The sequence below is a fragment of the Glycine soja genome, chromosome 13 (genome assembly GCF_004193775.1).
Source record: "Glycine soja cultivar W05 chromosome 13, ASM419377v2, whole genome shotgun sequence".
Classification (NCBI taxonomy): domain Eukaryota; kingdom Viridiplantae; phylum Streptophyta; class Magnoliopsida; order Fabales; family Fabaceae; genus Glycine; species Glycine soja.
The window spans coordinates 18,338,347-18,410,435 of record NC_041014.1 but is presented as its reverse complement, the minus strand read 5'-3'; the positions used below and the strand labels follow the sequence as shown (position 1 = coordinate 18,410,435).

At 34.2% G+C, this 72,089-nt stretch overlaps 3 protein-coding genes, 1 long non-coding RNA gene, 1 other non-coding gene and 1 pseudogene across 8 annotated transcripts; 3 read left to right on the top strand and 3 right to left on the bottom strand.

The window, feature by feature from the left end:
- Positions 1-18,980: 18,980 nt before the first annotated feature.
- On the bottom strand, positions 18,981-19,538 carry LOC114381331. Its single transcript, XR_003660009.1, has 3 exons — positions 19,463-19,538; positions 19,256-19,344; positions 18,981-19,132 (listed from the first exon to the last, which is right to left on the bottom strand). It is a non-coding gene; the product is annotated as an uncharacterized LOC114381331 (long non-coding RNA).
- A 9,996-nt stretch (positions 19,539-29,534) lies between these two features.
- LOC114382562 (filament-like plant protein) lies at positions 29,535-35,229 on the top strand. Of its 4 annotated transcripts, none has more exons than XM_028342070.1 (5): positions 29,535-29,812; positions 30,486-30,622; positions 31,562-31,901; positions 32,315-34,518; positions 34,650-35,229. In XM_028342070.1, the coding sequence occupies exons 2-5, from the start codon at positions 30,509-30,511 to the stop codon at positions 35,043-35,045; spliced, it is 3,054 nt and encodes a 1,017-aa protein (XP_028197871.1). In that variant the 5' UTR covers positions 29,535-29,812; positions 30,486-30,508; the 3' UTR covers positions 35,046-35,229. The 4 variants fall into 4 exon arrangements, with proteins under 4 accessions (XP_028197871.1, XP_028197868.1, XP_028197870.1 ...); XM_028342067.1 differs by having other exon boundaries at positions 30,463-30,622; XM_028342069.1 differs by lacking the exon at positions 29,535-29,812 and adding an exon at positions 29,893-30,119 and having other exon boundaries at positions 30,463-30,622.
- Positions 35,230-36,711: 1,482 nt separating this feature from the next.
- TRNAQ-UUG lies at positions 36,712-36,783 on the top strand. The gene has a single exon. It is a non-coding gene; the product is annotated as a tRNA-Gln (tRNA).
- A 16,051-nt stretch (positions 36,784-52,834) lies between these two features.
- On the bottom strand, positions 52,835-53,786 carry LOC114381658. Its single transcript, XM_028340900.1, has 2 exons — positions 53,484-53,786; positions 52,835-53,113 (listed from the first exon to the last, which is right to left on the bottom strand). The coding sequence occupies exons 1-2, from the start codon at positions 53,784-53,786 to the stop codon at positions 52,835-52,837; spliced, it is 582 nt and encodes a 193-aa protein (XP_028196701.1).
- Positions 53,787-55,897: 2,111 nt separating this feature from the next.
- On the top strand, positions 55,898-61,908 carry LOC114382495 (chlorophyllide a oxygenase, chloroplastic-like). The gene is made up of 9 exons (XM_028341963.1): positions 55,898-56,041; positions 56,907-57,131; positions 57,376-57,480; positions 57,618-57,893; positions 58,954-59,101; positions 59,254-59,438; positions 59,569-59,681; positions 60,190-60,484; positions 61,307-61,908. Exons 1-9 carry the CDS (start codon positions 55,967-55,969, stop codon positions 61,481-61,483), a joined length of 1,599 nt encoding a protein of 532 aa, XP_028197764.1. The 5' UTR covers positions 55,898-55,966; the 3' UTR covers positions 61,484-61,908.
- Positions 61,909-62,608: 700 nt separating this feature from the next.
- LOC114382040 lies at positions 62,609-63,433 on the bottom strand (annotated as a pseudogene).
- Between the last annotated feature and the right edge of the window lie 8,656 nt (positions 63,434-72,089).

Here is a 72,089-nt window from a genome sequence, read left to right as displayed (position 1 = left end):
AAAATTTTTAGTCTAACAGCTAATTCCAGGATCGTTATGCCAATTTGAGATGAACCTTACTTGAATCCATATGATTCAACCATAACAATCTTGACCAAGATGAGACTATCGGCAGTGCGTCATGGTTACCTAATTTTAAGATTGTTAGATTTGGATCCTATGGATTCAAGTAAGGTTCTTCTCAAATTGGTCTAATGATCCTAGATCAGCCACTACCATAATTTGACTAGAAGTGAAATTTCTGCAATTTTAAGTTCCTTGATTCATTATGAGCAAGAACAAACACCTGTAATAGCAATTTTTCTAGAAAACCAACTATTTATTAATGTTGTTTCACAAAAGGAGTATATGAACTAAGAAACATTGATGCAACAATTGGAAATATAACTCAATAGATTGCATACAATAGAGTGTAGTCAATGAGTAGAAAGCTCTATTAGTTGCACATCTAAGATAGTATCTTCTTTTGGGTTATTGCATGTGTGGTCAAGTGGAAGTGCATAGTATATGTGTGAAGTAGAATAAATAAATACTCTATTGTTTTTTCTCTATTTTTTTAAGAAAAAAACTGCTATAACATAGGACTATTATTGGATCCACATGATCTAACACTAACAATCTTGACCAAGATGAGACCATCAGTGGCACATCATGGTTATCCAACTTTACAAGTGTACTCCAACCCATGGGATCAATGTTAGCTAAACGAGATCTACACCAGATAACTACCCCAAGGCCAAAGCTCCACATGAACTCATTCATGGCCTACCTGATTTAGCTCAACAACGACTTTCAAAACTTATATGTGTTAATTATGCATGGGCAATACAAGTGAACATGGTTTTACATAATTATTATTCAAGTCATTACACATGTACCATAATGTCACACTATTCCCAAAACATATAGCCATTGTGTATCAAAACAATGTCACACTTTCAACACAAATATACAAGTTAACAATCATAGCATTTCTTGGGTTTTAGAATGCACACACACACACAAACACTTTGTCCTCAACCTTTCACTTATGCAAGGTATATTCGCTTAAGCGCTTTATTAGAATCAAAGACATGGAAGATGTTTAGCTCCTACAAACTCTCATAGTTTTGATGATAACAAAGATATTAAAGTTTGAATGAGATATGGGGGGAAAACATGCCTTGAATACTTGTGTAGTTATAATCTTTGCAACCTTAGATGCTAAAATGTTTTCAATGAAACTATGTCCAAAGCACTAAAATAGACTTCGTGCAATTGTTTTTATAAAAATGCATAGTGTCTAACACGCTAGCAAAATAATTGTATCTAGTGCTTTATAGAAAATCATGTGTCTAATGCACCTCCTTAGTCCAATGCCTAACAGAAACTTGAACATTGGTCTATGTATTTGTTTAAGTTTTTCATTCAAAGAAAAATCACGTGATGAACTTTTTGTTTTCGGATGCTAAGGTTTCTCTCCTCTTACATTCCTTTGTCCATATGATATTCCCTCTATTTTTTGCATTTTCTCTTATGTTTGAATATCAAGCCTTTAATACAAGTAGAAAGTTTGAGTATAAGTACTACTCTTGATCATCTTGATCAAAGACAAGAGTAGTGGAGGCAAGAATTTGCAAAAAAGAATGATTAGAAAAAGATAATTTTTTTAGAAAAAAAAGGACAATACCTTTCAAGCAATAATTTTCTTTCTCTTTTGCATAAATATAGACACGTTAAAAGTAAGAACTTGTCATGCTCTCCTTGTATTCAATGAAGATTGATAACAAGAAAATTTCAAGGGCTCAGATTTTACAACAAAAATATTTCTTTCAATCTCTATATGAAGACCAAAAGAAAAGAAAGAGAACAACTTTTCTCTAACAAAAATATCAAGCATCTTTGGACAAAACATTCTCTAATACTATAATTGCTCTAAGAGTTCGTATTTGCATTGCAAGGTTTTGTAATTGCTTGTTAAATTTATATATCTTCACTTTGTGAGTAGATTCAGTGTAATCTTCAAACACTTAGTTGTTTGTGATAGCTAGGATGGATTAGTGTGAAAGAATACTCGAGTTTTCAATTTTAAAGGGAGATTATTGTTGTAAATCCATGAGTGACTTAGAGAATACTTGTTTGTAACTTTGATTTGGTTAGAAGAACCCTTTTAAGGTTAAAAGAGAACTGAATATAACTCAGATTGAGTAAACCAATATAAAACTTGTGTTCTATGTTTAACACTTGTATTTTTTCCTCACATTTTTAGTGGACATAATCTGTTTATGAACTTTGTTTATAAAATTATGCATTGTGATTAGTTTATGGAAAAGTTTTCAAAGTTCATACAGACACTATTCAATCCTCTTTTTAGTATGTTTCTTTTATTTCACTTTCTTCCCTTGCTCAAGCAAATACCATTTCTTGCTCGAACGAATCTCTAGAGAGACTTGCTTAGTCTTTGTTATACCAGCTTGCTTAAGCGAGTACTTCTAGAGGTAATACTTAGCCTCTATTAACTCATTTGTTTAAGCGAGATTCCCCACTCACTGAATTGATAGGGGATGAACAGGGGCATCACAATTCTGGATTCTAGTATACAAAAGTTTCCCAAATCTTTCAAAGTCACCAAAGCCCCAATGATCTAAGTTCATTTCTACAACAAAAGAAGATCCCCCAACGTAGAACAACAACCTAATTACAATCAATCGTGGACAAATCATAGATTTCCTAATTCAAGTGGCACAAAAGGAGTAAGAACCCTTACTCAACCAAACACCAAATTCATTGGTTCAAACAAAAATTAAGAGTGCTTCGAGGTGTTCATAACCATCCAAGATCAAAGGTAGGTAAACAATGTGATTAATTGGAATTTAATAGCAATTATATTCCTCTCTTAAAAAAATAGCAATTATATTCCTATACCTATGTTGAACAAAAAATGCAGAAATTATATATGCCTTTTTCTGAACAAACCAAAAAGCTTATAATATTTTTTTCGCAAGCTTTTGCTTGACTATCAAAATTATCTTAGGAGCAAGAAAACTCTCTTCTCAAACTTGGGAATATTTAAAATAATAATGAGCACAAGAGGTTTACTATGAGAAGCTGCTTCTCAAAAGTAGTTTGTAAATACACAGGTTCTGATGTACTACAAAAATTGCTACTATTCAAGCCCATATGAAACTCAAAAATAGACCAAATTGAATAGATAAAAATCCAAAGAGCATAGAACGAAGCATGGTCAATTGGTCATGACTCATCATGACTATGTGATAGTTTATGAATCCATTCTGTTGAGTAATGTAATGACCCCTCCAATATCTTGGTCAACATATACAGAACTTTTGAATTATTTGAGCAGGTGTCCGAGTCATTATGAATCTCTCGATAACTGTCTTTTGATGTCTATATACCAAAAAAATATATATAGAACTTTTGAGGAGAAAAATAAGATGTTTCGGTTATCTTTTTAATTGCTTTGATGGCAATTATATTCTATCTACGCGATTTTAATTACATTCAATTTCCTGGACATCCAAAGTCATGAATTAAAATGTACCTCCCACATATGCGTTACCTTCACGCCAAATAATAGACCATAGAAACACGTTAGGAATATATAAATGTAGAAGCAGTTGCTTAAAGTAGAAGATCGTGCCTAAAGATACTAGCATGTGACCAACTGAAAGCAAGCTGAAATGAAAAAGAATATTGGCATCAAAATTTCATATAGGGCACATAAGGGAGGATATAGAAGAGTGTAAAAGCATGGATGACACTGCTAAAGGAAGGCACCATGAAAGATCCTAACTCAAAAGAAACAAAAATAAAACAGCTGCAGATGGAGATATATATTAATGACAAATATATACATCACTTTTTCTAATTCACCCTATTAATTAAAAAGTAACACTCTTGATTTTTTTTTTTTACTGTCAATTTTTAATTTATAGGATAAGGAAGTGTATAGGAAATAAAAACAGGTAATCAATTAATTAGTTTGATTTATTATTACTTTTAGTCGGTGGAATTTTTCAATAGGTTACCGTAACATTTGGTACTGATCGATATCCTCAACCGACAGTCTTAGTAAGAATTGCTACAAATATTTTCTGTTAATTTGTAAGATAAAAGAGAGAAATTGTGCTGGACTGACCTAACAGCCCAATCTGCATGGCAGCCAGGTTACTCAGCTCAAAGTAATGTTCTTGTTGCTACATTCACTGGCAGGATCCTGAATCAGTGGGGCAATTTATTTAAAAAATGAAACTTTTTATCATCATAAATATGAAAATAAAAACATAAATATTAAAATCAAGTATAATAAGCAGTAAAAAGAATGAAATGACCAGTTTAATAAAGTGTAATACTTAGTGAACTGAAAGAAGAACAAAACTTGAGAAAAAATCTAAGCAACAAAACATAAAATTTGATAACGGTTGACAAATTAGGAGGATGCAAAAAATAATAATAGTAGATATATATTTATATATTTCCAAAAGTCAGGAGGTGCATCACCTTTCATGGGTCTGTCCCAGCCTAAATTAAAAGAAGATAACATTACTCTGGAAATTTAATTCATCCCATACTCCTACAAATACAACTAATTACTTAATTATATTAGGTTTGTGAAATTAACCATTACTTATTTGAGTATAAAATGTCTTTTACAAGTACTTCAGTTGTACAATGCCTCCTTTTATACACTTTATACACTTCAGACCTTGGTCAACAAAACACACTCTTTAATCCAAATACTTCAAAGTTCAATCCATTCATAGAAGACCATGTTATATATTAATTTGATGTAAATATCTCAAACAATAGTTTTGTATATGTGCCATAGATAGTTTCCATGAATAATAGAAGGTTGATTCCCTTATCCCACACAGTGGGGTCACACACGGCATTTGATTTGTTAGTCTTTTCAGTGTACAACCAACAAAGCCATCTTTCGCTGTTTCTATTTGATACAACAACGCTGCAGAATGACATCATTAGAGCAAAAAAGGGGTATGCGAACTATTCTTGTTGAATATTGAACACTAAGCACATACGTCTAATTTCCCAATCCTGGGAAATATTTTATGATCAATTTTTGAATCAACCCCTATGGGATATTCGGTAGTCGAGAATTTTTTAATTTCTTGAAAATGTTAGATTGAGAATCTTCAATTTCTCATATGTTTGGTATTAATTTTAAAATATAACATTTACAGGAAAGAAAGTAACTTTTGAAAATATTTTTTGACTAGTTTTTCAGGAAAAAAAATTAAAAACAAATTTACTTTTTGGGATTAAAATTTTATTTTATTAAAATAAAAATATTATATTACTCTTGTTAGATTAATTATTATCATAGTTGTCAGAATCAGATTGGACCGACCGATTTAATCGGATTGGTGATAAGTTCAGATACCTTTAAAAATCTGATGAGTTTATAATCGGACAAGAACCTGTATTAAAAACCGGTTTAAACGGGTACCCTTAAAAAAATCAAATTGAATGTAAAATATTTTTAAAATATATAAAAACACATATTTAATAAATATTTTAAATGGATATAAAGAATTTCATCTAATATTATTAACTTTTTTCTTATAAAACATATAATTTACTCATTTATATTAATTTATATTTTTTATATCTTGATATTTCTAATTTTGTATTGTATTAATTTGTTTTTTTATTCTAAACATAAACATTTATTGTTGATGGATATTATTGTATTTGATTAAAGTTTAAACTTAAGTATTATATTATGATATATTTGATTATACTTTTATGTATATTAACTTTGTAAAATTATGTTTTATTTTAGTTTTTAATGTTACAAAATTATGTGATATTATGTTTATTTAGAATTATATTAAAAATCATTTAATTTATTATTATTTTATTAATACTAGTTGAAAATCACAGTTCAACCATTGAACGGTTGAACTTTGAATTGCTGTCTTGATCGGTTCAACCAGTTCAATGATCGATCCAATTTTAAAAATATTGGTTATTATGATAAATAATTTAAGTAACATATAAAAATATCACGTAATTCCTTAATTATTAAGAAAATTTTCTAAATATTACCAAAAATATTTATAATTAACCAACAAAAGGTTTTATTCATGATTTTTAGACAAAAATTTATTTCTACTAAATGCACCTTGTGTTACGTATATAAAATATAATATGTATCATTAAACTGTTGTAATTTTAATGTTTATTTCAAAAGAATTTTTTAAAGATTTAATTAAATGGAAATCATAAGACAGACAAGGAAAGTTATGACATTTATTTTCAAGTATTTGAAATTCCAATCTCCTACAACTAAGCAATCAGTTACACCTCCTATTAATGCCAATAAAAGTGGAATCAAGAGCGAGACAATGGCAATTATAGGCTCATAATTGATGGTAAAAAAGAAGGTTGGCAAAAACTGATGAAATGAACAAGTATTTGAACATGAATTCAAAAGTCATTGTTGTGCCAATTGTTTTGTCCCTCCTCTTTGCTTCTATTAATCTCTCTCCCTCTTTATTCTTGGGTTGTTTTATCTTTGTGAGTTATGTAACTTTAACTCCACTAAGACGTTCATGTTGTATCCTGGGAGGTTTGCGTGGGATACCATGGATAAACCTTTTAGGTCAATGACTGTCACATCTTAAGAAGTTGAATTGCATTTGTGATTTTCTACTTCAGCAACAACAATCTAAAAGGTTTATATCATGGCTGAATTCGCAAAACCTGTCAACAATGTCGACGCTTCCAACCTCGTGCCACCGACTGCAACCTTTGCCAAGCTGCTGTCTGACGTCTCAAAAATTGAGGTCTTCATTGGCCAAAACTTCCGTCGCTAGCAAGAACGCATTCATACCTTGTTGGACATGCATGGAGTTGTCTTCGCTCTTTCTGCTCCCAAACCTGATGCACTGCCAATGCCGGTCAACTTCAACAATGGCCTCAAGCCAATAAGGTATGTTGTCACACTTTATTGAGTGTCTTGTCTAATGATCTTTTAGATGTCTACTGCTCCTACAAGGAATCAAAAGAGATATAGGACTTTCTCATACTCAAATAAACTGTCGAGGACGTGGTTAAATAGAGATTCATCATCACTAACTACTACCACTGGATCATGAACGAAGAAAAAGACATCAAGGTACAAATCAAAGAATACCCTAAGCTGTTGGAAGACCTAAAAACTGAAAACATATCTCTGCCTGACGAGTTCATTTCTGATCTCCTGATTGAGAAGTTGCTAGAGTATGGATAAACTACAAACAATAGTTAAAGCACTGGCACAAACAGACGTCACTGCCAAATCTTATCACCCACATTATCATTGAAGATACAAATAGGAAAAAATGATGCAGCAAGGACCAAAGCAATGTCTGTAAAGGCAAACACAGTACAAGACAAAACGTTTCATAAGAGGTATGTCAACAAAAATTATCACAATAACAAGAAAAAGTACAAACATAATAACCCACGTGTTGCTCCTTCTAATCCCATCCCACGTGCTACTACTTCTAATCCTTCTTTCAAGAAAAAGGGAACACGTTTTGTTTGTGGGAAGCCATGACATTTTGCTCCTTGCAAGTACAAATTTGTGAGAAATGACAATCCTCTTAAGCCTAGGACTAACCTGGTTGAAGGAGATGACATTGTTGTTGTGGTCATTTCTCAAGTGAATGTTGTCACCAATGTGAACAGATGGGTGGTAGACTTTGGGGCTACTAGGCACGTCTATGCTAATAAGATTATGTTTATCTCCTACACTATTGTGGGGGATGGAGAAGAACAAGTTTATCTTGAAAATTCAAGAACTACTTCGGTTTAAGGAAAAGGAAAAGTTCTTCTCAAGCTCACATCTAGGAAAACACTAGATTTGAATGATGTGCTACATGTTCCCTCTATCAGAGTTAACCTTGTTTTTTATAGCATTGTTGGGAATGGTTGGGGTAAAGATATCTTTTAAGTATGAGAAGATAGTTAATGTATTTGTGGGGAAAGGTTATTGTGATCAAGGTCTCTTTGTACTCAATGTTTCTAAAGTGATTAATGTTGCTTACTTGATTGATTCTTATGATATGGCATGCTAGATTAGGACTTGTTAATCCAATGTATGTTATGAAATTGCAACGACTAGGTTTAATTAATATGCATGATAAACAAATTAAGAAATGTGAAATATGTGTTGAATCAAAATTAACTAAGAAATCAAGTCCTTCTATACAACGTGAAACTAAACTGTTAGGCTTCATTCATTCCGATCTTGTTGATTTAAAACAAACTATGACAAGAGGAGGTAAAAGTTATTTTGTAACCTTTATAGATTATTACTCTAGATATACTAAAGTTTACCTAATTAGACACAAAGATGAAGCATTTGATATGTTCTTATCTTATAAAGTTGAACTTGAAAATCAATTGAATAGAAAAATCAAGAGACTAAGATTCGATAAGGGTGGTGAGTACACTTTGTTTAATGACTTTTGTGAAAAGGAAGGTATAATTCATGAAGTAACCCCACCATACCCAAGTCAAAGGGAGTAGCTGAAAGGAAAAAATAAAACCCTTAAGGAAACGATGAATGCTTTACATGTTAGTTTCTCTGCTCTTAACAACCTTTGGGGTGAAGCCTTTTTGACTGCTTGTTTTTTACAAAATAGAATTCCATATAAGAAAACAGGTTTAAGCCTTTATGAGTTATGGAAAGAATATAAACTAAACCTGAAAATATATGAGAGTGTGGGGGTGCCTAGCCAAAGTGATGTTACCCGATTCAAAGAAAAGGAAAATAGGATCTAAGACTTCTAATTGCTTGTTTATTGGTTATGTTGAACATAGTGTTACCTATAGGTTTCTAGTTCTTCAGAGTGATATGATTGAGTGTGACACCATCATGGAGACTAAGAATGTTGAATTCTTTGAGGACATTTGATGTGATCCTTATTACGAGTGGATCGCTTGGTATAGGTCACAAAATTTGGATGACGCCACTTCCAGAGATGGAAGATAAGTCAAGATAGACATCACAAGGGTTTAACCTTGATAAGTCTGAGATTAGTTCAACAAGGAACCCAGAGAGAAGCTCTCACAAAATACACACGTATTTTCTTAAAAATGCCAAAAGTCCCTTTTCTTGAAAATGAGTTGAATACATATAGTGTAGCTGAGGTGCAACTGAAAAGGTACCAATTTATTTAATTAAAATTATAAAAAATAGAAAAATATTTGACATGGGCCTTCAAATTAGTTTGGGCCTTCAGCAATCAAGATTCTTGGGAGTGTCTTTGGCCCTTCATCCTTCTCCACTTGGGCCTTGTCAAGTATGGTTGATACCATTTGTTGGAGGATATCATCTGACTGTTTGGTCCTACTCCTAGTCATAGGTCCTTGTATTTAGGCAGTTTTGAGATTCTCATCATTCCCTCCTTCTTGGAAAGCATTTGCCCTAAAATCTTCAGAATCACCACCTGCAACAAATGGAGTCAAGTCAGCAACATTAAAAGAGGAACTTACTTCATACTCACCTGGAATATCTATCTTGTAAGCATTATCACTGATCCTCTCTAGTACTTGGAAAGGTCTGTCTCCTCTAGGTTAAAGTTTGGACCTCCTTTGTTCAGGGAACCTCTCCTTCTTCATGTGTACCCAAACCCAATCACCTAGTTCAAGTACCACTTTCTTCCTGTTCTTATTGGCTTGCTTGGCATAGCTTTCATTCTTCTTTGAAATTTGACCCTTCACTTGCTCATGCAATCTTTTCACATATTCAACTTTAGCTTGTGCATCCTTATGCTTAAAATCAGAAATGCCAGGCAATGGTAACAAATCAAGCGGAGTCAAGGGATTAAAACCATACACTACTTCAAATGGAGAGTGTTGTGTAGTGCTATGTACAACCCTATTGTATGCAAACTCAACATGAGGCAGACATTCTCCCCAACTCTTTATAGTCTTTTTAATCACAGCTCTAAGAAGAGAAGACAAAGTTTTGATTACTACCTCAGTTTGGCCATCAGTTTGAGGATGGCATATGGTGGAAAAGAGAAGCTTTGTTCTAGCCTTACCCCATAATGTTCTCCAAAAGTGACTGAGGAACTTGGTGTCTTGATTTGAAATGATGCTTCTTGGTAGTCCGCGAAGACGCACCACTTCCTTGAAAAATAATTCAACAACATGGCATGCATCATCATTTTTCTTACATGGTATGAAATGTGCCATTTTTGAGAACTTGTCAACCACAAAAAAAATAGAGTCCTTTCCATTTCTCGTACATGGAACACCTAAAACAAAATCCATAGATAAATCAGTCCAAGGATATTCAGGAACATGCAAAGGAGAATAAAGACCATGAGGCATGACTCTAGACTTTGACTGCTAACAAACAATGCATTGTTCACAAAACTTATGCACATCATGTTTCATATGTGGCCAATAGAAATGCTCTTGTAATATGTCTAAAGTCTTTTGAACCCCAAAAGGCCCCATTAATCCCCCCTCCCCCGGTGGGCTTCTTTCACAAGCAATCTTCTTATAGATCCTTTAGGCACGCACAATCTTTTTTCTTTGAACAAATAGTCATTATGCCGAAAGAAACCATTTTGAGCAGTATGTACACATGCGGAATATTTAGAAGCAAAATCTAGATCATGCTCATACAATTGGTTAATGTGCTCAAACCCAATGAATTTAGCTTCAAGAGTAGAGAATAAAGCATACCTTCTTGAAAATGCATCAACAACTACATTGGACTTACCTTTCTTGTGCTTGATCACATATTGAAATTGTTCAAGAAACTCCACCCACTTGGCATGTCTCTTGCTCAATTTTCTTTGTCCCTTGAGATGCTTCAAGGATTCATGATCACTATGTATGACAAATTGTTTGGGTAGAAGTTAATGCTGCCAAGTTCGTAATGCCTTTACCAACGCATACAACTCCTTGTCATATGTGGAATAATTGAGGACTGACCCATTCAGTTTTTCACTAAAGTAGGCAATGGGATGTCCCTCTTGCATTAAAACAACCTATATTCCAACCCCAAACGCATCACACTCAATTTCAAAGGATTTGCCAAAGTTAGGTAACGCAAGAATTGGTGCATGCATCAATTTTTCTTTGAGTGCAGCGAATGCATGTTCTTGTTTTTTCCCACATTTAAATCCTACATTTTTCTTGGAAATCTCAGTAAGAGGTGCTGCCACAATACTAAAATCCCTAACAAATCTCCTGAAGAAACTTGTCAAACCATGAAAGCTTCTTACCTCACCAACAATTTTGGGGGTTGGTCATTCTTGAATGGCTTTCACCTTTGCTTGATCAACCTGTACTACCTGTGAGCTAACAACCAAACCAAGGAAAACTACATGGTTCAAACAGAACACACATTTATCCATGTTAGTATACAAGCTTTCACGCCTAAGGGCCTCTAAAACTCTTCTCAAATGCACAAGATGTTCATCATGGAATTTGCTGTAAATCAAGATATCATCAAAATAAACCACAACAAATTTTCCTAGAAATTCCCTTAACACATGGTTCATTAATCTCATGAAAGTGCTAGGAGCATTGGTCAGCCCAAAGGGCATAACCAACCATTCATACAACCCATATTTAGTTTTGAAAGTTGTTTTCCATTCATCCCCCTTCTAATCCTAATTTGATTGTACCCACTTTTCAAATCAATTTTAGTGAAAACACAAGTTCCATGCAATTCATCCAGCATATCATCTAGCCTAGGAATGAGATGTCTATACTTTATCGTGATGTTGTTGATGGCTCTGCAGTCTGCGCATATCCTCCAAGTTTCATCTTTCTTTGGCACTAGAATAACTGGAACGACACACGGACTCAAGCTTTCTTGAACCCACCTGTTTTGCATGAGGTCTTGCACTTGCTTCTGAATCTCCTCAGTCTCTTGTGGATTGCTCCTATAAGCTGGCCTATTAGCCAATAAAGCCCCTGGAAGGAGGTCAATTTGATGTTCTATGCCTCTTGAAGGTGGCAATTCATGAGAAATCTCCTTTGGAAAGACATCTTTAAATTCCTGCAATAGGAGCTCAACACTAGGAGAAACAGAAATAGTTAACTCATTAGAATTATCAGCATAAATTTTATTGTCTTTGTAGTACAGTAGATAGAATGGCTCACGAGCAAGTAGTACTTTTCTCACTTCACTCGCCTTTGCTAAACAATTAAATTTTCTCTCATGTGTATCACTCTTCTTTTTCCTATTCCTCTTTGGTGCTTCACTCTTCTCTTTCTCTTTTCACTCATTCTGATTTGTTCATCACACACTTCTCTAGGGGATAGAGGTTTAAGAATAATTTTCTAGTCATGGTGCTAGAAAGAAATCTTGTTGGTAAAGCCATCATGTACTGCTTTGGTCTCATACTATCATGGTCTTCCTAACAGTATATGAGTTGCCTCCATTGGAACCACATCACACAACACCCTATCATTGTATCTTCCAATGGTGAGACACACCTCAACCTGCTGAGTCACTTTTACGTCTTCATCTTCACTTTTAGACCGTTTAGAAAATGAGCCATTGTGTCCTCAGTTTCCTCTTCAATTCACTAGTGTCATCTCCATCTCTTTGTAGCATTCCTCCACAGTCAAACTTCCCTGGGATAGCCTCTGGAGTTTCTGATGCATGGTTCTACTGTAACTAGTTGGCACATATCTCTTTCGCATAACCTTTTTCATCTCAGTCCATGTATCTATCTCTCGCCCTTTCTCTCTCATAATCTCTCTCTGATATTTATTCCACCAAACAAGGGTATAGTCTGAGAATTCAGTGGCTGCTAACTTCACTTTCTGCTCTTCAGTATAATCATTGCAAGAGAATACATGCTCAATTTTCATTTTCCAGTCAAGGTAGGCGTCTAGGTCACTCCTGCCTTTGAAGGGAAGTACATTGAGTTTTACTCTCTTAATTTTGTTCTGCCCCTCCATTCTGTTTTGTCTCGGTCCATCATTGTCTTTGTTCCCACCATAAGGTCTTCTAGTATTCTGATTCAGTTGGTTCTTCAGTCCTTCTATTCGTCCATAGAGTTTACAATAATTTATGTATCTTACTCAATCAAGTGAGTAAACTCTCTTGACTCTAAATCTAAAAATAATATTTATATAAAAAAGAATTTAATATTCATGAGGGGTTTGTATTCTCACATAGATACGATTAATTAAACAATATCTAACGAACAACATTTCTCCTTTATAAGTCAAGAAAAATGCAATACTAGATTTTAAACGAGTTTATTTATATATATTTTTAATATTCGTATGTGTTTTAAAATTGTGAACGTAAATAAAATTATTTTAAAATATTTATTAATATTTAAAAAAAATTAAGCTGTTTTTTCCTAGCAATAATAGTTATGCAATATTTGTATGCAATTTATAAATAAAATGTAAATATAATATCATATTAGCATGTATTTTTATGTTTTTATAATTCATAATTTTTAACTATATTTATGGTAAAAATTAAAGATAACATGAAAAAGATAAAGTGAAAAAGCTAAAAATATCTAATTAAAAAATTGAAAAACTAAAAGTGAAAAAAAAATAAACATAAAAAAATGTAGTGATAATGAATAGTTATCCTAGAAAACAACTTTTATTCCTATAAGATACTCACCCCTCTTCATGGATAGAAACCGGTTAAAACGTGAGAATGTAATTTTTTTGAAATAAAACATAGAGTATAGTTCCATAATCTTCTAATATACATAAAAGTTTAAAAGTTAAAAGTTTTTTTAAGCAAAAAGCAAGGAAGGTGGAAGCAAGCTATTGAGGAAATTTCAATTAGGTTGGCACCTCAACAATCACATGCCTTAAAGGAATCCTAAAATATTAAAGAAAAGAGAAAGGGTCACAAGATGGACATGGGGGACATAGACCAAACCCCATAAAGAAAAACAAGGAAGCTCTGTCAGATTTAAAACATGGAAGAACTTGTTTATCCTTTACAAAAGAACGATGAATCAAACTAGGGCAAGTATCCCAAAACAAAAGCCGCTACTTGAGCTACTATAAGAGGCTAAGTTGTCCGCACAAGTGTTTCTCCCACAGTAGATGCAGCCAATAAAATAAGACAGATTTAGAAAGAAGCAGACAATTTTTCCATCTATTTCTTATAGACCAAGGCACCATATTAGCATTTTTGTAGGCCTCTACAACTAGTTTTGAGTCACATTCAATCCACAACTTTGTCCATCCCTTTGGTGAGCGATTTCAATTGCTGTTTTTAACCATTATCTCAACATAAAAAAGTTGGCAGACAATTAAGACATATAAGCCACCCACAAAATTAGCTTCATGGCTTCGAAATATCCCACCGCAACCAGCTCTTCCAGGGCAACCCTTAGCAGACTCATCAATGTTGCATTTAACCCAACCTTGCAAGGGAGGGTACCAGTTAACTTGCCAGATCACTAGAGCCTTGGGGGGTGACAAGCAACATCAAAAGATTTTATGAGAAGTAATTTGTTCACTGAAGAAAACATGGTACCTGAAGAATCATCTCCTGTTTACTTTACATTCGTTGCTATAGATGCACAAGCTAAGCTCAAATCAATGAAATGATTATGAAAAAACCTTCTGTTTCTGGCACTCCAAATCTTCCATATAACATGAGTTACTGCAACAACCTGAATATCCATTAATTGAGAAGATCCTGGCTTAAGCGATAAAAGCACTAAGTAATATCGATAAAAGTAAATTTAATGTAATTAACTTGATTTATGTTTGAAGTTTTTTACATTTTATAACAAAAGCAAGAGATGAATGACTTTGGAGTAAACTTCAATTTGCATGAAAATCACATTCAACTCAACTGAAAAAATGATTTGTCAAATAAGTTGGTAGAACTTTCCATGAAAGATAAACCTCACTTTAAGTACCCGAACACCAAATCAAACACACCATTAATCATTATCATGTTGAGCTTGTGAATGAAGAACCAAAATATTCAAAATATAAAAACTTAATTTCGCAGCTAATTTCTCAGTTAGAGAATTTCTTTTAAAAAAACTGTTAGTGAATTTCTTAGTTACCCACCGTGCATTATTTGTGAACACACACTATTATTTGACATGTATAAAACTAGTTTAAAGATAAGTGTGATTCAATAGCAACTCTTACAATATTACACATGTGGAATAAAAAAAATTAAATACATATGGTAGATCGCGGCTAACTAAGAATTATAATTAGTTATTGATATTTTTTTATAAAATCTCATAAAATCTTATAATTATCATCATTATTAATAAATTATGTATTTTTTTTAAAGAAGAATGTCTTCTTTATTTGAATTTTGAACTATTTAATAATATCAAATAAAGAAAACTTATATCGTGACATAATAACATCATATTTTTTTTGACTGAATAACATCATTTTGTTTTGCATAAAACAATATAATATTTAAACTATTATTATCAAAGGCATTGAATATGAGATTCTATAAATTTCAAATAATATGAAATTTCTTTTTTGTCCGTTCATCAATACAGAAGATTAAGACTATTTCTTTTTTGTAAGTTCTTAGATTTAAACTATTTCTTTTTCGTAAATGATATATTGAAGACGTGACAGATTTTTTTTATAGTGAAGTGAAGAGAGCTCATAACAGGTCATTGGTTAGTTATGTCTCAATTTCTCAAAGAAAATGACGTGAAAGCAATGCCGATCGACCCTACAGTTTCTTTCGGCAAATTTACAGAAATGGGATATTTTTTTAAAAAAATTACAGGAATGATAGATTTTCAAAATATTACATGAAATAGTTAACTCGTTTTAAAACACAACTTGTTTTAAAACAAAACTTTAAAACGTCATAATTTTTTTAAAAAAAATGCTAAAATTATGTTTTGCATCACATCGTCAACCCTTTATATATATATATATATATATATATATATATATATATATATATATATATATATAATATTTGAGGTCATGTTTTTGAATCACGACCTCAATATTTGAAAAAAAAATATAATTCTAAAGTCATGTTTTAAAATATATTTTTTTTATATAAAGTTTTATTTTAAAACACGACTAATCCATACCTTATAATATTTTAAAAATCTATCAATTTGTGTAGTTTTTATATAAAATTACTCTATTTTTGTAAATTTTTCATTTCTTTTAAAGCCTCACTGCTATTTTATATATATATATATATATATATATATATATATATATATATATATATATATATATATATATATATACACTACTAGAAAAAATGTATTTTAAGTCGGTTGTAGAGAGCATTTTAAGACAGTTTTGAACCGTCGTAGATGCCAATGTTGTAAAAGATAAAATAGATTTTACGACGATTTTTGTAACCGTCTTTATAAGTGAAGCATTTTACAACGGTTCCCAAAATTGTCTCTATATATGCATGCTATCCTGTTTACTACGACGGTTTTTTCGAAATAACCGTCTTAGCATGTCCTGTATATCTATGACGGTTATTGCAATAACCAACTTAGAAAGAGATTATTTTCTATGAGATACTAAGACGGTCATCCATAACCGTCTTAGTATGTGCTGGATTTTTACGACGGTTTATTAGATAACCGTCTTAGACCATGCTCGAAGATTACATACAAAGACAGTTTTCAAGGACCGTCTTAGTATGTATTGTCATTTTACGACGGTTCCCGAAACCGTCTTAGTATGTTCTTTTTTTTTTCTTTTGGTTTTTTTTTGGCGTTTTTTATTGTATTTTTTTTGTGTTGCTCTTCGGTTGCATTTTTTTTAGTGTTGTTCTCCAGAAGAAATACTAATGTTTACAATTATAATGACATAACAAAGATCCACAAGAAACAGACCCAAAGCTGGGAAGAAAACATACAAAGGAAACTTTGATTCGTTGAATCATAGTAGTCAATGTAGCCTACTCAAATTGGACATACAATATATTCATTGAATGCAAACAAAGCAAACTTCAAAGTATGTTCTAAATTAACACGAGAGTCAACAGTTAACTATATTTACCACAAAGTATAAACACAGGTTGTCAAGATCCATATAAGGAATAATGTTGCAAAAAAAAAAAGAGATCAGATTTAACACGGTGTGTATGTTGGCCTCTGTCAAGGTGCTACAACTTAATCTTGATTACTTAAGAAAATTACTATATGTTTTTTTTTACATGATTACTTAAGAAAATTACTATATGTTTTTTTTATAAAAAAAATCATATAAGTTATATGTTTTAATCTTAATTTTCATAATAAAATTTAATATCAATATTTTTTCCGCAATCACATTAATAAAATTAAATATCAAATAAAAGAAGTGGTGCAAACACGATTTTGAAATGAAAAAAAAATCATATATAGACAATAGCAGAATGAGATTACAACCCAAGCCGTCTTAGACCACTAGGATGAGGTAAAAATCAGATAAAACGACATAATAATACCTGGAAGTAAGCCCTTTCTTGTTATCAGGGTATATTACATAATATTGATCCATTATAATAGAATCATAGAATATGGATACCTGCAATGGTTCTAGTTTTTCCAAAAAAAAAAAGGAAACAAATCAGAATTCATTTATTAAATTTAGTGACCTAGGTATAGTCATAAAAAGAAACTCACAAACTTTAACGGGCTTTACGGTTTACTACACAGCTCATATAACAAATCTCTTTCAGATGATTTCAATTAATTTACAGGAATAATAATTAATTTAGTCAACTAAATTAAATATGCTAATTATTTATATTATTATTTTAAAATTATCTTATACATATTTTAAAATTATTTATCCAATTAATTTACAGGAGTGAGGGATTACATACCAAGGATATAAAAACTTTCCCAATGTTTCCATAGAAGTTCACCCAGGAACCTAGATTTAGATAATTAAGTTGAAATTCATCATTAAAGTTGAAATCAAGGATAAAATCTGATGACAGATTCTAACTCATAATTACTTCACAAACCTTGATATTTGGACTGCACAGGCATTTGTGAATAATTAAAGACCCCTCCAGAAAAATCAAGGAGAACAGAGGCAAAAAGTGAAGGGGTTTCCTCCCCTTATTTATATGAGTTAAGCCATCTATTACTTATGAAGCAAAAGTATGAAATTGTGAAATAAGAAAATACAACTAAAATTGTGTGGAAAGTCATTGCAAAACCAGAAATCACGTCAATTATGCTACAAAATCTGTAAGCTATAACTGTTTGCTTACAAGTAAACGTGAAAAACCATGTCTAGGACACAATACCAAACATGCTACATGTAGAACATAATATGGAGGGGGGTAAAGCATTCTGACCTGCGGAAAATATTTGATGAGGATCATAACTGGTTGAATTGTGTTGCAGTATAATTGTTTACCACACATTATTAGATGGAAATTAAATCATAGAACAACAAAAAAGAACTCTAATATTAAGTGATATTATAGTGATCAAGGTTTGTGATATTAAGTGATTGTGTTGCAGTATTAAGTGATATTATAGTGATCAAAGAACTCTATAATTATTAGCTGAACCAAGACATTAAAATGTATATTTTCAAAGATTTAAGTGATATCACTGTGTTAAAAATATCAAATGACAAATATTAGTGTTCAGAGAAATATTATTTTATTAAGAATTAGCTTTATAAATATAGCACTTAGGTACTGTCATCGCATCTTTTATATCACGGAAGTGTTCACCCACAGTAAGCCCAGTAAGACCAACACGGGCATGAGCACCAGGGGGCTCATTCATTTGACCATACACAAGAGCACACTTGCTTTCAGTCTAATACCATGAAAAAACCATTTTAGACAAAATTAATAAAATACCCAAATGAAAGTATTATGAAGAATACTAAAAATGCCATGAAATGCATTCAATGACACCTGCATCAAGCTTAATGACACCACTCTCCAACACCAGCAAACACAGAGAAACCACAATGGAAACAGACAGCATCATACAACATGGAAAGGTAAAAGAACATTTTACCAAGAATAAACTAAGTGTACATACATACCATGAGCTTTTGCAACATTGTTAATAAGTTCCATAATAAGCACAATTTTTCCTACACCAGCACCACCAAACAACCCAATCTTTCCTCCTCTTTGATATGGTGCAAGCAGGTCAACAACCTGTTCACAAAAAATTCATGCAAAAATCAGTAACCAGTCATAAGACACACTTGCACAAGTAACTTAATGAAGGAGACTAGATAAAATGCATTTACAAAAGAAAAACATAAAAAGGAAAAATACCTTGATTCCAATAACAAGAATCTGTTGTGCAGTTTCTTGCTCAACAAAAGCAGGAGCTTCTCTATGAATGGGCAAATAATGCTCAGTATCTAAGGCAATTCAAAATGATTACCATCAGTTTCATGAGAATGACAAAAAAGACTCTTACAATATCTACAAATCATATATCAGATCTTATATATATAAAAGGTTTTATGCGTTTCTTACTAATTTCTCCCTAGGCATCAATAGGCTCTCCAATGGCATTTATGATACGGCCAAGGGTACCCCTACCAACTAGAACCTGAATAGAATGCAAACACTATATTAGAAAATAGAAAATAAATGCAAGTAACAAAAAGAAAGAAGCTAAATTAGTGTAGGCAAAAATGTAAGTACGCTACGAGGAGATTCGACCAGTTGATCAAGATCAAAAAGAACAAAATATAATAACTATAGACTATTTGAAACTAACAAAAAACAATGACAGTTTGTTTTTAAACAATATGAGCATAAAGTGACACTAACTGAAATTGAGCAAGCTAAAAGAAATATCATGAAATTGAAATCCACCCAAATCAAACAATAAACAAATCATAAGTTAGCAAAAAGTATAAATTACATAACAGTAAAATCGATTAAAAGGCCACCAATTTCAGCATACCAATTAAATTAAATGTCGAAAATGCAGTAGGATACAAACTATCAATCAATCAATCAAAAGATAAGATGGGATTCTTTCAACAATGAAACAACAACTCGGATACGAAAATCAAATCAAATCCAAACACAATAGCAAAGTAGAATTCACCAAATGCAAGGTTGAACTAATAATAAATAACAAGTTATTAGGTATTTACAGTAATAGGGGAGCCAGTGTTGAGAACGCGCTAGCCTCTAACAACACCTTTAGTGGCATCCATAGCAATGGTTCAGACAACGCCTTCACCCAAATGTTGCGCCACCTCCAACACAAGCCTCAACGAGTGATCCAGAACCTCCAGCGCGGTCATGATCGGAGGCAAACCCTCGTCGAATTTGACATCGACGACGACACCAATGACCTGGCAGACCTGCCCTATCGCACCCTTCCCGATGAATTCATCGGTCCAAACCGAGCGAAGCGGTGAAAGGCATGACCATGGAAGCTGCGGCCACCGGCGAACCGGAAAGATCGTGAACCATCCTTTGCGATCCTTCCTCGGCCTCTCGTGCTTGCTCCCGAATGAACTCAACCAGCTTCTACAACCTCTTGGTTCCGATTGTAACGATCTGAGCGAATGAGTATGAGAGCGTGAGACTGAGAGGGTTAGTTGAGAAAGTTCAAGAGACGTCGAGAGTGGAGGCCAGCAGGGAGGAAGGTTCAAGAAGTAGGGTTTATTCGAAAATGAGAAGGTGGGAGGACGCTACTGCACGTTTTGTTTTGTTTTTTTTTCCTAAATTACGACGGGTTTTAGTAAAACCCGGCGTAAACATTAATTACATATAACATTCTAAGGCGGTTTTCAATAACTGTCTTAGAATGTGTGTCTTAAAATACTCTGATTCTTAAAATAATTACAAGAATGCCACCGTACCACTTTTTAAGCCGGTCCCCTTACAACCGTCGTAGATTGCGCGTCGTAAAATGAATGTTTTGTAGTATTGATATATATAATTTTGGGTTGAAATACTGAAATTGATACATTTTCTTTTGTGTTTTGAAAGACAACAAGCTTTCCCTACTCGGGCCATGCATCATTAGCTAGCAAACAAGGACAGAAAAATAACAACAATGTACTTATTTGATTCCTCATAAAGTTACAATACTGTTATTTGCAACAGCCAAAAATGACCCGAGACATTTACCGAAGGAAATTCATAAAAAAAAAAAATCAAAACGCGTACCTGGCACTAGAATTTTCCAGACTAATAAGAAAGAAAAATAGAGGGTTTGTTTATTTTAGAGTTAAATAAACAACTTTGTTGTGTCATCTCTACATACATGAATTGTATGTTTTTAATCACAAAATTTTGTGTTATGTGTATGTGTGTGTAATTGATTTAGTAAAGCTTGATAGAGAAAGAAATTGATTGAGCTAGATCTTCATTTGTGTAAAAATTGCATTGTGTATTGAGTAGACTATGTGGAAGGTTCACTCTAAGTACAAATATCTCAAGGAAAGTTATCACACTAGTCTAGAAGATTAGGATAAGATTTATCATAGCAAAAGCAATTTTATCATTTTTGTCTATACCTACTTTATCCATTTCTAGCTAAACATTCAAAAGCAAAACTACCTACATATGGCCATAAAATGGTCATTCAAGCTTGTCAAGTGAGCTTATCAATAGCATTAGGCATAGCTTTTGCATAACTTTTCATCATTTCTCACCATTTCCTCTCCAAAAACCAAAACTTCAGCCTTCATTTTCTTCTTCTTGCATGAGACCTTCAAGGAGGAAGAGACCACCATTTTCATCTTCTTCCAAGCTTCATAGTAGTGTCATGAGACTCCTTTTCTCAAAGCTTTGGTAAAGAAGCTCTTAAATCTCTTATTTTCTTCATCATTTTCATGCAAAGCCCTTATGTTTGGTTTCAATTTTTTTTTCATCCTTTGAAGCTTGAGACTTCAAGATCTGAACCTTTGTTCCTTGACCATTTCGTGGAAGCTTCATTTAAGGCAAGGGGAGTCATTTTCACTTCTTAAACCCTAGCATTGTTGTCTTTGGAAACTAGGCTTCATTACATGTTGTTGTGATGTTTAAAATTTTGTATCTGCTGCCATGACTAGAACTGGATCATATGTTGCTTTTCTAGAAGTTTGAATGTTAAAAATGAGTTCTTTAAATGTTAAAGCATAGGGTTACCCTTAAATTTCACTTAAATCAAAGTTTTATAGCAAAATTTATGAATAAAACAAGTTTTAGAACATTTTGTCGGACAAAATCTATCACGGAAATAATCTGGCGGTGAGAGTTGCATGGACTAGTTTTATTAAAGTTTTGACCTTAAAAATGAGTTTATTAGGTGTTAAAATGTAAGGTAACATATAAGATTTATGAATAACCGATTTCCGGAACACTTAGAAATTTGAAGACAAGTTTAAGAGTGAAACTTTGTGAAATAGGACAGTAGCTTGATACCGGACATTACATTACTTAAATTGGTAATTCTAAGACTAAAATTGGATTTAGAATGAAGAAAATCCTAGGGAAGGTGTTAGGGAGCCATGAGAACCGCTCTAGGATCCATTGTGAACTTGTAAGTTAAGACAAACAAAATTACTAAACCCATGAGGACCAACTTGTATTAATTCTCCAATTTGTAATTTGATGTTGTATGTAATTTTTGTGGATTGTAAGATCAATGCTTAAATTAATTGCAATTGTTCTCTGATGGTTATTGTTATACCTCAAAATGTTATGGATACTGTTAATGTAATTGTTGAGATATAAGGTGAATGTCATGTTCAATGTTGAGATTGATTGTATGCATGTCGATGACTATTGTTATGCTTTGAGTGAATATATTGTCTGCTAGTCTAACTGTTAAGATATGAATGAACGATGAAATTTTATTATTGCTTATGAATGCCTAAAACCAAGAGAATGTGAACTCTAGCACTTGTATTTGTAGTTGTGATTTATATTTCTACAATATATTGATATTCACCTTACGCACTTTGGTCTGAGCCCGAGGGTGTCCAACCCTTGACAAATTTCTTGTTATAAATATAGTTGTTATGCTGTCAAATTTTTGGTAGATTTGTGTGAAAAGTGATTTATATCACTTGAGGGGCCTAAAATGGTTTCCTGAGAGTAATTTGTATCTCTATGTGTGTGTATGAATGTTTGTTTTGTGTGATGTGCGCAACATGAGGGCTATGTCCCATTAGTTATGTCCCATCTGTGACATGACGTGTTTTGTTATTAGGTTTCATCTGTGAGATGGGTGGTTATGGTTAGATTTTGTCTATGAGATGATGAGGTATATGATTATGGTCCATTTGTGAGATGTTAAGGCATGTGGTTATGTTACATCTATGAGATGGTAAGGTATATGATTATGGTCCATCTGTGATGGTGAGGTATGAGTTGAGAAATGGATGATTTATAGGGTACACTAGGGTATAGTGGGCGGAGAGGTTTGAAAAACCTGAGGAAATTAGCAAGTGGTGACTACCCAACATTTAATACACTTATTTGGTGCGAAGAACTCACAGGCCTCACTTTGCTACTCCTGACGAACTCCGAGACTATACTTTTTGGAGTTGGAAGCTTAGGGATCAATATACATTGTACTCGTATGTGGCGATCACTCCCAACTGTCATCTATGTCGGTGTGTAAGACCACCAATACCTAGGAGGCTTGGAGGCATTGTTGGGTACTATTATGTGTCTAGTGTGATAGTCAGTGGTGTCTAGTGTGATTATCAATGATGTCAAGTGTAGTATTTGACTGTGTCAAGGGAGATAGTCAATGGCATTAAGAATTATAGTCATTTATGTCAAGTGTAATAGTTATGCGCTCTAGGGCATTGAGAGTGTTGTTTACCTATAAAAACCATATGCCATGGTTATATAAGTTGTATGTTTTGTGTGTTGTTTGTAGCGTTTGAGGAGTAAAGGATTAACCCCTACAATCAATAACTGTCAGGTATCAACGTCAAAGGAGACCATGATGATCTCATGCCTACAAAGATAAAGGAGTACAAATAGTTGTTGTGACAATTAAATCCTCCATCTAAGGAGGATAAGGATGATCCTTTTGAGGATCTGTCTTAGATACAATTTGGTCCCTTAGGTCAGGTAGATATCTGCTTTGAGACCTAGGATTTCTTTTTTATGTATCCATTTTAGAGTTGGGTACACCTAGGTTTAGATAGTCATATTTATTACAGATTTACATGTTACACTTATTTTCATACATTTATGGGTTGTAATTGCATTTTATTTTACTGTGACACAATACTATGATACTTTTTATTATTATGTATGAAGATTGCCATTTCACCCTTGTATTTAATTATTCTGTTGCAAGCTTCATATCTTTTCGAAAATAGTGATTATTGTAAACATGTTATGAAGTTTTTTTTATTGTATCGACTTTCAAGAAATGATGTTAATGTTCTTTTGTATGTTTTTAATGGGATTTATTTATATGAGTTTTACAATGAAGTTTATCTGCATATGTTTTAAAAAAAGTATACCACTCAAATTTTGAAGAAGATATTAATTTATTGATACACATTTCAAGAATAAAAAGAATTAACGAGAGTTTTTCAAACAATGTTTTGAACTAGAATATGAGGTGTTACAATATTCCACACACACACACACACAAATTTCTTGTTTTACATCAGTTGTCAATACAACCGATGTAAAAATGTATACTTTTGTCGATCAAACTAACGAAATTGAGGGAAAGGGTACGATTGTAGTATTTTTAATAATTATAGGATCTAATGAAACTTTTTAATAATTGTGATATTCAATTGAACTTTTAATCATTATTAAGAGATAATTGTGTAATTAAGCCTTATAATTAATAAATAATATTAAGTTCTCTTTCTTTTTTTCTTACTTATCAAACTACTATTCAAATATTTCATTTTTATGCTCTTTTTCACTTCAACTAAACTACTTTTACCAACAACAGATGACATAAGTGGTAGCAGCGACTTATGTCTCTTAACCAAGTTGTTTAGGATTTGAATCTTGGCCTTAAGTATGGAATAGACTATGTTAGGAGGAAAATGCTTAACTTGTGCATGCTCAAGATCTTCAACAGAGATTAATCACCACTTTTTATATAAAGAGATATCAATAATGAGTACATGTCTAAGAATGGTCTATAGGCATTTGAAGTGTACCAAAACACACCATTTTTAAACAATCAAAATACATAACAACAAATATAGTATCAAGAATATCCAAATTACAATCAAAAAATATTCTCAAAATAGACCACAAAACATTCATAGGAACTACAAAGTTCACTCCACATCCAAGCAAATTCTTTTCATTGGAGACTGGTGCATAGTCTGTGGTGCAAATTCAACTACATTGTGATTGGTTGATCTACCAAATGAAGTTTGGCTGATTGGTGGTGCAGGAGATGATGCTTGGCTACCAAGTGGTGCAGGAGATGACACATATGAAGCTTGACGTGCAGAAGAAGCTCGACTCACATGAGGTGCAATAGAACTAATTTGAACCATTGGGGGTGCAGTAGAACTAACTTGAATCATTGGAGGTGCACTAGAATTACCCTAACTCTATGGGGGTGCAATAGATGCATGTGTGGTTGACCTTGTAGTTCTCAAATTAACACATGCAATTGAATTAGTAGTAGATGCTGATTATGTTGAACCATTTGGAGCTGGTACAAGTGTAGTTGATTAAGCAATATGTGCTTGTTGTGCTGATGCATATGTTTCACCAAGTCTAGACTTAAAGATTGGCTCCATCCTTGATTTCTACAAACATCAACAAACAAACAAATAGTTAAATGAAGTAAACATAAATGAAGAAATGTAGTTTTTTTTAAAAAAAAAATTAATTTGTAAACCTTATTTGGAACATATCAGTGTGAAGCTCTTTTCCTTTTCAAATTCTACAACATTGACCACAATGTTAGTTGGCCATTACAAATGTGTAACTATTTCAAACAATGTACCTATAACAAGCAGCCACATAGGCCTCATGATTATAATTGTTGTGCCATAAGCAAGCTACCCCATGACAGCAAGAGATGCTAGTCAGATCCCACTTTTTGCAGCTACAAGTTCTTTTGTTTATATTGACCACAAACTTCTTAAAGTTCTTAGACACCTCAAATAGTGAGTATTGATCATCACCACACCATTCGGGAGTCCAACCCTCAGCCTTTCTCTTTCTCTTCTCATAAATCTCTTGAATTTTAGGACAAACTGGAGCATTACACCTTAGTACCTTTTCCCTATGACTTACAATTCTTTTCATTAAATATACCTTAATACCCTCCATCAAAATGATAATTGGCTTGTCCCTTAGTTCTAGAGTACATTTTTTAAATGCCTCACACATATTATTAACTTGCAAGTCACATCAACAACTTACATCATATGATAACTTGATCCAACAAGATGCATCTAGGTCATTTAATTCTTTTTAAGAACCTTCATCACCCTCTTTTATCTTCTACATAATTCTCTTCCATTCCTGCATAGTGGTGGCTTTTGCGACTTGCCACATTAGTTCATTCAAATGAGCATGTGTATGCCTTTTTCTGAAGTTACTATACAAATGTCTTACACATAGACGATGCTAAACATTTGAACCAACATCCTTTATCATAGTAACCAAGCCCGGAGATTTAGAAATACAAATAAAATTAATAACCATTGAAATGTACATTAATAACAAATCAAAATTAATAAAAAAATACATTTTGTTGATCAAATATAAAGACCCAATTTTTCTCTTGACTATTGTTCAAGTCATGTAATAAAATCCCAACAAACCATGACTATGACTTTATAGTTTCAGCTTCAACAACTGCATAGGCAATAGGTAACATTTGGTTGTTGCCATCTTTGCCTATAGCGGTCAAAAGTTGTCCCCTATATTCACCTTTTAAAAAGCAGCCATCTAGTCCAATCAGTGGTCTACATGTAATCATGAATGCAACCTTGCATGCCTCAAGACAAATATAGAATCTCTAAAAAATTGGCCCTCTGCTACTCATGTTACTCTGTACAATGGTTGTATTATTGTTGTTACTCCTCATAATCTCCAGAGCATAATCCCTTATATGAAAGTATTGCTTCCTTGTTGCACTCTGTATTTTCTCAAGTGCCTTATTTTTAGCTTTGTGAGCCTAATAACGAGACAATTTGCAACCCCATTTCTCACGTGCCACAACAATTAACCCTCTTATCTTCATGTTTGGTGCATGCCTTAATAAAGAGATGAATTTCATTCTTAACTACTCAGTAGTAGCTTGCCTGTTTCTAGTTGTTCTAAAGCATGCATAAATTTTTTTGAAGGTCACCACCTGCCAATGAGTTTTCTAATTTGACTTACTAAACCGTAAATGGAATGGACAACCATGTATACACTTCACAACAACCCTCTTCAAATCATTTTGCTGAATGATCAGATTCTTCTTGTTCACCATTGCAAGTGTTTTAATAACCACCTTTATATCAATTTTGGAGTTCAAAATCATCCCCTTTTCAATGCGAATTTCAACATCATCCTCAGGCATTCTAAACCTTGGAAACTTTTGGGTCTTTCTCCCTTCATCTCCATTGCTTGGTGGTGTGTCCAAAACATCACTATCCCCATAATCACTATTTTCCATAAATGTGTACTCATTGTCAGAATTATCTTTAGCAACATAATTTTCATCTTCAGAAGAATTAGCATCACCCTTTCCCTGTACATCACACTCACATTGTACATCACCTTCACCTTGTACATGAACACCATCTACATCACCCTCACACTCTACATCAGTAGCATCAACATGATCACCTTCACCCTGTACATGAACAACAACTACATCACCCTCACCCTCTATATCAGCAGTAGCAACATGATCACCTTTACCCTGTGCATTAGTATCAAAAACATCACCCTCACCCTTCCTTTGTACATCACCCTCCTTTCCATTGTAATTGTCATTAATTACAACAAAATCACTTCCTCCTTCATTGGCAAAGCACTACAGTGTTGTGATTTATGATAACAACAACCACAAAATGACAAACAAACTTTCAACAAATTAAGTTTCCCCCCAAAATAGTAACAATTAGGGACTTGCCTTTGCAAATAATTAAAATTTCAACACCCAGCAACATAAATATGACAGATACCAGTTAGGAACCCCAAAAATAACTCCACACGCCCATGTTTTTCCCTATTAAAAAACCCACACTGTGGACCACATTCAATTAAACAAACCCAAACAAATGCAATAAACAAAGAAAAGCATAAACAACCGAGACATTTCTATCACAATATCATAAATCTGACCTTAAAAAGTATGTTGTCTTGTGTTTCTTTCTACTTGTGTACCATGCGTTTGTTTCACGCCCACGATAACCACCATCACCAACCGTTGATCTTCCTTTAGACAACGATGACAAAGTCTCACCCCTCACCAGTCCCAGAAATGACTGTAGCCTCACCCCCACCACCATTTACGAAAGCCAAAACGATGAATAAAGCCTCACACTGACCAGTTTGTTCGAACATAGGAACATGAAGATGACTATTCAATTAAAAAATTCCTAATTAAATGTGTTTAGTCATTTACTAGGAACTTAGCAACTAAGCTATAACATTAACAAAAGTAAACAATAATCAACGTTAGTATATTAACGGTCAATGGGGTCAGATGTTAGAAATTAGGCAAGTGCATCAAAATTGCACAAATTTAAAACTTAAGGGATCAAATCCGATCATTTTAAACTTCATAGATCAAAATCACATAAATATCAAATCAAGGAGACTAAAGTTGCAATTTAACCAAAAAAAAATCCTTACTTTTTACTTTATTTCACTTTTTTATTCATTTTCTTTCCTCACAACCAAACATAAAGCAAGTTTGAAATTTATTATTATTAATAATTTAAATATTTTTTAATTATATTTTAATTTAAAATATTTAACTTAAAAATAAACAAATCCTCTATTTTCTTTCTTATTAGTCTTGAAAATTCTAGTGCCAGCTACACGTTTTTTTTTAATGAAATTCTTTCGGTAGACGTCTGTTCTTGGCTAGATGATAATCAAATTTGTGAAATAACAATAGACAATAGTTGTAAGAATTTGCCAAAAAACAATAATAGGAAAAACCACTGTACACCTAAGCCCAAAATTTTATACTCCCTTCATTTCAAATTCATTGATGTTTTATTATATGAAAGAAAGAAAAAACCTTAATCAACAATAAATTTAAAATAGAGATAATATTAAAGTATGTATTAGAATCAAATAAGTTAATTGTGAACATGAAACAACCAAACCCGAAATGGACAAGGTAACATTTTTTGTCCTGAGCATAGGCGGGAACAAGAGCAGCTCAAATTCATTCAAATTAGTACATTAAAAATCAAACAAAAAACCTTTTCAATAAAAAGCTGAAAAAGTTGTTTGTGGTCTCACACACTGTCACACACCCCCACTCACACTGGTACACACACCCACCTCTTGAATTTCACAACTCTGACGCATTTACAATCACGTGGCCCTCTAATTTTTTAATATTCCAAAATAATAATAAACGTAAAAGGTAAGTAATAATAAAACAAGAAAAAGAAAATAGAAGCCCCCTCCATTCATTATCTGTTACCACTTCTTAGTTCTTACACACAGACGTTGCTATGTGAAACGCTCACTGCTACTGACATTCTACAGAGTTTTTGCCTACCCCCTTTTTTTTATTATTGTTGTTGTTTTTAAACTTTTTTATTGGTGTCATTTAATACCTTTGTTCTTTTGCTTCTACACTCTTTAATCTCCATTCTGTACTCTCAGCCATTCTTTTGCCTCCATTTATTGTTTGCTTCCTCCAGCTAGTTCTGCAGTTGGCCTTTTTGGTCAAAGGTATTTGATCTTTTTTTTTTCTTAATTGAAGACTATTTTTTTATTAATTGTTTTTTTGGTTTTCAGTGATTTTTTGGAATGTTTGAGGCATTTTTAGCTCAATGGCTGAAATGGGTAGCTCATGTTTTGGGATTTTTTATTTTATTTTTCATTTGGGGAATTGGGTAACATGAATGAGTAAGCTTTTTTGTTTTCTTTTGCCAGCTACTGTTTTATTATCATGGGTCAGTAAATGTGCTGCAGAATGTTGTGTAGTTGTTGGGTTTTAAATTTCAATAGTGTGGAGGAAGAAAAGGGTCTTAATGAGGTACAAAGAATTGTGTAGGATTTAGCCCTTGATGATGGAGCTGAAAGATCAAAGATTTCTTCTTTTAATTTTATGAGCTTTGGGTTTATGAGCAAAGCTGGAGGAGAATGTTAAGCAAAGTTTCTCTTTTTTTTTTCCCCACTTTTTTATTTTGATTTTTATTTTTGAATCAGTGAGGTTGTTAAAGGGGAAGTGTGTTTTCTGGGTTTGTGCTGTCTGAATGGGCAAGTAGGTTGGAGCATCTTGGTTCATGCTTTTCTTCATCGTAATGTTGATATTTTGAACTGGATTTTAGGGTGGGTTTTGAATCAGGTTCTGAACATTTTGGGTACTTTGTCTGCAGATGAATGCCCTTCAGTTTTGAAGCTAATGTTAGATTGTTAGACCCAATGATGGATAAGACGAGATGGCTATGGAAGAGGAAGTCTTCTGATAAGAGCTCTGGTGAAACTGAAAGTTCAGGATCTGTTTCTTCTCATTCTGAGAGGTACTCAGATGAACAGGTATGATAAACAATCTTGAATAGTAGCAAAATGGGATACCTAATCTATGACTTTTTTAGCATTTGGTTTCATCTTAAAATATTTGGATTCATTTTAGTATCTCACAAGTGAGAAGATTTGAATTATAATTTGACTCCTTTTTTGTGTGGTGAAAACATAAGATTCCTTACTTGTTAGTGGATAAAGTTAATTGATCACTTACTGGCAAGCTAAGATTGTTTTCACTGGTTGTGCTTTTCCTTCTCTTCTGATTTCTGTGCTCCGGTGTCATAGTGTGAGATGAATATACATATAAGAATTGTGCTTATAATCACAAAATACGAACATTTGCTACATATGCTTGGTTTTGAATCTTGTGTCATCGGTATAACTTTTTGAAATTCAGTGACTGAAAAGACTGAAAAAGTCGTGTAGAATTGACAGGTTTTTTGAATAAAACCAGGTTCCTCAACTAAATTATTCATCCTAGGGCCTAGCCCTAGACTCTTTAAGGCTCGAGCTACTTGTCCCTCCTTTTGGTCTGTTCCCCATGTGAAAAAAATAGTTAGATTTCTGTTTCTGTTTAGGCATAAATTATTTGAATAAACGACTAGTAGACATAGCTCATTTTTATATAGGCATGCATACATAATTGAAATTAAGTTCACATTTTTTACAGCCCGTATTTATTAGCAGTTCTGAAAATGAATCCATTAAGGTCAATGTTGAGTGTATCCAGGATTGTAATTTAACAACTTCTCTGCCAGTTATTGGTCTAAGTCAACCATGAATATCATATCTTTTATGCCTTCTCCTGGAAATAAATTTGTGATCCTGGTAATTTAAGCATGTAATGTCCATGTATCTGCATTTCACAATCTGAATGAAGTTTACCATCAATTTTCATCCGTTCTTTTCTGACAAGTCTAGTATTTTTGTGTCTTTGAAACTTGAAAATAGGAGGCATTGAAGGAATCTCCTAGTAGAAGTAACCACTCACCTGATGTCACATCAAAAGCTACGGGCTATGCTGAAGATGTTAACCATAGTTCATTTATCAATGAACAATTGCCTGAAGAAGTCACCTCTAAATCTTTACCTGCTGCTGGCATTGCAAGTGATGGTTCATCAGAGAATGATGAAAATGGAGAAAATGAAAACATAATAGATGTAAAGGAAGGTGATCTGAATGATGGGTTGAGGAATATGTCAGAGAAGCTATCTGCTGCACTAGTGAATGCCAATGCCAAAGAAGACTTGGTTAAGCAGCATGCCAAAGTTGCTGAGGAAGCCATTGCAGGTACATTCCTTTACTGTTCCCTGTAATTTTTCAGAAATATTGGTGATCATATCTTATTTCTTGATTACGAGTTAGGACTTTGATGTCTGACATGTGCCTACTAAACAATGCACCAGCTGATTCTTGAACAAGAAAAGCACCAAGTTCCTCCTTATCTTAAAGGAGGATTAGGACTATAGGACTTAGGCTCATGGGTAGGGTTTATTGAAATTAGAAGTTAAATTGCATCTGAATTATCTCAATAGTACATTAGATCAAGAGGCATATATATGATAAACCGGGACACATACATGCTGACACTAGCATGTTAGTTATCTTATCTCCTTGTATGATTCCTTGGTATATTGTTTTCTTTCCTTTTCTCTTTCTCCCTGTTTAGATTGTCTATTAACTTGCCATTTTCATTAACTTAGGCTGGGAAAAGGCTGAAAATGAAGTGGCTGTTTTAAAGAAGCAACTTGACACCGTCATTCTCAGGAATTCAGTTCTGGAAGATCGAGTCACTCATCTAGATGGAGCACTTAAGGAGTGTGTTAGGCAGCTAAGGCAGACAAGAGAAGAGCAGGAAGAAAATATCTATGATGCTGTTGGAAAAAAGACACAGGAATTGGAATCAGCTAAAATTAAACTTGAGAACAAACTCACTGAGCTCCAGAACAAATTAGATGCTTCAGAAGCCAAGTCTTCTTCTATTGACTTTGATATGTGTCAAAAGGTTGAATATTTGGAGAAAGAGAACCTGGCTCTCAGGCATGAGATCCTAGTTCAATCAGAAGAGCTAGAAATCCGAACAATTGAGAGGGATCTAAGCACTAAAGCTGCTGAGACAGCTAGCAAGCAGCATTTAGAAAGCATCAAGAAAGTAGCCAAGCTTGAGGCCGAGTGCCGGAGACTGAGGAGCATGGCTTCTAGAACTTCCTTATCGAATGATCATAAATCCATTGTTCAGTCCTCATTTAGTGTTGAATCTCTAACAGATAGTCTATCAGACAGTGCAGATCGACTTACTGCAGTGGAGACTGAAGCCAACAAGATCAATGGCTCAGAACCAAACAAGTGTGAGCCAAGTTGTTCTGACTCATGGGCATCTGCACTAATTGCCGAGCTTGATCAGTTCAAGAATGAAAAATGCAGACAAACGCCATCCAATTCTGTTAAAATTGATCTCATGGATGATTTCCTTGAAATGGAACGACTTGTTGCATTGCCTGAAAGTGAGAAGGAAACCATGGTCCAAGAGTCAGTTGTTACCAATCAATGCATGAACAAAGAAAGCTCTCTCAGAGTAGAGTTTGAGATCATGAATCAGCAAATGGATGAGCTAAAAGAAAAGTTAGAGAAGGTGGAAGCTGATAAAGCTGAACTAGAGATAGCTTTGATGAAAAGTGAAGGGTGTATTGAGGAGTCACAGCTTCAGTTGAGGGAGGCACAAGAGAAATTGGAGGAGTTGCAAAGAGAGGTAGAAAATGCCTACAAATCAAAGCAAAGGGTAGAAAATCACCTACTGGACATGGTGGCTGAGGCTGAAACATTATCTGTGAAGGTTGAATTCTTAGAAGCTGAGGTTGATAAGGAGAGGGCTGTGTCATGTGAAATTGCAATGAAGTATAGGAACCTGGAGGAAGAGTTAGAAAGAAAATCTGCAAAGGTTGATATACTAGAAGCTGAGCTTGATAAGAAGAAGGATTTGTCAAGTGAAATTGCAATGAAGTGTAGGGACCTGGAGGAAGAGTTAGAAAGAAAATCTGCAAAGGTTGACATACTAGAATCAGAGCTAGATAAGAAGAAGGATTTGTCAAGTGAAATAGCAATTAAGTGTAGGGACCTGGAGGAAGAGTTAGAAAGAAAATCAGCAAAGGTTGACATACTAGAAGCAGAGCTTGATAAGAAGAAGGATTTGTCAAGTGAAATTGCAATGAAGTATAAGGACCTGGAGGAAGAGTTAGAAAGAAAATCTGCAAAGGTTAGCATACTAGAAGCAGAGCTTGATAAGAAGGACATGCCAAATGCAATTGCAATGAAGTGTAAGGACTTGGAGGAAGAGCTAGAAAGCAAATCCACAAAGGTTGACTTGTTAGAAGCCAAGGTTGCCAAGGAGAGGGTTGTGTCAGAAAAAATTGCAAAAAAGTATATGGACCTGGAGGAAGAGCTAGAAAGCAAATTTGCAAAGGTTGAGTTATTAGAAGCACAGGTTGCTAAGGAGAGGGATGTGTCAGATAAAATTGCAAAAATGTGTAAGGACTTGGAGGAAGAGCTACAAAGAAAATCTGCAAAGGTTGAGTTATTAGAAGCAGAGGTTGCTAAGGAGAGGGATGTGTTGGATAAAATTGCAAAAAAGTGTAAGGACCTGGAGGAAGTGCTAGAGAGCAAATCCGCAAAGGTTGAATTATTAGATGCAGAAGTTGACAATGAGAGAGCTGTGTCAGATGAAATTTCAATGAAGTGTAAGGACCTGGAGGAAAAGCTAGAAAGAAAATCAGCAAAGGTTGACTTGTTAGAAGAAGAGCTTCATAAGGAGAGGGCTAATTCAGAAGAAATTGCAATGAAGTGTAGGGAATTGGAGGAAGAATTGCTCAGGTCAACAACTAGCTCATACGGAGAAAAGAAGATTAAGCAGGTTGGTCATCATTGATATCTACATTACATGTTTCATAACTTTTATCATTGATCATGTACAAAATAGTAAGGAATTGGTTATATATACTTTCTACCCAACTCATGTAATGCCTGTGAACTTATCTATGCCAGGAGGACCTAGCACTGGCTGCCGGAAAGCTTGCCGAGTGCCAGAAAACAATAGCATCTTTGGGGAATCAGTTGAAATCCCTGGCTACACTAGAAGATTTCCTCATTGACACTGCAAGCATTCCAGCAAGTCCATCACTCATTGGTCAAGCTGGTGGGGAGTTGTGGAAGTTTCATTCAAATGGCACTTTTTCGCCTAAAAGAGATTCCATTTCTTCAAGGTTGGCTGATGGTAGCTCTTGTCCATCCTTAAACAAAAATGAGGAAACCTCGTCGCTTTCATCGTCTTCATCAACTTCATCGCCGGCCTTGCCAAATCATGTCAGTTCTGAGAGGAGTAGAAATGGCTTTGCAAAGTTTTTCTCTAGAACCAAGAGCGGGATCCGGCTAGAAATTTAGTGATGATATAGTGAATTAGCCTTAGCAAAAGTCATTCTTTTCTCTAGCTGTAAAACAGATTGATCATGTCATTCAAAGAAAAGATTTGACAACAGTCAATTGGCATCAATTGTATCATTTTTTTTTTCTAATCTTGTGCAGGGTTTATTATGTTTGATATAAAAATATAATCAAATTTTGAATGCCTCTCTAGTGTCTTGTGGTATCTCTAATCTGACTCATAAGGTGCAAAGTATTAAGAGTTCCGGGCCGATACCCTCTCAGCTCGAAAATCTAAAACGTAATTGAAAGATTAGGGTCAAGTAATAGCAATATACCATAACTTGTGCTGTAATCAATTCCTAAAAGTTTTCCACATGATCTCGTGGATGGTGGATATAAAATGTGACATTTTAATTGCAGTGTCCTTTTTTTCTCTTTTCTTTGACCATTTTACTTGACCATACACTTAATTCCTAAGTCATCTTTAATCTTGAAACTTACGCCTTGTCTCTCACATGCAAAAATGGAATAAGAAAAAATGCAATAAGACCCACTTAATTGTGGTTATTGTTCATTTTAAAAAAAATCCAGTTATTTCTTTTTATAAAAAATGAGGTAAGTAAGGTGTTTTAAAGATACTCCAAGGTGAGAAGGAAGCAAGAGTATAGAAGTGTCGGCAAGGCAACTATTTATATATAGTTTTACACTTGCATGACCATTGAACTTAAGCCTAGTTAGTAGAAGTCTTCAAGAAATTTTAAATAATAAACAAATCAAAAACAACTTTTGTGTGAGAGAGGTTCAAACTCGCAACCTCAGGATAACTCAAGCTATGAGACCTACGCGTTAGCAAACTGCACCACCACCCTTGTTGATAAATCATGCTCACAACTATATATATATAATAAATTTATAAATCCTAACTTGTATTATTAACTGTTAATTCATCACCATAACTTCGGCATTTCAATTTCTAAATATAAGTATCAATAGAAACAAAAGTTAATAATGTTATTTTCTTACAAAATTTACTGTATTATGTGACAAAAGTAAAAAGATTGACATTTTTTATAGCACGAAGTAATGAGTAGTGTCAAATATACACAAAGTGTGTAGATAAAATCTTACAGCATTTGAATAGATGGATGAAATTTTCTCTTTCATCGGTTCATCCACCCCCCAAAAACATTGGTTTATTAATTTCATTTTCCCCTCAAGAGATTTATACAGATAAATTCAACTTTTCCACAAAGTTACACTGTCAAACGTCGAATATAATTGCAGATAATTCACCAATAACATTTCATCCTTCAAACGTTTATCTTAATATTTTTAAGGATACATTACGAGTCATTGTCATTTGTAATTATAAGTTGGGTAATTTGGATCTGTTGGTATATGTGTATTAGCGAATCAGAATTTTTTTTTTCTTCAAAAATTACAAGTTTACAGAGGAAAAAAAAATGTTCCATTAAGCTTAAGGTATATATCATAAACTTTATAATTAATATTTTTTTCCTGTAGTGATGCTTTCAAATGGCTAACGAATAAAGAATTATCAGCGGATTAGGTTTATTTTGTCTTTAAGTACGATTAAGATTGTTTCTTAAAATTCAAAGGTGGGAAATACAAGACAAGAATGACATTAAAATAGATAAGTGATGCTAGATATAATGAACAAACAGGTTCTATGGTGTAGTGGTTAGCACTCTGGACTTTGAATCCAGCGACCTGGGTTCGACTCCCGGTAGGACCTTTATAGTTAATATGGATTTTTAAATAGTTAGACCATTTCCAATGAATGGACATCATTTTTCCTCAGATTTTTTTTTTCTTGATCGACGTTCGATCTCTGCAAAACTAAAGCAATTTCTTTAAGCCAAAAATGACTTAGATGGGTTGGAAAACATTCAAAATAGTGTATGTAGGGATGGTGTAAGGAGTATATATATATATATATATATATATTGCAAATTTCTACACATTCTTTTTTTATTTTTTGGTTGTTGGAGTGTATTAGTAATGTACGTCAAAATTTTAGAACAAACAAATATAAACAATTCTTATTCTAAAATTTTTAAATTCAGGGATATTATTGTCATTTAATAATTTCTTAAAAAATAATAAAAAACTGGATTCTCTCTAAAAAAATTTAACAAAATCAAAACATGACTTATCATAAATATATATGTTAGAATTATGTGTATTTTCTGTTTTTTTATCTTACCTAATTTCCTGCTTAGCTTGTGGTAGAAGACAACCGTATGTCTTGTCTTGTCAAGCTGTCTCTCTCCTCTTCTTGATGCGCCGGACCTGTTTCAAACGGAGCGTCGTCTTCCCTTGTCCACATTCCAGCCTCGGGTGCAGTGTTTGCGTGTCATCTTGTGCTTCCTCCACTCTACTCTGTTAGTTTTTTGCTTTTTCCTTGTCAAAAATGGCTTCTTCCGGTCCTGTTTTTTCATTCTCTGGAACTCCCACCATTACTACTTCCAAACTCAACTGGAAAAACCATATGTCTTGGTCTGCTTCCGTGGAGTTATGGTTTCTCGGCCAAGGATATCATGATCACTTGGAAAAGGGAGTTGATGTTGTTCCAAATGACAAGAGAGCTGAATGGGAAAAGCTAGATTTTCAGTTGTGTGTAGTGCTATGGCAATCTGTTGAACCGGATGTTTTGGAGATCCTTAGATCATTCAAAACATGTTGTTCCTTTTGGAAAAAGGCACAAGAGATATTTTCCAACGACATTCAAAGTTTGTTTGATGCAACCCAGAAAGTTGCTGCTCTCAAACAAACCAGCCATGATATGATTGCGCATGTAGGTAAAGCTAGAGCAACAGTGGAAGAACTGAAGAGATTTCTTGCAGCAAAATCGTTGGAGGAAGTGAATAGGAAGCTGAACAAGTTCTACATGGTCCTTATCTTGAGAAGTCTACATTCAGATTTTGATCATGTGCGTGACCAAATTCTTGCAGGTGACCAAGTCCCGTCAATGGACTCCCTCATTACTAGACTTCTTCGCGTGCCTCAAGCTCTGAAAGAAGAAAATTTAGTTGAAGTTGAGGAAACATCAGCCATGGCTGCATCTCGTGGAAGAGGAGGAGGTCGCAACAATAGAGGAGGCCGTGGTGGAAGGAGTGGATGTCCTCAATGCACATATTGCAAGAGGATGGGCCACACTCAAGAGAATTGTTACTCCCTGCATGGCTTCCCTGTCAAAGTAGCTCAGGTAGCTCAGACAGAAAAATCAGAGTCTAAGTTCTCTGATACAGAGTATCAGGAGTATCTGAAGCTGAAATCCGAGAAATCCAGCAGCCAGACTTCATCTTCCTCTGTACCATGTTATTCAACAACATGTATTTCTCAATCTATTGACATTCCCAGTTCTTGGATACTTGATTCAGGTGCCTCTGATCATATTTCTGGTAACAAGTCCTCTTTTACATCCATTTCTTTTCCAAAAATTCCTCATCTTGTTACTGTAGCTAATGGTTCCAAAGTTGCAGCTCAAGGGAGTGGTCAAGTATCTTTATCTTCCTCATTGAAGTTGGATTCTGTTTTGTTTCTTCCACAGTGTCCCTATAATTTAATTTCATTGAGTTAGTTAACTCGTTCATTAAATTGCTCAGTAACCTTTACCGCTAATTCTTTTGTTATCCAGGAACATGGCACGGGTCGACTGATTGGAGAAGGACGTGAATCATGAGGACTTTACTACTTTAAGTCCAACTTTTCTGTCTCCTGTTCAGCAACTTCAAATCCCAAACTTTTGCATGATCGTCTAGGTCACCCAAGTCTACCAAAACTAAAAATGATGGTCCCTAGTCTGAAGAATCTTCAAGTCTTAGAATGTGAATCTTGTCAACTAGGAAAACATGTTAGGTCATCATTTCCACAAACTGTTCAAAGATGTAATTCAGCTTTCTCTACCATTCATTCTGATATTTGGGGACCAAGTCGTGTTACATCTTTTGGTTTTCGATATTTTGTAACTTTTATTAATGAATTTTCTAGATGTACTTGGGTCTATTTAATGAAAGACAGATCTGAACTTTTGCCTATCTTCATGTCCTTTCTCAATGAAATTGAAAACCAATTTGGAAAAACAATTAAGATTTTCATAAGTGACAATGCCAAAAAGTATTTCTCTCATGATTTCTCTTCTTTTTTATCTTCAAAAGGAATTCTACATCAATCTACATGTCCCCACACACCACAACAAAATGGTATAGCAGAAAGGAAAAATTGTCATCTCCTTGACACCGCATGATCACTAATGTTAGCCTATCAAGTTCCTTCACACCATTGGGGGGATGCGGTGCTTACTGCTTGTTTCTTAATTAACAGAATGCCTTCCTCTTCCCTTGAGAATCAAATTCCTCACTCAATCATTTTCCCTCATGACCACTTATTCCATGTTCCACCTAAAGTGTTTGGTTATACTTGTTTTGTCCATGATCTCTCCCTTGGTTTAGATAAACTTTCTTCCCGAGCAATCAAGTGTGTTTTTTTAGGTTACTCTCGTCTTCAAAAGGGTTACAAATGCTACTCTCCATCTACCAGGCGATACTATATGTCTGCAGATGTAATCTTCTTTGAAGACACACCTTTCTTTCCATCATCTACGGACCATTCTTCTTCCATCTAGAATGTTCTTTCGATTCCCTCTTCATGTCCTCTAGGTACCTCAAACCCAGATGTCAATGAAGTTCCATCTTCTCCACCACATCCACCTGAAGTTGCTCCTCCACCACTTCTTACATATCAATGCAAGACACAACCGGTTGGTTCTACAGTATCTGAAGCTTCTCCTCCTCCTTCAATCAATCCACAAGCCATAGATCCTGCTACTTCTCATCCCTCTGATTCGGACTGGCCCATTGCCATCCGCAAAGGTACTAGATCCTCTCGTAATCCTCATCTTATCTATAACTTTCTAAGTTATCATCGTTTGTCTCCTTCATATTCTTCCTTTGTTTTCTCTCTATCTTCGCATTCTATTCCTTCTAATATTCATGAGGCACTTAGTCATCCTGGATGGCGACAGGCTATGATTGATGAAATGCAGGCTCTTGAACATAGTGGTACTTGGGAACTTGTTCCCCTTCCTCCTGGCAAGAAGGTTGTGGGTTGTAGATGGGTTTATGCAGTTAAAGTTGGGCCTCATGGTAAGATTGATTGACTTAAGGCTCGCTTAGTGGATAAAGGTTATACTCAGGTACATGGCCTTGATTATTGTGACACTTTCTCTCCAATCGCTAAGATCACTACTGTCCGTCTGTTTCTTGCTATGGCTGCCATGCGTCATTGGCCTCTCTATCAGCTTGATATTAAAAATGCATTCCTTCATGGTGACCTTGAGGAAGAGATCTATATGGAGAAACCTCCTGGGTTTGTTGCTCAGGGGGAGTATGGTCTTGTGTGTAAGCTGCATCGATCCCTCTATGGGTTGAAGCAATCTCCTCGGGCTTGATTTGGTAAATTCAGTCATATTGTTCAACTCTTTAGGTTGAAACGAAGTGAAGCTGATCATTCTATTTTTTATTGTCATTCATCCCCTGGGAAATGTGTTTATTTGATAGTATATGTTGATGATATAGTGATTACAGGGAATGATGCTACTAAGATTGTCCAGCTAAATGAGCACTTATTTGATCATTTCCAGACCAAAGACCTAGAATATTTGAAGTACTTCCTTGGTATTGAGGTGGCTCAATCAGGAGATGGTGTTGTGATCTCACAAAGGAAGTACGCTCTTGACATTTTGGAGAAGACAAGCATGCAGAATTGTAGACCTGTTGATAGCCCTATGGATCTGAATCTGAAGCTCATGGCAGATCAAAGTGAAATTTATCATGACCCCGAAAGATATAGGAGACTTGTGGGAAAAATAATTTATCTCACCATTACAAGACCTGATATTTCCTTTGTTGTTGGAGTGGTGAGCCAATTTATGCAAAATCCCCGTGCTGATCATTGGAATGTTGTTATATGTATTCTTAGATACATAAAGAGAGCTCCGGGACAAGGATTGTTGTATGAAGACAAAGGTAACACACAAATATCTGGGTATTGTGTTGCAGACTGGGCTGACTGTCCCATGGATAGAAGATCCACATCAGGATATTGTGTCTCCATTGGAGGGAATGTTATTTCTTGGAAAAGTAAGAAACAAACTGTTGTTGCTTAATCCAGTGCAGAGGCTGAATACAGGTCTATGGTTACATGTGAACTTATGTGGGTTAAACAAATTCTTGAAGAGTTAAAGTTCTGCAAAGTGGTGCAAATGAAGTTATACTGTGATAATCAGGCTGCTATTCACATTGCTTCAAATCCAGTCTTCCATAAGAGGACCAAGCACATAGAGATTGACTGCCACTTTATCCGAGAGAAGCTACTGTCCAAAGAAATTGTCACTGAGTTCATTAATTTTAATGATCAGCCAGCTGATATTTTGACTAAGTCCTTAAGGAGGCCTAAGATTCAGTTTATATGCTCCAAGCTTGGTGCATACGATTTATATGCTCCAACTTGAGGGGGAGTGTTAGAATTATGTGTATTTTCTATTTTTTTTATCTTACCTAATTTCCTGCTTAGCTTATGGTAGAAGACAACAATATGTCTTGTCTTGTTAAGCTGTCTCTCTCCTCTTCTTGCTGTATGTATATATGTGTTATTTGAATGTAATAAAGCTAAGCTAGTAAGTGAACCGTTTTCTTCCTCACAAAATCAAAGCTTCAAGCATGTAATATATATATATATATATATATTATATAACCACACAATTATTATTATAGAGAAAATTCACAAATAATATGATTTCTATTATAATTTAAATTTAAATACACTCAAAATGAAAAAAAAAATGTCAAAGCTGCGGTTCTCTAAAGTTAGTTAGAAAGTACGGCTTTTGCTATCTTTCTACAATGCAAACATAACTGTCACCCACGTATTGATAGTTGTAATTCAGAATATATTAGATATAATGTGTAATTGTGAGTTTGTTAAGTTTGATTAAGTCTGTACTTAGACTATATAAATGTTCTAATGTGTAATTCAGTTTCAATAATATTCATCTCATCATTTTGAGTGTGTATGATTTTCGGGTTTTCTCTCCTTTTCTCCAACCGAATTGGTATCTTGAGTGAAAAATCTGAGTGCGAGTGCAAACAGTGTGAGAGAATTGTGAGAATCAAACACTGTGAGGATCCTTCAAGTGTAAACTGTTGAGAGCTGTGAGATTGTGAGTGAAGCGATCTTGTTGAGTGTTGATTCTCAAGATTCATGTGATTTCAGATCTTGTGTAAGATTCTTGGCGAATTCTTGAAGAGTTTTTGTGAAGATCGATCAAGACAACATCATGAATGGTCACATACCTGGAAACTTACCAGTTATTGATGGGAAAAACTGGTCCAAATGGAATGTGCAAATAAGGGCCCTTTTTGGATTTCAGGATGTGTATGAGGTTATTCAAAATGGAGTTGAAGAACCTAAAGCCACCACATCAGATGCTCAAAGACAAGCGTTGAAGGATTTAAAGAAGAAGGATCGTAAGACACTTTTTTTCTTGCATCAATGCGTTGATTCTGCACATTTAGAGAAGATCGCTACTGCCACAACTTTGAAAGAAGCATGGGACATTCTTGCAAAGGCTTGTTTTGGTAATGACAAGTTAAAGAAGGTGAAGTTAAACACCTTGAAGAGACAATATGAGCTCCTCCAAATGGAAGACAATGAGAGGGTTTATGATTATCTCACAAGATTGCTCATAATTGTGAACCAAATGCAAGAATGTGGTGAAAAATTCAAAGATCAAGATTTGGTCGAGAAAGTGATGAGAACCTTTACTCCTCGATTTGATGGGAGAGTTGTTGCAATAGAGGAGGCCAGGGACTTATCTGAGATGAAAATTGAAGAGCTGCAAGCCTCTTTAGAGGCACATGAGCTAAAAATGAATGAGAAAAGCCCAGTAAAATTGCAAGATCAGGCTCTATATGCTTCGAAACAGAAGCAAGGAGGAAAGAACAAGAAGTAAAGAGGAAATATTAAGTGGCAGAGCAACAAGCACGAAGGAAAGAACTCTTCATTTCAAGGCAAACATGATCATACTGATTCTGATCAGGATCAATCAATATCATATGGGAGAAAAAGGGAACCAGGATCAAGTAATAAGGGTGGAAAAGGAAAGTTTGACAAGAGTAAGATCAGATGCTACAATTGTCAAGGCTGGGGACACTTTGCAAATGAATGTGGAAGTAAAGATGTAAGAGAGAAGAAGAAGAAATACAATAAAAATGAGGCTCATATGGCACAAGCAAAGCAACAGGATGATAGTGAAAGTGATTCAGATGGAGAAGCAGTTGTATTAATGACAACCACCTGCAACTTTAGCAGTAATGGAGATTCAGAAACATGGTATTTGGACACTAGTTGCTCAAATCACATGACTTGTAATTTGAGCTGGCTAGTGAGTCTTGATGATGGTAAGAAATGCATTATAAAGTTTGCAGATCACAATACTATCAAAAGTGTGGGAATTGGGAATGTTGCTTTCAGAAGGAGTAATGGAAGCCTTGTAGTAATAGAAGAGGTGATGTATGTGCCAGATATAAGGTGTAACCTGATGAGCTTGGGTTAGCTTCTTGAGAAAGGATTTTCAGCATCCTTAAAGAACAAGTTTCTAGATTTTCTAGATCCAAATGATGTGAGAGTGTTTAAAGTCACATTGTTTAGAAATAGATCTTTTCAGGTGAACATGAATAATGTTGATGTGCAGTGTCAGGCATCAACTGCCAATGAAGATGAGAGCTGGCTTTGGCATTCAAGACTTGGGCATTTGAATTTCAAGGGACTGAATCTACTTCAGTCACAAAAGTTAGTTGAGGGCTTGCCCAGGATCAGAGTTCCTAATAAGATTTGTGAGAGATCCTTGACAAGCAAGCAACCCAGGAACTTTTTCAAATCAGAATAACCTGCAAGAGCAAATGAAGTGCTAGAAGTGGTTCACTCTGCTGTATGTGGCCCACTGGAAGTGTCTTCAATTGGAGGTAACAAATATTTTGTAACCTTTATTGATGAGTTTAGTAGAATGATGTGGTTATACCTGATTAAAGCCAAAAGTGAAGTGCCCTCTGTTTTCAAAGAGTTCAAAGTGTTGAGTGAAAATCAAAGTGGAAAGTCAATCAAAATCATTAGAATGGATGGTGGAGGAGAGTACACATCCAATGATTTTGAATCTTTCTGTACTCATCATGGTATAATACACGAGATCACTGCTCCCTATACTCCTCAGAATAATGGTTTGGCTGAGAGGAGGAGCAGGACAATGATGAACATGGCAAGGTGTATGTTGAAAGAGAGAAGCACTTGCCATCAGATTTTTGGGCAGAAGCAGTGTCCATTGCAACATACATTTTGAATATGTGTCCCACAAAGAAGCTAAAAGATAGAGTGCATGAAGAAGTATGGACACGAAGGAAGCCTATAGTGAAGCATTTGAGAGTGTTTGGGTCATTATGTTTCAAGCACGTGCTTAGTGAGAAGAGAAAAAAGCTTCAGGACAAGAGTGTACCTATGATACTGGTTGGATATCATTTAACTGGTGCCTATAGGTTGTATGATCCTTTAACTCACAAGATCTTCATTAGTAGAGATGTTGTGATTGATGAAGATGGCTCCTAGGACTGGAAGAGGAAGTGCACTATTAGCACTTTGTTTGGAGAAGAGAACAATGAGACTGGACTTAGTGAAGCAGCAAAAACAGAAGATTATCATGAGGAACCTGCTGTTGTGCATCAGAAACCACAGAGAGATAAGCACTTGCCTTTGAAGTATAAAGATTATCATGTTGATATGCCTAACATCCTTGGGCAAGCTGCAGTGGCAGATGATGAAGAGAAGGCAGAAGTAAAGAGGAAAGCAAATGAGTTTATGCATTTTGCCTTTTTGGTAGATATTGAACCAATTGATCACAAAGACTCTCATTGGGCTGCTGCTAAGAGAATTTTGAGATATCTCAGAGGAACACTCAACTATGGTGTTCTATTTCCTAAGGATTCTAATCAAACTCTCTCACAGACCTGGTTGGAATTTCAGAATCTACAACTATGTTGATGGGTTTCTTAGACTGGTGTGGAGACAAAGTGGAAAGGAAGAGCACTACGGGATATCTCTTCAAGTTCCTAGGTGCACCAATAAGCTGGTGTTCAAAGAAACAACCTATAGTGGCATTATCTTCCTGCGAGGCTAAGTACATTGCAGCATGCTATGCTGCATGCCAAGCACTGTGGCTAAGTACTTGAAGAATTGAAGATAGAAATTCAGAGGCCAATTGAATTGTATGTGGACAACAAATCCACTATCAGGTTGGCCATGAATCCAATAGCACACGGAAGGTCAAAACACATAAAGACAAGATTTCACTTTCTTTGTGAAAAAGTGAGCAAAAAATAGCTTGACTTGAAGTACTATAGTACTGAAATGCAACTTGCGGATATTCTCACAAAAGGCATGAAGGTGAACAGTTTCATAGTATTGAGACACAAGCTTGGAGTGTCATCTATAGAGATTCTGAATTAAGGGGGTGTGATAGTTGTAATTCAGAATATATTAGATATAATGTGTAATTGTGAGTTTGTTAAGTTTGTTATGTTTGATTAAGTCTGTACTTAGACTATATAAATGGTCTAATGTGTAATTCAGTTTTCAATAATATTCATCTCATCATTTTGAGTGTGTATGATTCCTTGGTTTTCTCTCCTTCTCTCCAACACGTATAAATTGAAAAGTCAAATATTCTCTTAAATTTAAAATGAATTTTGGGCTATCATTAAAGTTTTTTTAAATTACAATTAGGTCCTTCAGTTGGACAACAATCACATTAAAGATAGGCAACTCACTTACGTGGAAAAAATAGAGAAGTGGACAAATTCGATTGGTGTGTGTCACAAAATGCACATGAACATCAAATAAGGATACACCAAAGTTGTTAGGGAACTACTTGGGGCACCTAGAATTTTTGTTGGTACCCCCAACAGTTTTCCAAAATATCAAAAATGTTCTTATGGGTATTTTTGGTTATAAATAACATATTAGTTTCTATATTTCTACAATGCCTTTTTTTTTTCTTTTGTAAAACCGCACTCCTTTAGTGTAACTTGTTTCCATTAGCGTCTTTTTGTGAGCGTTTGTTGTCGCAGGTGGTGTACGTGCGTTGTTTACGGATATACGGTGAAGTTCGGAGGTTTTTCATCGTCGGAAAAGAAAAAGTGCGTATTTTTTTTTCAAAACAAATGGATTGACAATCCGTATGATTGATACGGATTAACAATCCGTATTGTTCATATGGATTGCCTACGGATTGAAAATCCGTATGTTTTGAATTTTTTTAAAATTATAATTTATTTAGAATTGTTTTATACATTTAATTTATTTACAAAATTTGATAATTAAACAAATTTGATTTTTAATTGAATGTTGTATTTAGATGTTTATTACAATAATTAATTAAACAAATTGGTATTTAATCGAATGATGTATTTGGATGTATATTATAGTGATTGAAAATTAAACAAATATGATATTTGTCAGACCCTAATTTCGTTTGGGGATAATCATTTGCTAAAGTTTTGATTCTTGCTAGCCGAATTGAGTTTCTTAACACCAGTTGTCGTGTAATCCGAAAGGTTTTTCGACGTTTCAAAGAGGAATATGAAAAATACCCAAAAGGGAGGGCAAAAGAGTCATTTGGAGGCTTTTTCAGACCCTTGGCTCGCCCAAGCTAGCCTCTGGCTCGCCTGGGCCACTAGAAGACTTAGGGGTGAAGTAACTGTAGAAGCAAGACTTCATGGTGAATGTGATTCAAAGGTGTTATGATGATAACAATGATGACAATAAAAGATTATGACAAAGGTGATGAACAAAAAACTCAAAGATCAAAGAACAACTCAAGTGAATCAAGAACAAGTCAAGAGTTCAAGAATCAAGAAGAATTCAAGACTCAAGAAGAAAGCCTATAATCAAGAATCAAGATTCTAGATTCAAGATCTCAAGAATCAAGATCAAGATTCAAGACTCAAGATTCAAGAATGAAGAAAAGACTCAATCAAGATAAGTATTAAAAAGTTTTTTCAAAACTTTGAATTGCACATGAGTTTTTGACAAAACCTTTACCAAAGAGTTTTTACTCTCTGGTAATCGATTACCATGTTGGTGTAATCGATTACTAGTAGCAAAATGAGTTTGAAAAAGTTTTCAAACTGAATTTACAACGTTCCAATTATTTTCAAAAGGCTGTAATCGATTACAATGTTTTGGTAATCGATTACTAGTGCCCTTGAGCGTTGAAATTCAAATTCAAAGGTGAAGAGTCACATCCTTTCACTTAAAAGCTTTGTGTAATCGATTACCAGTGACTGTTTTTGAAAAAATCAAAAGATGTAACTCTTCAAAAAGGTTTTGACTTTTTCAAATGGGTTTTAAGTTTTTCTAAAAGTTATAACTCTTCTGAATGGTCTTCTTGACCAGACATGGAGAGTCTATAAAAGCAAGGCTTTGTTTTGCATTTCAACAATCTTGAATATTTTTCCAATCATTTCATTACAATCCTTTACAAGCCTTGAATCCCTTTGAACTTCTTCTTCTTCTTTGTACCAAAAGCTTTCTGAAGTTTTCTGGTTTTCCAAACCTTGAAAACTTGTGCTATTCATCTTTTCATTCTCTTCTCCCTTTGCCAAAAAGAATTCGCCAAGGACTAACCGTCTGAATTCTTTTTGTGTCTCTCTTCTCCCTTCTCCAAAAGAACAAAGGACTAACCGCCTGAATTCTTTTGTGTCTCCCTTCTCCCTTGTCAAAGAATTCAAAACGACACAGTCTGAGAATTCTTTTGATTCTTCCCATTCCCTAATACAAAAGTGTTCAAAGGACTAACCGCCTGAGAATTCTTTTTTATCCCCATTCACAAAGTATCAAATGTTTAACAGCCTGAGATCTTTGTCTCAACACATTGGAGGGTACATCCTTTGTGGTACAAGTAGAGGGTACATCTACTTGGGTTTGACTGAGAACAAGAAAGGGTACATCTCTTGTGGATCAGTTCTAGTGGAGGGTACATCCACTAGGTTCAAAGAGAACAAGGGAGGGTACATCCCTTGTGGATCTTTGCTTGTAAATGGATTTTTACAAGGTTGAAAGAAATCTCAAGGACCGCAGGTCGCTTGGGGACTGGATGTAGGCATGGGTTGTTGCCGAACCAGTATAAAAACTCTTGTATGTTTGTTTCCTTCTTCCCTACTCTTTTACTTTTCGCTGTGCATTTAATTTCCGCTTTTACTTTCTGTTAAGTTTTCTCTTCTACTCCTCATTCTCTTAACAAGTTAGTAAAAGCCTTAAAAGAGTAATTTTTAATTAGTAAAGGTTTAGGAATAATTAATTCAACCCCCCATTCTTAATTATTTTGAGGCCACTCGATCCAACAGTAACCAACTCACCTGGGCGAGCAAGGTTACTTCAGGTTGAAGCAATAGCTCGCCTGAGCGAGCTGTTGTTCAACCTCCTCCCCTCATTTCCTATAAATAAGCTTGAAGGGGTTGAAGTAATGGGTTCAAACTTTCAAACATTGAAAGATTTAGTGAAATTAAGGAGAAGAAGGAGAAAGAAGAAGAAAAAACAAGGCCGAGGCACTTCCGAATTGCATTCGTGACCGATTCCTACATCGTTCTTTTTTCGTTTTTCGTTCATCGATCGGTTAATTTTTATTTTGAAGTTTTGAATTCACTCTATGCACCCTTAGAGGTCCCTTTTGTTGCTTTGTACATCTTCATCTTCATTCTTCTACCATCAGTGATCTCATTTCTTTGTGTAAAGCGAGTTTCGATCGATCATTTGTGTCGTAAGTTCACTTTATCACTGTAAAATAAAATTTCAACCGATCGTTTGTGCCGTAATCTTGGTTTATCATTGTAAAATAAAGTTTCAACTGATCAATTACTTCGCAAGTCATCTTTTAATGAGTTTGAAAGTAAATAAGTGAAACCCAAATTAAAATCAACACATAACCAAGCTTTTATCCATAAAAATCGCTTGAATCAGTTCAAGGTCCAACGCCTTAACGGTCTCTTTTACTTTTATCGGTTAAAATAAACCTTTCAAAAGTTTAAAATAAACCCTACGCGTAATTTTCTTGCTTTTAAAAACTACGTAGGTCTGAGTTCCTCATCGCACTTGAGGATACGTAGGAGCAAGGGTCACTCTCTTGTCGACCACAAAAAGTAAAAAACATAAAAGGGAAAATAAAATAAATATTGAAGTCATGATTTTGCACACTCGATTAAAGGTTGTTGTCTCTTGTAACGAGCGCATGGGGTGCTAATACCTTTTCCCGCACGTAAACAACTCCCAAACCTTAATTCTTAAAATTCGTAGACCCTTTTTTGGTTTTTTCTAACGTTTTTCTCAAATAAACGTTAGTGGAGACTCCCACATGTTTTCCTTTCTTGGAAGACGCACCCTTGAGTCTCGCTCGCCGTCCTGCTGAAGGGTAGGTTGCAACAATATTTAATTGAATGATGTATTTAGATGTTTATTACAACAATTGATAATTAAACAAATTTGGTATTTAATTGAAAGATGTATTTAGATGTTTATTACACTGATTGAAAATTAAAAAAAATATGTTATTTAATTGAATGATGTATTTAGATATTTATTACAACAATTAATAATTAAACAAATATGATATTTAATTGAATGATGCATTTAGATGTTTATTACAGTGATCGAAAATTAAACAAATATGATATTTAATTAAATGATATATTTAGATGTTTATTACAACAAATGATAATTAAACAAATTTGATATTTAATTGAATGATGTATTTATTAGAATTTATATGATATTTATTAGTCATTTGTTTAATTATAATATTATTTTTTTATAATTGAATATATTAATGAAAATATGTAGTATTTTCATAAGAGAGAGTAACTCCGAAATGCAACAACTCATGATTCTACTTCACCAAGATCAATATATTCACTGTTATAGGCTAAAGGATGAAAATGTTATACGTGACTTGTTCTAGAGTCATCCTGATGCAGTCAAATTAATCAATTCTTGTAATTTGTTTTTTTATTGACAGTATCTACAAAACAAATAGGTACAAAATGTCATTGCTTGATATTGTTGGTGTTACACCAACAGAAATGACATTATCCACTGTTTTTGCTTACTTGGAGGGAGAACGTCTTAATAATGTTGTTTGGGCTCTACAGCAGTTTCAGGGTCTTTTCATGAAAGTTGATGCACTCCTTGGGGTTATTGTTACCAACAAAGATTTGGCTTTGATGAATGCAATGAAAACTGTATTCTCGGATGCTACAAACTTGTTGTGTTGATTTCACATTGACAAGAATGTGAAGGCAGGAAGGTGCAAAATGCTGGTGGGTAAAAAAAATGCATGGAATTATGTGATGAAGGCTTGGGGGAGTTTGGTTGACTGTCTATGTGAGAGTTATTTTGATGAGTACCTTAAAAACTTTGAAATGGCTTGCTTTCCGTGGCCTATGTTTGTCGACTATGTGTGCCAAACATGGGTGATTCCGTACAAAGAAAAATTTGTTAAAGCATGGACTAATAAAGTGATGCATCTAGGAAACACAACTACTAACAGGTATGAATATTGTTTTTTGTTTGTCCTGATTTGTTTAAGTGTTGACTTAATTGAAAATGTTGTGGTTGTATATGCGTTGTTGTATATTTCATTTGTAGGGTTGAGAGTGTTCATTGGTCATTAAAGAGACTTCTACGAAACAACATTGATGACATATGCAATGTTTGGGAACCAATGAACAACATGATGACACTTCAACACCCCAAATTAAAACATCTTTTGAGACAAGTACGCACGTCGTTGGGCATGTGTTTAAAGTTACCTTGTACAAAAAACTACTTGGCATTGGTATCAAGGTACACTTTAAATGAAATTGTTGTTGAGTATGAGTGTGTAACTTATGCAAACAAAAACCTTTCACATTGTGGATGTGCCATGAGGACTACCCATGGTCTTCCATGTACATGTGAGAAGTCTAAATATGTTGGTGGCTCTATACCACTAGAGACAATCCACATTTTTTGTGTAGGCTCAGTTTTTCAGATTAAGGGTTATGTGAGGCTGAGGTGACCATAATTTAGGAGATGGAACCATATCGAAGCGATTTGAGAAACTCGATGTTTGTGGAAAAAGTACATTTGAAGATAAAGCTTCGAGAAATTGCTTATCTTGATCTAAACTTTATGTGTCCTCCTCCAAAAAAGGTGAGGACCAAAGGTGCTCCAAAAAAACCGCTAACTAGACAACAAAAGTCAAGAAAACATGATTTGTCTTATTGAGAGTATGTTGATGTGTTACACTTAGTGCAAAATAGTAATTCTTCTGTGAAACGTAGTGCATCATTTCCTGAGCAACCAATACAGAGATGAAATATTCCAATGTTGGATCAATTTCATTCGTGCATCTAGGATTCTGTTGAAAACATTATTGATGTCAAAGAGAATGGTAACCGTGGTTATCGTGCAATACCTTCCTTATTGGGTATGGGTGAAGATTCATGGTCATTGGTGCGCAAAGATCTGCATAAAGAACTCACAAGCCGGTTGGAAGAGTATATCAACCTGCTTGGTGACATAGAGAGATTTAAGGAATTAAAGTGTTCCCTACTTGTTGATAGATTATTTATGGTGCATAAGTTTATTGTTATGTCACTTTTTTCTTAAAATAACATTTAAATAACATCTATTTGTTGTCTGTTACATGTAGGTTACCATAGACAAATGGATGAATATTACGGATATGAGATATGTCATTGCTTCACTACTTGTGTTGACATTTTGTTACACTATGCATGTTATTTCCACTAATTGTGTTGCTTTGTTAGGATAACTTAAAAAAGTTAGGACATAAATAAGTACTTTGAAAATAACAAACATACATTCGTAATTTGTTAAGGACGAATTAATTTATTCCTCAAATCAACATTAACGACTAATTAACGATAAACAGATAACAAAAATTTGCATAAAATAATTAGCAATGTGTCTGTAAGTAACATAACAAATTTATAAATTAACCAAATGTCAATATTAATAAATAAATGTACCAAATAAAAAAATTATCCACAAAATTTAAAATAACTTATTAGCAAAAAAAAAACTTCAATGGTCATTCATACACCGCCTACGCCTCGATCTGTGGCCGATAGTTGGTTGGCCAATGTAGCTTCTAGCGATGCTTAGACATTCTTCAGCAATAGTATAAGCTTTTGTTCCTTCGGTTAAGATCCTCAGGTTTAGTAGCCTTTCCAATTTAGTAGCAATTGCTTCATAACCATCCTAGTAAATGAAAAAAACAAATATAAAAATTGTTAGTGATAAAATAAAAAACAAAACAACAAACACAAAATACGAAAAAAAAATATCACCACTGCATGTCGAGGAAGATGCACATCAATGTCTGGTTCATCATGTGTCGTTGTCGCCTTTGGTTGCTGAGGCACATCTGGTTCAACAAATGTGTCATATTGCTGAACTGGCAGAACTCTAGGAGGATCCTCTGGCTATGCCAGAGTCATAAATGGATGTGAAATCATGTAGAACCACTCCAAGTAATCAGACGAACACTAGCTAGGCACTACAGATATTTGCCCCACAAGTGCAACATAGTCACTGAACTGCATCCATCTATCAGCCATTTCTTCAACAGAAGCTGAAGGCGCAACAAGATGTAGTAGAATGGTCTGGATGTATCCAAACTATCGTACAACCCTCTTCGGTCGATGAATGACCGTCAAGGGCCTCCATCTGAGATGGTCGGGAAATAAGGAGATGACATCAAATTTTCTAAATGAACGGTGGTCACCATATGTAATCCAACACACAACATCAGGGGTCAGCATGTCTAGATGCCTACGATACGTCCACACGGGTAACACCTTGCCAGAGGTCCATCGGCATGCACACGGTCTACGCTCGTCATAATCCTCGACAGCTATGGCAAAACCAATAGATGGGAAATACTCATAGATCCAACACTACAAATATTTTGCAAACATATTCATTAAAATAAGCAACAACATATAATAACCAACACCAATGAAAAAATGTTTTATTCATATGTCAACTAACTTGTAACATAGTGATATATCCTGTAAACTACCTCGTCGTGCTCTTTGCGCCCCAAGCGTAAGTCCCACTCTACGTCAAGTCATGCAATGCATCCAAGAATACCACGTGCATGTGTGTGGGACTCTTGTTAACAAAGAGTGTGCATCCAAGCAGATGCAACAAATACGCTCGCGCTGCTACGATCCAGTGACATGTGTTGATTTTCGTCTAATACAGGTCTCGCAACCAGGATAGTCAAACATAAGAGTCATGACATTGAATCGTCTCATCTCTTGCCTTTACATCGTTGACCTCAAGTAATTCTACCAACATATAGACAACATCATCGACATGAAGCGTCTTGAAGCTATGGAATGCCTCTATGATCGACAAATGCAACAACGACGCCACGTCATCCAAGATGATAGTCACCTTTATTACGGGCAAATATAAACTACTAGTTTCCTTATGCCAGCGTTCCACGATAGCAGACATAAGTCCTCGATCGCCCGTATCTAGGGAACATGCGATCGAAGGACTTAGTCCACTGACAGCCACATGGCCTTCAATCTCTGGAGCAGGCTTGTCGAACTTAGCCATCTTCCTTCCATGGGAAGATAACTTAAGCTCAGGATGTTCCTAGAAATAATAATATCAATCATGTAACAAAAAAATAACAAGTTCTAAGCTACGTGCTTTATGTTTTTAAAGATTTATATACCTTTCCATTCCAAACTCTCAAAGCAACGTGATTTTCAAAATCTCTCAAAACTGATGTGTCATGGGGTCCGTTTGGAAAACCCTCAACATCAGTAACACCTTCTTCAATAGGTGGTTATTGCTGCTCTTCGTTTAATTCCTCCGTAGTCGTAAGGAGGATCCTCAACAACACGTGCCTCTTGTTGCTGCCTACGGGCAGATGCGGTAGGCCTTTGTCGTTGGGGGGCATCATTATCATCGTCACTAACCTCTCTCCTCCCTAGGGCTTTTCCTCTTACTCAACCTAAAGCTCGTCTGAAACCTCTAGCTCTAACCATTATCTGCATAATATTTTAAAAAACTAATAAATTTAATATCTTTTAAATATTGGTTTCGATATTTTTTTAAACTAACAAAGTTAATATCTTTTAAAGATTGGTTTCAATATTTTTTAAAAGTTAAACAAATTTAATATTACAATATTTTTATTTCCAAATTCGTATATATTTATTATAATTTTTTTACCAATGCAATTATTAAACTAATTTTTTTGTATTGTTTTTATACCACTATAAAATAATATCACCAAATCAATACTTATAAAATTACTAAAACTATTGCTAATATACAAAAAAAATTACATTACAAAACAAATTCAAAAAAAAACAGAAATATAAATATAGAATTTAAAAAAAACAAAAAAATGTCATATGGATTACTGATCCGTATGGGTCATACAGATTGCCAATCTCTATGCCCAACAGTTAAAAAAAATGTCATTTTCACGCAAAGTCATCGGAAAAATGCAAAAATAGCTACCATCATCGACAACCAACAACCAACAAAACAATGCACAAACAAACCGAAAATGATAAAGAGAACAACTTACCTCGAAGGAGAACAGAAATGCGTCAAGCCAATGAACGAAGAAAAAGATGAGAAACCACGAAGAAGAAGAAGAAGAAGAAGAAGAAGAAGAAGAAGAAGAAGAAGAAGAAGAAGAAGCTTGTTGTGCGAATGGAGAAGATCACAAACCCCCTTGAAGCGGAAGACAATGAATAGCAGAGAATAGGGATGATAGGGAGAATAGGGAACGAAGAACAAGCAAGGAAGAAGAAGCAACAACGAAGGAGAGGAGGAGCGTAAATGACAATGAACAGTGACTCGTGCGGACATATCTCTTATTTTTATTTATAGAGAAAAGGTGAAGGACATTTTAGCCCTTTCACCTTGATTGCTGGGTGTTCCAACAATAATGTTAGGTACCTAAAATAACACCAAATTGTTAGCCATTGGGTTTGGCCCAGTAAAAGACCGATTTACAACAATATATAATTTTGCTCAAAATAGACCAAACATACTCCCTCTTATCTCTATTATAAGTAACAAAAATCATATGTTTTTGAGTCACAAATATAAAACAATTAATTAATATTAATTTATTTAATAAAATTATCTTAAAATGTCTTCTATTATCCAAATAAAAAAATTTGTTTAATATCAAGTTTTAATAGATTATAATTTATTTATTTTTAAAATTAACATAATTCAATAAAATTAACTAATTTTTTAATATATATGAAATATTTATTTGTTTTGTAATGAAGATCAAAAGTAAATAATTTTACCTAAAAATATATACATCATGACTTTCTTCTAGACCTTAGAAACTCCAAACCAAATCTCACTTGGCACCAACCACAAACATAAGGACTTTTCCCCCTTGTCCCTTCTAAAAAATCTCATGCCACAATTAATGCCCACACCTTTATATTAGAAATCAAAATTTTGAAAAAGGACAAGAGACAGAGCGCGGAGAGGATAGAGAAGAAGATATCTTCCCAGTCCGAGTTGGCACGCGCGTGGGCCCCACACCCGCGAGATACTACTCAACAAAGCATGTGGAGGAAACACGTGCCACGTGTGAAATGAAGTTGTCCACGTGGCGCTCCGAGGAAGGCGAAGCGAGATCGCGCGCAACACCAACCTCTTATCAACAAAAATCTTAAGAATAAATCTCCCTCGTCAATGTTTTCTAACGTTTCTCTTCTTTTCTCACTCAGTGTCACTTCTTCACCGCCATGAATGCTATAGCCACTGCTTCTGCTCTCTCTCTTCCGATTTTTCTTAGAGCTGGGAAGCTTGACACCAAAAGGGTAACCTTTGTTTTTGTTCTACGTGTGTTGTTTTGTACTTTACTAGGTGTTTTTTTTTTTTTTTTGAGGTAATGGTAGAAGTAAAGTTTAATTTAATTATTTAAATGACATGAAGTTAGGATGCTAAATGGTGTTTGTTTAATTGCTGAGCTTGGAAGTTGGAGGGGTACGTTACATACTAGACATGGAGGGAAATTTGTTGATCCTAGTTACTTTAGATTAATTATTTATGTTTTTGTTTTTGTCCATGCAATTTTGAAAATTAGGCATGTGGATTTAGTTTTTAGCTGAACTGTGGCTTGCAGTAAAATGCTTGGTATAATAGCTTAATTTAAATTGTTTACTACAGGTTTCATTAGTTAATAGTTAATCACTTAAACCTTAAGGAAAATAGAGAAAAAGGGGTATGCACTTACAGTGTAAAAAGTCATCCAATACCTACCATGTATGGGAAGTTTGTTGACTTTAAAAATAAGAGTTAGCTATATATTGACGGTGTAAAATAGTTTTACATTATCATGCAATCACAAATCACCATTGATATTACTTTTAAAGTACTTATCACAAAAGTCAACAATCTTACCATGCATGATAGGTTGTGATTGGATGACGGTGTAAAACTCTTTACACTGTCAGTGTATAACTATTTTTCTTTTTAAAATAATTATCTTAAAGTAATTCAAACGGTGATTTGTAGTTGGATGACAGTTAGTGCATAGATATTAAACTCAAATAGATAATGAGTAGTTAACATATTGCAAGCTTCTCATTTGTATGGGCTACAATTTTTGGTACCTACATAACTGAAGAAGTGTGGTCTGTTCTCTTTAACATTTTTTGGAACATGTCACATGTCAAATTTCAGGATTTGAAAGGTAGATTTAGAGTGTTTGCTGTATTTGGAGAAGAAGAGAAGAAAAATGCATGGGGTGCGCTTTTTGATGTTGAGGATCCGAGATCTAAGTTTCCACAGAATAAAGGGAAGGTTTTGGATATATCTCAAGCACTAGAAGTGGCAAGACATGATATTCAGTACTTAGATTGGCGAGCTCGGCAAGATGTGCTAACAATCATGCACCTCCATGAAAAGGTTTCAACTGATTTCATTTAAGTTATTGTTATATAGAATCAAATTGATGCTAGAATGGACTATGATGGATTTTTTTATGTTTTGCCTTTGTGAATATTGGACATCTATAAACTTGGCCATTGGATCAGATTACTGAGATTAGAGTGTCACTACATTATAGTTTTTGTTTGACTAACCCCTTTTACTCTGAGTTATGCATGTTCCACCATTTGTTGATTTATACCTCCAAAAATTATGGGTGTAGGTGGTCGAAGTTCTTAATCCTCTAGCTCGCGAATATAAATCAATTGGCACCCTGAAAAAGGAGCTAGCCGAGTTGCAGGATGAATTAGCACAAGCACACACACAGGTATTTAATTTTAGCAGTAGCAAACCAGTCAGCGCAACTTGAAACCGAGTTGTTTTTAATTGATCTAACTTGGCAGAAACTTGTCAATATGTTATTAATTTGTCACTATATTTACTCAACTTAATGAATAACAACAGGTTCATATATCTGAAGCAAGGGTTACCACTGCTTTAGATAAACTTGCTTACATGGAAGAATTGGTAAATGATAGGCTGTTGCAAGATCGAAGCACGACTGATGTTGCCCAAACATCCTCTTCTCCCAGTACTTCTGCAAATTCTTTAGTTACAGAAAAGAGAAGGCAGCCACGGAAAAGCTTGAATGTATCGGGTCCAGTTCAGTCATACCATCCCCATTTGAAGAATTTCTGGTATCCTGTTGCTTTTTCTAATGACCTAAAGGATGATACCATGGTAAGTCAATATGTGTCTAAGTGTTTTTTTTTTTGGAAAAAATATCTATTATATACTTAAAAATATTTGTATCATCTATTTCAATAAAAAAATAAACTATAAACCATTATGATATGATAGTAGTGTATAGTTTCAAGCCAAAAGATAAGGTGCATGTATATTGAAAATTGAATTTTTATCATTAAGGTTTAGGTGGTTTAAATACAAAGTGAAAGATTATATTTTACTAGATGAATCTTAGTTGAATGAATGCATTGGAAGTTGTTTTTGTTTCAACTTCCAAGAGAGCTTATTTATTATAGTTGGTGGCAATCTTCACTATAAACAGAGAAGAAAATTAGTGGAGAAAACCAACACTAGAAGAGAGAGTGTGCGAGAAGAAAGGTTGTGAAACAAAGTCACTTTGTTGAGAGAAAAATGGCTTTGTATGAGAGTATTATCATTTCTTGTAACCATTGAGTGGGGTACTCAGGTTTGTAGAGTGATACACTATTTGGGACGGGTTATAATCTTGTAATCATTTTTGTGATAGTGAAATACTTTTTGAGACGATTCAGTGGACGTAGGCAAGAGGTGCCGAACCACGTTAAATTCTTGTGTTTGTTATTATTTACATTATAATCTTTGTTGTGTTCTTACGATTCTTTGTGGGTGTGAGTAATTTTATTTGTGGGAGCGTTGATTACCCAACAAGTAGAACATTTTCTTTCATTGGATAACAAAGTAAAATAAATGAGCATTTGACAGATTTTGATCGGTATTGCTTCTATTTTATTTTTTCATTTATAGGAGAGCTGAATTTAAGGTTTCTATCCTAATCTCCCCATTTGAATATAACCATGTAGGCTCCTAAAAGGCCTTTTTTGTGGCACATTATGACTTATTGCAAATGAAAATGTTTCACTATTTTTTTGTTATTTTCTATTTTATTACTTCTTTTTCTTTTTGTTGTTTTCAATTTATTTAAGGGGGTAATGGGGTGTCATATATGATTAAAGATAGACATACTCATAAGCTAAATGCAAATTCTCATAAATGTGTTACTCCTTTTCTATCTCAGATCCCAATAGAATGTTTTGAGGAACCATGGGTTATCTTTCGAGGGAAAGATGGGAAGCCTGGATGTGTGCAGAACACCTGTGCACATAGAGCCTGCCCTCTGCACCTTGGTTCAGTAAATGAGGGTCGTATCCAATGTCCCTACCATGGTTAGTTGTCACCAAAACAAATGATTATATCTTAGCAATGAGTTAAATGTAATTGTTGATGCTAATGTAGGTGTAATTTCACATTACACAACCTACAGATTTATGTACACTGAAATTGACATACTCTAAAATTTCAAATGGTTGGATATCAGGCTGGGAATATACTACTGATGGAAAATGTGAGAAAATGCCATCTACTCGACAGCTAAATGTGAAAATAAAGTCAGTTCCATGCTTTGAAAAGGAGGGAATGATCTGGATTTGGCCTGGCAATGACCCCCCAGCAGCCACACTTCCATCTATACTACCTCCTTCTGGATTTGAAATCCATGCTGAGGTATGTTATGAATATAATCTGTCCCTTAGGTAGTGTTCGATGCACAAAATAAAAGAATTACAATTATATGATTGATTAAAAGAAAAAGAAACCTGTGTTTTCTTACTTGTTGGTTCTTCACTTGTTACAGATTGTGATGGAACTTCCAATTGAACACGGTTTACTTTTGGACAATCTTTTGGATCTTGCACATGCCCCTTTTACTCACACCTCAACATTTGCTAAGGGATGGAGTGTTCCCAGGTTTGTTTGGTTTATACCATTAAAACTGAAAGCAATTGTCATTCAGAAGGGGTAACCAGTGATGAAGGGATCAAAATGCCTTTTGGGGATGTTACAATTTAGCTCATTTCAAATTGATCGAAAACTTCTTTCCCTTTCCCCCAAATTTGTTTGAAGTTTTTGGCTTCTAGAATACACTTCTAGAATTAAGAGTTGGAATTTTATCATGCAGAGGATTCAATAGGTTAAACTGATTCATGTTCTTGAAAATAGTAAATAGTTATAACAATTCACTCTAAGAAGCCTTTTTCCATTGACAATTATATTGTAAATGCATTCAAGGGTGATATTTTTCTGGGGTTAATGGTTCAATATCATAATGTAATCAGTGCAACACACTTTTTATTTTGATTTGCGCATTAATGGAATACTTCAGATTTTTGTTATATGTCTTAGGCTCTTAGCTTTATCTTATGAAACAATAAATTTCTAGCTCACTCAGTCTCCTTGCATGAATTTGAACTTGCAGCTTGGTGAATTTTTTGACACCTGCATCTGGCCTGCAAGGATACTGGGATCCCTATCCTATTGATATGGAGTTTCGACCACCTTGCATGGTACTATCAACCATTGGAATTTCAAAGCCTGGGAAACTGGAGGGACAAAGTACCAGGGAATGTTCAACGCACCTGCACCAACTTCATGTCTGCTTACCATCTTCAAAACAAAAGACAAGATTGCTATACAGAATGTCACTGGATTTTGCTCCTCTGCTTAAGCATATACCTTTAATGAAATATCTATGGAGGCATTTTGCAGAACAGGTAGAGTGTTTTTCAAATCATGAATGCATATTTTACTGTGTTTGATAACCATGTTTGAACTAGAGAGGAAGAACAAAAGTTAAAAAGAAAGGGTAAATTGCCTATTTCGTCCTTGAAAGCGTTGCCGTCATAGTCCTTGAAACTAAGGAAATTCAGAATAAAGTCCCTATAACTGCAATCTGCCAATCATGTTATTCCAAATGTTACATGCAACATTTGACTTTAGTGATAATATTATCACATCATTAGGAATCAAAATGATAGTAATTTGTTAAATTTAGAGACTTGATAAAACAGTTGGCAGTTTCAGGTGTTTATTTCGACTTTCTCTAGCTTCAGGGACCCATGTGATAACATTTAACAATTTCAGGACATAAAAAGTGACTTACCCAAAAAGAAAATACAACTCAAAGGATATACCAGGTTTTGTTGTAGATATCCTCATAAATTGGGATAATTAAACTTGCAGAGGATACATAAACACCAACAGGAAATCTTAAAAACCAAACATAATTCTGCCTATAATTCAATATGATTTGAATTTTTAGTATTGGTTATTTATTAGTAGTTAAATAAAAGACAAAACTTTACAAATGTGATCATGTTCTCATTTTGCTTTTACTATCAAGTTCTCAACTCAAATTATGGTATGTGGATAGCAATATGTTGCAAAATAGAAAATCCACATGTCATCATTTAATTTGAGAAGCTAATAACAAGAACATGAAAAAACAAATTATGCAAGTTTTGTCCTTAAATAAATGACATCTTTGTCTTCTCCAACATCTGTTAATTGGTGTGTTTTAATGTTCATCTTCAAAGGTTTTAAATGAGGATCTACGGCTAGTGGTGGGGCAGCAAGAGAGAATGAACAATGGTGCAAACGTATGGAATTTCCCAGTAGCCTACGACAAGCTTGGGGTGAGATACAGAATGTGGAGAGATGCATTGGAGAGAGGAGCCAAACAACTACCATTCTCACCACAACACATAGATTAAGTACAGAGTGAACAATTTTTATTTTCTTTTTCTCTCACTCAGTGATGCTTCTTAAATCCTTCGATAAGGAATTTTTCTTTTTTCAACTCAAGGCTTCATCATCTCTACAAGAGCTTCCGGAAACTGTTGTATTCATCAGAGGCTGTTCCTTTCCCTATAATAGTCGAGTCTTGACACCTTTTCACCCTTTTTTCATTTTTTTTAAATGTGTACAGTTTCAAACCATTTTTTTCCCCTTGTGATATCTGCACCATCTCTCATCTGGTGCCTTAACCTTACCCTTATTCAAAGGGGAATGTTGTCTGACACAATATTCAGGGCAATGTAATTTAATTCAGAATACCTGATTGGTTTGGGTTACAACTTCAGACTTTTATATATTTTCAATTGTGTTTGTTAGGAATGAATCCAAGGTTTTAAATGATTATGATGTCATTGTGATATTTGGTATTACAAAAAATGAAAAAATGCGGATAAACACAGTTAATGCAGTGGTGGCGGATTAAGACATTAAGATTTTCTAGAGTAGTTACAATGAGTCTTTTTTTTTTTTGACAGTTACAGTAAGTCTTTTTTTTTCTTTTCTAATTTCGTAGTTGAAAGTTGAAACTAGGTTTCTTTAATTAAAATTAAAGGTGAAATGCTCATTTGTTTTTTCTAATTCAAATGACATTTTCTTGCACAATCTTTTACAAGGACTTAATATTTCAATTTAAATGATCATTAAATATTTTAAACCCTTATTTTTCTTAAGAATTATGCAAATTTTATTATTATTATTTAAGTCCAAATAAAATTATACAAATTAATAAATGATATATTTTTTTTAAAATCTTACATTATCTTTCTCTTTTAAAGCTTTTAACTTATTATAAACTAAAATGTCGAAGATGAGTGATTACTTCCAATATTATGGATATTATTATATCATGGATATTATTATGAATATGATCAGTAAAAAAATTAAATAAATTCTATCAAAGTTTAAATTTATCATACATAAACCTCCAACTAAAAATTAACTATTTAATTTTTAATTTTTTTCAATAAACAATTATTTTTAAAGAATAAACTTAGCCAAACTTTACAGTGAATTCTAAATAAAGCTTAAAAAGTGACACAAAATTCCAACGCAACAAAGGCATATGTTTTTGCATTCTTCAAGTACAATTTCCGAAATTATTTTACGATTTCTACAACAAAAAAATAATATGATCATAGTATTGTACATAACAAAACAACTAATAAACCCTCAGTTTTTTTTTTTTTTAATTTTAAATTTTCCCAAAACCTCTCTTGACACATCTCTCTTCACAGTTCGGAGCCACAGAAGGGGCAGAATCGGAAGTCAGCCTCCACCGCGCGGTCGCATAAACGGCAGCGCAAGGCGCCGGGAACCTTCGCCGACGCCGAATCGGCGGCGGTTCCGGGCGGCAGGAACGAAGAAGAGTTTGAGAACCTTGTCGTAGTTGACGAGATCGACGCGGTTGTTGGCGCAGCACGTGCACTTGCCCACACCAGATTTCAGCACCTGCCGCAACTCTTGCTGTAACCCTCCCACGAAGAAAAAGAACATTGCTACAACCTCTCTTAAGTCTTAACCTTCCTTCTACGTTTTTTTTCTATTTATTCTCGAATCTCAGCGTTGAAGTGAAATTTGGTGTTTTGTAATATACACACTCTGGGGAAATATTCGTTTTCTTTTTTTTGTTTCTCTGGGGCCTTCATGCGATTTCTTTCTTTAGCTTTGGGCTTATGTGATAAGGGTCTTATAAAGCTGGATCAGCACCAACACGTACAGCTTGGTGAATGGGATTGCTATTTCTAAACTCTTTTTACTCATACTCCTCACAAATCTCATGTCTGACACGAATAAATGAATGCAAAGCTTGCAGAGGAAGTTAGAGAGAAAAAGAGATGAAGGAAGTAATGAATTGCATAGAATGAATATCACACATTACTAGCTTGGAATACAAGACTAACTAACTCATTAACTTTCGTTACATAGAGATTAACAAACTAAACTAACTATAGTTACATAGTAATCTATGCTAAGAGTCTCCCTTAAGTTAGGAATGGATATCAGACATTCCTAACTTGAAATACAGAAACTGGAAAGCACCAAGCATGAAAGCCTTAGTGTAGATGTTAGCTAATTGATTTGCAGAAGAAACAAGAAGTAATTTCACAAGACTAGTAAGCATCTTTTTTTGAACTATGTGACAATCAATTTCAATATGTTTTATCCTCTTATGAAAAACAAGATTGACCAGATTTGTTATCACAGTACAATACAACAGGATGCTGGAAATCAATTTTAAAATCTTCCAGCAAATAAGTAAGTCATTGTAGCTCACAAGTGGCACTTGCTAAAGCCCAATATTTAGCTTCAGAGGAACTTCTGGATACAATAGCTTGCTTCTTGGACTTCCACAAGATTAATGAATCACCAATGTACACAACATAACCAGAGATAGATCTTTTAGTATCAATACAACCAGCTTAATCTAAATCACTAAAACCTTTTAAATGAATATTACTAGCAGCAGACAGAAAAATCCCTGCACCTGGAGTCCCTTTGAGGTATCTAAGGATTCAAAAAGTAACTTGCTTATGATCTGAAGTGGGATTAGCAAAAAATTGGCTCAGATGTTGCACAACATATGTAATATTTGGCCTTGTGTTAGTCAGATAGATTAATCTCCCAATTAATCTCTTATAAGAAGAAGCATCCTCTGCTGAAAGAGGAGACCCTGAGTGTTGATGCAACTTGGTGGTGTAATCACGGGTGGACACTGGCTTTGAACCAAGCATGCTAGCATCATTGATAATATCTCGTGCATACTTCCTTTGACAGAGGTTTATACCAGTAAAACTTCTGGCTACCTCGAAACCTAGAAAGTACCTTAAATCTCCTAAATCCTTTATTTTGAAAGCACTATCCAAAAGATGTGTAATCCTTTGAATTTCAGACAAATCATTGCCTGATAGGACAATGCCATCAACATAAACCAATAAAACAACAATTGTGTTAAAACCATGCTTAATAAACAAAGAATGATCATAAGCACATTGTTTATATCCTTGGGAAACTAGAAAAGATGATAATCTGGAATACCATTGCATGTTAGCTTGTTTCAGGCCACATAAAGACCTTTGAAGTCTACAAACTTGTCCTGCTCTAGCCACTTACATACCCTGGGGGATAGTCATGTACACTTCTTCATTTAAATCACCATGTAAGAAAGCATTGTTCACATCTAGTTGCTTAAGATGCCACTGATTAATAACAGCTAAAGCCAATAGAAGTCTCACTGTGGTTAACTTAGCCACTGGAGAGAAAGCATCTAGATAGTCTTGTCCTTCCACTTGAGTGTAGCCTTTAGCCACTATCCTGGCTTTATACCTCTCTATTGAACCATTAAATTTGTGTTTGATCTTGTACACCCATTTACAACCAATTGTAGTTTTGTGCTTAGGAAGATCAATAAGAATCCAAGTATCATTAAGCTCTAATGCTTTGATCTCTACATGCATGGCCTGAATCCAATTAGGATCCTTAGATGCTTCATTATATGACTGAGGTTCAACATCTTGTGTGATAGATGAAATAACGTTGTGATAAGATGGAGATAATCTGTTATAGGAAAAGATAGAGCTAAGAGGATAGAGACTAGTACCTGTAGAGTGACTGGCAACAGTTGATGGTGGGTATGTGACATGGAAGTCTTTATACTTACTTGGTATATGTATGTCTCATGGATCTTCTAAATCTATAAGTGGGTTGCTATGAGGTTAAGGGATCATAATTATGATCATTGGGTATAGACAAGACAAGATCACTTGGTGATTCTGAAGAAGAGTCATCAAACTGATCAATGCTATGAGAAGAAGGAGTAGACATAGGTAGGACAGTAACATGATCTGGTTTATTCTGGTCAGTAAATGGAAAGCAACCCTCATAGAAAATGACATTTCTAAAGACAAAAATAGCCATGGTTTTAAGATCAAAGGTGATATATCCTTTTGTGTTTGGCTTGAAATCCAAAAAGACAAAAGTGGCAACTCTTGGGTCAAGCTTCTTTCTGTTGGCTGTCAAAGTGCTACAAAAGCATAGACAACCAAACACCCTTAAAGAATCAATATCATAGATGGTTCCATACAATTTTTCATAAGGAGTTTAATTGCCAAGGAAAGGGGTTGGCATGCAATTAATAAGGACAACTGAGTGAATTACGACATAAGACCAGAAAATAGATGGTAAATTAAACTAAAATACCAAGGATCGAGTTAGATTTAATAGATTTTGATGTTTTTTTCTTCAATCCCATTCTATTGGGGAGTTTCAACACATGAACATTGATGTACAATGCCAATATCATCATAAAATTGTTTCATAATGAACTCTGATCCATTGTTAGATTTGATAATCTTTACTTTTGATGCATATTGTCTTTCAACATTGGCAACAAAATTCTTTAAATGAGATTGTGTTTCAACTTTTTAATTCATAAGGAAAACCCAAACAGCCCTTGAATAATCATCTACTATAGTGAGAAAATATTTGTAACCATTTAAAGAAGTTGCCTTGCAAGGGCCCTAGATATCAACATGTACAAGAGCAAAAGCACAAGGAGAGAGAATCATTGTTGGGAAATGACAATCTTTTATGTTTTGAATGATGACAAGTCTCACATATAAAATGTTTGTCTGATGTAAGAATAGGATAAAGTTGTTTTGAAAACAACAATCTTTCAAAAGATGGATGACCAAGTCTAAAATGCCACAAATCTATGGGTATTTTATTACATGACAAAGCTGAAATACTAGAAACACTAGGACAAATAGGGACAAAGATGGAATTAGAGTTGTACTCTCCATGAGGCTTGAGAGGAACCATCTTGAGTCTGTAAAGACCTTCCACCATATCAACTAAACCAATCCTCTGTAGGTTCTGCATATCCTGTATAAAACATTTGTCATTCATGAAAGTCAGTTTGCAAGACAAATAAGAGACCAATTTGGATATTGAAATCAGATTGAACTTAAAACTAGGTATTTATAGAACATCCTCTAGATACAGTGACTTTATGACCATTAGGAAGTCTAACAATAACAAGATTTATCTTTTTGCATAAGAAAGCAAATAAGGAAAGGATGTGACATATTTTGTGGCACCTGAATCAAAGATCCACTCATCTTTAATGGTCTTGCTTATACTACAGGTAATGGATATACTACCCTTTTTGTTAACTGTACCAATTTGATTCACATGTGAGTTGTTGTGAACTGTGTTTTGTTGTTGCAACAGTGCCATCAAATCTTTATATTGCTGAGTGGTTAGCTTCACATCTTCATTTTCTGCTTCTTGATTCCTCTCTTGAACTGAGTTATCACCTTTTTCTTTCACATTACTGATGTTGTTGATGTTTGAACTCTGAGACTTGTAAAGCTTGTGTCCATGAGGATAACCATGCTTTCTGTAACACTCAGCTACAGTGTGGTTAGTGAGACCACAATGTGTGCACAACTTACTTCCTCTTCCTCCTGAGTTCCCTATTCCAAAACCACCTTGGTTTCCTCTTCCTCATCTAGAAGTATAGTTATGAGGAAAACCATTTTTCTTAAACACCTACCAACAATGTGATTATCTTTGCCACAATAGGTGCACGAATTTCCTGCGTTCGATGAACTGGTATTAACTGCATTAATTAGACTTGTATTTCCCATTACATTATTACTGTTAAATTGTCTTTCTTGTTGAACAACATATGAGAAAACCTTAGCTATGCTAGGTAATGGATCCATCATTAATACGTTGGATCTAACAGTGTTAAATTGATCATTTAGGCCTCTAAGAAACTGCATAATCCGATATTTTTTCTTTCTTTCCATAACACTGGTAAGAGCATAACACATACACTTTGGAAATTTGTGAAAAATTAGTTATGGTTTGATCACCTTGCCTTATAGAATCCATGTCCTTCTGCAATTATGAAATTCTAAGCAAATCCCCTTGTGAGTATCTTGACTTCTAATCTTTTCATATGTCTCATGCATTATCCATCCAAAGGATGCTCTGTCTGATCAAAAGTGAGACTGAGTGAACAAGCCAGGAAACCATGTTGTTACATCTTTTCCAAGCTGTATGAAGTGTATGATTCGATTGATAAACTTGAATTGATTGGTCTACAAATTCAACCTTATTTTTTGCACTCAATGCAGTGAGCATTGATCGGCTCCACAAGTTGTAATTTGTTGAATTAAGAACCGAAGAAACTAGTTGCAGGATTTTCTCATGGATGAAAATAGTATGGATTGTTTACATTTAGGGATTGATCTTGTAAAGGTAAATTGTTGGTCATTATCAAGAAATCAAAAGGAAACTTAGAAAAGAAGCAATATCTGAGAGTTGCACAGCAAAGCTCTTCAATGGAAGAGTTATGATACCATCATAAATCTCATGTCTGCCATCAATGAATGAATGCAAAGCTTGTAGAAGAAGCTTGCAGAGGAAGTTAGAGAAAGAAAGAGATGAAGGAAGCAATGAATTGCATAGAATGAATCAACTTACAAAGTTAGTCATATTAGTTTGTTATATAGTTAGTTACAAGAGTAACTAAGTTATAACTAACTCATTAACTCTTGTTACATAGAGATTAGCCAACTAAAATAACTCTAGTTACATAATAATCTATGCTAAGAACACCTCATTTGGGTTTTGTATTTACTCATGGCTACGGTTAGCATGGGAAAGGTAAACAGGTCTCCTATCATGAAAAAAAGTTGTTGGACTATCGGATTTTTTTTTTTTACTTTTGAATTAAAGGCTAGGATTTTTTTTCTCTTTTATCTTTTTATTTTCTATTTTTCTTTCTTTGTTTCTCAAATTACCACTTATTCCATCTTCCATTGATTTGAAACTTCCGCCGTTTTCTTTTCTCAATATCCATGATTCCACTACGGCAACAAGAGCCAAATCTCACAATGATTGACAAAGTAAAGGAGCTGAGGCAGAAAAACGAAAAAATAGGACTCCGATTCAAAATTTGGAAAGGGCAGCCAACGATATTGACAAAACCAAGGATGAAGTGCAAATGTGATATCTGCAAGTAATTTGTGAAGTTCAAGCTAATGGGTTTGTTTTTTACTCTTACAACTCCAGGGAGAACTAATACAATAAAAAGTGATCTTTAAATTAAAACCATAAAATCAAGACTTTAAATTGATAGTCTTTGTGATCTTTTGCAAAAATATAAATTGTAAATTATCCAAAGACTTTTTGTTTATACAAGATCCTTTTTTTCTTCTTATTCTAGTTGTTTTAGTTTTTGAACTCTTGAATTCAACAAGATATAATGAAGAAAGCAAGAAAAAATCAGAGTAGTTATGCATTTAAGTCAACACACTCAGATACATTGACAACTTCGTCATCAAGAATATATGCTTGCTCGTGTTGAATGCGTTGACAAAATTTAATTCCAGTTTCACACTGAGCATCCCACCATGTCCGAAACACTACCATCGTGGCTAAAATCTTGTGAATAAGCACAAAGGGGGAGAAGAAGGAGATGATATAGAAGAGCAAATAGAAAAAAAAGGTAAATTAGGAAAGAAAAAAAAGAAAGAGTAAAAAATTGAGCCTTTAATTCAAAAGTAGACAAAAACTTACATATACTTTTTGTCCTTGCAATTGAAATACAATAAATCACATTGGAAAGGAGTTGAATAGTGTGTTAGTCAAAATATAAAATCTTTTCAAATGAAAGATGTTTATTTAATAAACAAATTTGTTAAAAGCCTTTGTCCAGTGACTAAGATAAGTTTTTTTTAAGTATAGGTGGATTGTTGTCCAATGATGTATAAAACTTATTTTTTTTAGAGGAAACCTTATGTGCAATGTGTATCTATAGTGGAATTTGAAATGCTTTGATAAGTTAAAGAAAATTATTAAAAATACATCATTCTATACTGGTTCACTTAATTTGAGCTACATCCAGTTCTCCTTTACCAACCACTAAAGGGTTCTACTGATCAAATTTGATTACAACAAATGTTCTTTTTTGCCTCTTCTAGTTTACAATTATTTTCAAGGCCCCTACTGGCACAAACATTATATTCCCCATGAATCTAAGAACATCCAAATATTCTTTTGTCACTAATTCACTCCTGGCTTTCACACACAGAAATTTGATATAGAATCAGAGATTTTTTACAACACCCAAAAAGTGTATTTACAATGAAGTTCTAATCTCTCACAAGTACTTTGTATATCACAAAGGATAAACTTTCTTAAGCTCAATGTATTTCTCAATAGATCTTTTTCTTTTCTCTTATTTCTTGATTCATGACTTTTGTTTTTATGCATGTGTTCTTCATCGTTCTTCAAATCTTGATGTTGTATTTATAGATAGTCTCGTAATTGTGGAGAGTATCTTCAGGATTGAATAATATGATTGTTGTGAGGCTTGATCTTGTTTCCTTTGATAAGCACATATTGCGTGTCTTTGTTTGATAGAATTAAGACTTTCTATATCTATCATTCATAACTCAATATGATCGTTAGACATACAAAAGAAAATATAAGATAGATTCACAAACATGTTCATTTTAAACAAAATCATATAAACAAGAATAAACTGATAAATTCGAATAAGCATTCATATTCCAATTGTTGTTTGGATGGACTAGACAAGTACTTCCTGCTTCCAGTAGATGAGGAATCCACAAATGGATAAGTCTCTTCTAGTATAACTTCGAGTCATCAATCCTACTTATTTACATATAACAAATTGGTTAACATAAATTTTATATCTTTGTTTTCATCAAAACAATAAAAGATGTCTGGGTTGTTTAGTGTCCAACATCAATTTAGCATTTTTTTGTTTTTCGTTCTAGCAATATTTTTTTGCTTTAATCTCAACAAATTATATTTTTTTTCGTTTTGTCCTTATTGTTAGTCTCTATTATAAAAATGATGACATAACAAATGGACTGATGATGTCATCATGTCACATCATCACTTGATGGCATTATTATGTCACGTCAACATGCCTTAAAGGACATTTTTTGTAGATATCCTCACAAATAAGGCCAACGACAATGCAAATGCAAGTCAGATAGTCATGTCTGACCACAATGCAAGTGGAAGAGCTATTGTGAAGCCCACAAAACATTGTAATTTATGGCAATTGCGATTGCTAAGTACCCCACAACGAGTGCCTAATTCAGAGTGGTCGCTTGCTTTTCTATTTCTTCTGACTCTTAGGGGATCAACAATCTCGTAATTAAGTGTGGAAGATCACGATCTGAAGTGCAATCTCACTTCTACATGATTTGTAGAACACATTTAAACAAAAGGGGCACCTAACATGTAACATCATGCAATTAGATGATGTAAATTACAATTTTAACAACCTTGACAATAACCAATTTTTAAAACCTTGACTGAATGAATGAATCATCATAGAATAATAAATTGGATTGTTAGGGTTGCAATGGTAAATTAGAATTCTGTAATTCAAACATAAGATAATAATAGATAGACATTACACTTCTATTTATTTATTTATAAACCATGTCTATTCTTCACAAAAGACCATTTTATTCAATTCAAACTGTTCCATTATAAATAATATAACATTCCTTAACCTTTCAAAAATTAGCAATGTTTTCATAAAGTTTTTATAAATTAAAAGACATACAAATTACTATTTATAAAATAAATTGAGCGTCAATGTCAATATGTTGTTGGTCTGAGTGAAAATAAACTTAATCTTCTTAAGTAAAGTCTTAAGTTTAATTTTTTTAAATAAAAAAAATATGGTTAAGAGAAACTTCTCTAAAGAAGACCAACCTAATACCTCAAGGAATATTTATTATCGGCTGATAAATTATTTCCACCAAATGTTATAGTGACAAAATAAAATAAATTAAAGCAAACTTCACCCCAAATTCTAATGAAGGCAATAAATGAAAAAACAGTTCCACCAAATTCACACTGGACAAAAAATAGCTCCATAAAACATATATTAATTGTTTTATATCTCTCTCTACATATAAACTATAAAACTTAACAGTTTTCTCATGCCATCACTCTCTCCACTCTTCTTCACATTAACTTCCATTTTAACAATATACTTTCATGAATCGGTGGATTTCATTAATATATATATATATATATATATATATATATATATATATATATATATATATATATATATATATATATATATATATATATATATATATATATATATATATATATATATATTATCTTCAACATTTAAATACGCTCCTAACATGCAGGATACGGGTACAACTCATCCTCCTCGATTGGGCAGACCGTCACTACCAAAAAAACTTAATTGTTTTTAGTTTTTGTCTCTCAATTAAAATTTTGTTCATTTTAATTCCATAAATTTGTGAAATATTATTTTTAGTCTCAACTTTATTTTAGAGGACTAAATATCTACTTTTTTAATTCCTCAAATTTACTCTCGGGACTAGAAATAGCATTTCATTAATTTGAGAAACTAAACTGAGTAATTTTTTAATTGGAGGATCAAAATCAGGGTTATGTCTAATAATTTTGGGGACTTAGGCA

Coding starts and splice junctions, on each gene's coding strand:
- LOC114382495 (XM_028341963.1), top strand. CDS start 55,967: ATGAATGCTATAGCCACTGCTTCTGCTCTCTCTCTTCCGATTTTTCTT. Junction 56,042..56,906: donor GGAAGCTTGACACCAAAAGG/GTAACCTTTGTT, acceptor GTCAAATTTCAG/GATTTGAAAGGTAGATTTAG. Junction 60,485..61,306: donor GGAGGCATTTTGCAGAACAG/GTAGAGTGTTTT, acceptor TCATCTTCAAAG/GTTTTAAATGAGGATCTACG.
- LOC114382562 (XM_028342067.1), top strand. CDS start 30,467: ATGCCCTTCAGTTTTGAAGCTAATGTTAGATTGTTAGACCCAATGATG. Junction 30,623..31,561: donor AGAGGTACTCAGATGAACAG/GTATGATAAACA, acceptor ACTTGAAAATAG/GAGGCATTGAAGGAATCTCC. Junction 31,902..32,314: donor TGCTGAGGAAGCCATTGCAG/GTACATTCCTTT, acceptor TCATTAACTTAG/GCTGGGAAAAGGCTGAAAAT.
- LOC114381658 (XM_028340900.1), bottom strand. CDS start 53,786: ATGGCTAAGTTCGACAAGCCTGCTCCAGAGATTGAAGGCCATGTGGCT. Junction 53,114..53,483: donor TTGAGGTCAACGATGTAAAG/GCAAGAGATGAG, acceptor AAATATTTGTAG/TGTTGGATCTATGAGTATTT.